At 43.4% G+C, this 71,652-nt stretch overlaps 1 protein-coding gene across 2 annotated transcripts; it reads left to right on the plus strand.

The window, feature by feature from the left end:
- The first annotated feature begins 21,637 nt into the window (after positions 1-21,637).
- LOC105494702 (claspin) lies at positions 21,638-58,216 on the plus strand. 2 transcript variants are annotated; one of them, XM_011763404.3, is made up of 25 exons: positions 21,638-21,781; positions 26,323-26,431; positions 26,935-27,383; positions 28,318-28,479; positions 29,158-29,235; positions 29,573-29,645; positions 30,437-30,545; positions 30,739-31,316; positions 39,121-39,312; positions 41,864-42,123; positions 43,548-43,726; positions 43,828-43,892; positions 45,079-45,278; positions 45,622-45,776; positions 46,377-46,603; positions 47,781-47,892; positions 49,734-49,809; positions 50,023-50,126; positions 53,959-54,123; positions 54,231-54,352; positions 54,915-55,042; positions 55,345-55,450; positions 56,021-56,103; positions 56,366-56,527; positions 56,832-58,216. In XM_011763404.3, exons 1-25 carry the CDS (start codon positions 21,758-21,760, stop codon positions 56,940-56,942), a joined length of 4,029 nt encoding a protein of 1,342 aa, XP_011761706.2. In that variant the 5' UTR covers positions 21,638-21,757; the 3' UTR covers positions 56,943-58,216. The 2 variants fall into 2 exon arrangements, with proteins under 2 accessions (XP_011761706.2, XP_011761707.2); XM_011763405.3 differs by having other exon boundaries at positions 21,638-21,769.
- Positions 58,217-71,652: the final 13,436 nt, after the last annotated feature.

A 71,652-nucleotide genomic window follows, 5' to 3' on the forward strand; every position in this document is an offset into this window, starting at 1 on the left:
AGACTGAAAGTGCTGAGAAATTATCCTGCCTGGGGGAAGCCCTCAACCAGTGATTCTCAGGAGCTGGGGTATAAATACTCCTGGCTCTCTTCTCCCTCAGGTGGGATAATTCTCAGCCACCTGTTCTACACTGTTTCCTAGAGTTTCCCTGAAGGATTGAGATCCAGTCAATCAGTGGTAGCTAGCTTAATAACATACCCTTTATTGGCTGCTGTCCCTTCCACATGTCATTTCCCACTCTCCTACTTCTAAAATAAATTGCTTGTACTTGAACACTTTTGGGGGAACAAACTAATACATAACATTTTTCACTTGAGCGACTGGAAAGATATTTATTAATATTTATTTATTGGTCAGGCACGGTGGCTCACGCCAGTAATCCCAGCACTTGGGGAGGCCGAGGTGGACAGATCACAAGGTCAGGAGTTCGAGACCAGCCTGGCCAACATGGTGAAACCCCATTTCTACTAAAAATACAAAAAAATTAGCCAGGCGTAGTGCTGTGTGCCTGTAAATCCCAGCTTCTCAGGAGGCTGAGGCAGGAGAATTGCTTGAACCCGGGAGGTGGAAGTTGCAGTGAGCCGAGATTGTGCCACTGCACTCTAGCCTAGGGGACAGAGAGAGACTCTGTCTCAAAAAAAAAAAAAATTATTATTAATAAGTTGACATTTATTAAGATGAGGGAGACTTTCGTAGACACAGATTCTTGGGGAGAAGATCGGTAATATACTTTGGGTTTTGTTTTGAGACAGAGTATTACTTTGGCGCCCAGGCTAGAGTGTAGTGGCATGATCTCAGCTCACTGCAACTTCTGCCTCCCAAGTTCAAGTGATTCTCCTGCCTCAGCCCCCCAGGCATCTGGGATTACAGGTATGCACCACCACACCGGGCTAATTTCTGTATTTTTAGTAGAGATGGGGTTTCACCATGTTGGCCAGACGGGTGTCAAACTCTTGACCTCAGGTGATCTGCCCACGTTGGCCTCCCAAAGTGCTGGGATTGATTACAGACATGAACCACCACTCCCAGCCGGTAATATATTTTGAACACATTAGTTTTGAGGTGTCTGTAAGGTCACCAAGTGGAGAGGCTGAGTAGGCATAGAGATATACAGTCTGGAGTCAGAGGATAAATTGGTCTAAAAATATACATTTGAGAGTCAACAGCATATAAAGAATATTTAGAGCCATGAGGCTGATGAGCTCACTAAAAGACTGAGTGTAGATGGAGAAAAGAAGAGGTCCTTGTGTCCTGGGCATTGCAACATGTAAAGATCAAGGAGGTGAGGAAGATCCAGCAAAGGAGATTAGAGAGGATCAGTCAGGGAGGTAGAAGGAAGAGAAAAGTGTGTAAAACCCCAGAAGCAAAGAGAGTTACATGTTCTAATAGTATATTTTTCTTTTTGTTTGTTTTCGTCTCCCTCATTTATTTTCAGGCTTTCCTTAAATGTCCTTTTTGTCCATTCGCATCAAAGAGTCAGGTATTAAAAGACTGATTTGAATTATGTATCTATGTATGAGGTTTGTCCGTTGGTAGCTTTTCATAATGGAAGCTCCAACTTTAGGTCATTTCTCTGGGGCTGTTAGTTTCTCCAGAGAATTTCCCATGTGCATGCCTAGGGAGGGAGCAGCCTAGCCACCAGGATAAGGAGACTGTGGGGGCTGGGGTAGGAATGGGCAGAGAAGGGTGTGTCTCATGGTTCAGTATGTAGACTTCCTGTGACTCACTCCCTCTTTCTCTTAAGGCTCCCCTTTGGTTCAGTTGCTCCACAGACTAAACCTCTAGACTCCTGCCAGACTCCTGATAGGTGCTAGGTCCTAGAGGGCTGTAGAGGCTAAGTAATCCTTATAGAGACTTTCAACCAGTCCTCTTGTCTTCCACCCATTCTTCTTCCTGGGTTCCTGGATCCCCTAGTATCTGAGCCTAGCTGGAGTTCTGTGGCAGGAAATGGCTAGCTTCTCATGAGCACCACCTCTGCAGACGCTTGGTATATAGCTTTCCTGCCACAGCTAATTTTTCCACTTAGCTTTCCATCTTCTCATCTTCCGATGTTTTTCTCCCACTCTCTTTATTCTCGTGGGTTTATTCTGGTTTTATTCATTTGCTCTCATTTTTTCTGGGGCTCCAGGAAAAAGAGGAGATAAACATATGTGTTCAAACCACCATTGTTCCTCCTTAACAGAGGTATTTTGAGATTATCAAATGTCCAGCAATTTTTAAAGTTCTGGGATCACAATTTCAGGAAAGATATAAGTTATTCCCTGTAAAAGCCACATTCCTTGGAGTTCTTGGTACCTCTGGAGTTCCAGAGTATGCCTTGTTTTTTTTTTTTCCCAGAGACTAGAAATGGTCCAGAAGCATTTCTGCCTAGTCCATCCATCTGTTTTCCAGCTATCTGACTGTGGAGGCATGTCCTACTTCCCAAGGAGCCAACTGAGGTTGTCTCCTCCCTGTTGCCAAGCCTTAAGTGTCTGAGATCCATATAGCAGAAATATATGTACAATTGTATTAAGTCGTTAAAGTGAGGGTAGTTAGGAAAAGGCATCTTTAAGTTATATGGATAAAATATTTGGAAACTTTGGGCTGAGAACATGTGTATAGAGTGGGTGAAGGCAATTTGGGCCACGAAGTTTTTTTTTTTTTGAGACAAGGTCCCTCTCTGTCACCCACACTGGAGTGCAGTGTCGCGATCTCAGCTTCTGCAACCTCCGCCCCCCAGGGTCAAGTGATCTTCCACCTCAGCCTCCCAGGTAGCTGGGACTAGAGGCATGCACTACAACACCTGGCTAATTTTTGTATTTTTTGTAGAGATGGGGTTTTGCCACGTTGCCCAGGCTGGTCTTGAACTCCTGACCTCAAGTGATCTGCCCACCTCGGCCTCCCAAAGTGCTGGGATTGTAGGCATGAGCCACTGTGCCCAGCGCTGGGCCCCAAATCTTAACTTACATTATTATATACACATCCTGGTATTTCTAAATCTGCCAAAGTTAGTGCTGATAATAATTTAAAACATTTTCATAATGCTTGTTATAAGCCAGTAATATTCTACATGCTTGTCTATTAATTTATAAAATAAATAATTATATGTTAACTATATAATCTTCAATAACCTTATGAAGGAGGTACTGCCATTATCTTCAATTTATGGCTAAAGAAACCAAAGCGCAAAGGAGTTAAATATAAGCCTAGGACAAGGGGCTGTCACTCCAGAGTCCATGTGCGCAACCCCTAATCTATGCTGCCTCTCTTCTTAGGTTACATTTTGTTTTGTCTAATTCATAAGATGAAAATTTTAGGATACCAAGTCTCAGAAACCAACCAAAGGCTTTTATATACTATTTATTTTCTATATATTTAACACCTAAACCATATCTTGATAGTACCCTCACTGATTTTAGCCCTCTGTTTAAAAATGAGATTCTTCCACCATCTGAATAGTTCTGAATCCCAGAGGTCGTGTTGCTTCTCTGTAGTTGGGGTTAGTGATAGAGGTGCCTGCACCCTTGCAGCAGAGTCTCTGAGTACTTGAGCGCTTGGTCTGAGTTGTGGTACCAACTAGAAGGAAGGGTCATTCTCATTTTCATGATTTTCCCAGTGGACAAAGTCTGGGGGTCCATAGTAAATTCTATTACAATTTCCTTTTTTTCTTATTGGGGATATGAAGGAAAAAGTCTTATCTACTTAGGTATGCATCTGTCAAAAAATAAAAGGTGCCCAGGCACAGTGGCTTATGCCTGTAATCCCAGCACTTTCGGAGGCTGAGGTGGGTGGATCACCTGAGGTCAAGAGTTTGAGACCAGCCTGACCAACATGGTGAAACCCTGTCTCTACTAAAAATACAAAAATGAGCCAGGCATGGTGGCAGGCGCCTGTAATCCCAGCTACTCAGGAGGCTAAGGCAGGAGAATTGCTTGAACCTGGGAGGTGGAGGTTGCAGTGAGCCGAGATTGTGCCACTGCACTCCAGCCTTGGCGACAGAGCAAGACTCTGTCCTAAATAAAATAAAATAAAATAAAAGGTGAGGCTGGGCACGGTGGCTCACGCCTGCAAATCTAGCATTTTGGGAGGCCAAGGTAGGCGGATCACTTGAGGTCAGAAGTTCGAGACCAGCTTGACCAATGTGGTGAAACCCTGTTTCTACTAAAAATACAAAAACTGGCCTGGCATGGTGGCGTGCACCTCTAGTACCAGCTACTCGGGAGGCTGAGGCAGGAGAATCACTTGAACCTGGAAGGTGGAAGCTACAGTGAGCAGAGATTGTGCCACTGCACTCTAATCTGGGCAACAGAGCAAGACTCTGTCTCAAAAAATCAAAATAAAATAAAATATAAAATAAAACAGTAGGGACACTGCAGGCATTAGCCAGGGGTACAGAAGCCGCCTTGCAAAAGCTAGACACAGGGCAGCAAGGTAGAGAGAGATGTCCTGAGGCACAGAAAATCAGGGGTGAGAATAAATCTCAGATGATCCCCAAATTTAGCAGCTGAGCTATAAAATAGAAAAAGACCTTCTGCAGTTCAGAAAGTTGGCGGCCGGTTGTCTTTTTCGTTTGTTTGGTTTGTTTTTTGTTGTTGCTGTTTTGTTTTGAAACAGTCTCACTCTGTCACTCTGTCACCCAGGCTGGAGTGCAGTGTCACAATCTTGGCTCACTGCAACCTCTGCCTCCCAGGTTCAAGTGATTCTCATGCCTCAGCCTCCTGCGTAGCTGGAATTACAGGTGCATGCCACCACACCTGGCTAATTTTTGTATTTTTAGTAGAGACAGGGGTTTCCCATGTTGGCCAGGCTGGTCTCGAACTCCTAACCTTGGGTGATCTACCCGTCTCGTCCTCCCAAGGTGCTGGGATTACAGGTATGAGCCAACTCCGTCCGGCCCTATTTTTTTTTTTTTTTTTTAGGCACAGGATCTCCTCTGTCACCCAGGCTGGAATGCAGTGGTGTGATTATAGCTCACTGTAACTTCAAACGCCTGGGCTCCAGAGATCCTCCTGCCTCAGCCTCCCAACAAGCTAGGACTGCAGGCTTGTGCCACCACACCTGGCTAATTTTATAAAATTTTTTGTAGAGATGGGGTCTCACTATGTTGCCCAGCTGGTCTTAAACTCCTGGCCTCAAGCCATCCTCCCACACAGGCAACCCACTTTAAAGCATAAAGAGTTTACTAGAATATTGCTGGTGCTCAGAGTCTAAGCCGTGCTGAAAGGAGTCCTCATATACCCTCAAAACATGTGAAGCCAATGGTGAACTGAATCTAACTAAAGCTACGACAAAGCTCAGATCCAGCTCCACTACAGATCGCATTGACTAACTTCCCCCACAATAGTGAGCTGACAAAAAGGGGCTTCCCCTTTTTTAAAATTTTTGTTAGTTTCTACAGTTCTTTTACATAAAATATCCCAGCATATAATAAAAAACACAAAGAACACACAAAGACGCACAAAGGACAAAAAAAGTATGGCCATGTCAAGAGAGAAAGTAGTACTAGAAGCAGATGAAGTGATAGCTGAGATTTCAAATGATCAGACAACGACTTTGAAATAGCTCTGATAAATATGTAGAGGTTCTAGTGGAAAAGGTGGATCAAATGCATGAACAGATGGAATTTCAGCAAATAGGTAGAAACTATAAAAAAGAACCAAATGGAAGAGCTAGAAATGAAAAATAAGAAATGAAATGTTTTTCAATGGGCTTAGCAGACTGAACACAGCAGAGGGAAGAATCAATATGCTTGAAGACAGGTCAGTATAAATTATCCAAACTAAGGTACAAAGAGAAATAAAAAGAGTGAAAATATGGAACACAGTGTCCAAGAATGGAGACAATATTAAGCATTCTAACATATGTGTAATTGGAGTCCCAGATGGAGAGAGAAAAATCAGCAAAAGAAGTATTTAAAGAGATAATGGCTGAGATTTTTCTAAAATAGATGAAAGACAGAATGCACAGATCTAAGAAGCTTAGCAAATCCTAAGCAGGATAACTGCATATAAAACCACACCTAGACATATAGTCAAACTACTGAAACCAAAGATTAAAAATAACATTTTTAAAGTAGCCAGTGAAAATGGACATAGTGCCTATAGGAAAACAACGATACAAAGAATGAATGACATCAGAAATGGAGACCAGAAAACTGGGGTCTGGGAGGAAGGGAGGCAGAGGAAAAAACAAGGGAGACCAGAGGACAATGGATGACACTTTTATTTTTTTTATTTTATTTGAGACAGAGTCTCGCTCTGTCGCTCAGGCTGGAGTGCAGTGGTGCGATCTCGGCTCACTGCAACCTCCACCTCCTGGGTTCAAGTGATTCTTCCACCTCAGCCTCCCAATAGCTGGCATTACAGGTGCCCGCCATCACGCCTGGCTAATTTTTTGTATTTTTAGTAGAGATGGGGTTTTGCCATGTTGGCCAGGCTGGTCTTGAACTCCTAGCCTCAGGTGATCTGCCCGCCTTGGCCTCCCAAAGTGCTGGGATTACAGGTGTAAGCCACCGTGCCCGGCCTGGATGATACCTTTAAAGTGCTAGAAGAAAAAAAATATACATATATCCTTCAAAAATAAAATAAAAATATTTGCAGGTAGACAAAAGCTAAGAGAATTTGTTCCAGGCAGACTTGTATTATAAGCAGTACTAAAGTAAGTTCTAGAAACTGATAGGAAATGATACCAGATGAAAGTTCAGATTTGCAGGAAGAAATGAAAACTTGAAATGGTGAATATCTGAATAAATATAAAAGACCTTTTCAAAAATGATCTTTAATAAAGTATATCTTATATATTTATATATGTATATAACATATTGTGAGATTTACAGAATAAATATATAACAAGGATTCAAAGGACAGGAGGTAGGTAAATAAAATACCACTGTAAGGTTTCTTATATTATTCATAAAGGAGCACAGTATTATTTGAAAGTAGACTGTGGCAATTTTTTTTTTTTTTCATAGAGAAAGGGTCTAGCTATGTTGCTTAGGCTGGTCTCAAACTCCTGGGCTCAAGTGATCCTCCTGCCTCAGCCTCCCAAAGTTCTGGGATTACAGGTGTGAGCCACTGCGTCCAGCCGACTATGATAAATTAAAATGGCTATTATAAGAGGTGTAAGGCCGGATGTGGTAGTTCACACCTGCAATCTCAGCACTTTGGGAGGCTAAACCAAGATGATCACTTGAGCCCAGAAAGTTGAGGCTGCAGTGAGCCAGGATTATGCTTAGCCTGGGCAAGAGAATGAGACTCTGTTTCAAACAAAACAAAACAAAACAAAACAAAACAAAAAAAGTGTAGCTAAGAATCAATAGAGAAAATATGTGGAATATTAAGTTCACCCAAAAAAGGCAGGAAAGGAGAAACAGATGAAACAAAGAGAAGACAAATACCAAGAAGATAGACTTAATTATCCTGATTTGATTATTACGCATTGTAGTCTTGTCTCAAAATATCACATGTACTCCATAAATATGTACAACTATTATGTATTCATAAAAATCAAAAAGAAAAAGTCTGGGTGCGGTGGCTCATGCCTGTAATCCCAGCACTTTGGGAGGCCGAGGCGGGCAGATCACCTGAGTTTGGGAGTTCAAGACCAGCCTGACCAACATGGAGAAACCCCGTGTCTACTAAAAATGCAAACTTAGCCGGGTGTGGTGGCTCACGCCTGTAATCCCAGAACTTTAGGAGGCCAAGGCAGGCGGATTACCTGAGGTTGGGAGTTCAAGACCAGCCTCACCAATATGGAGAAACCTCGTCTCTACTAAAGTACAAAATTAGCTGGGCATGGTGGTGCATGCCTGTAATCCCAGCTACTTGGAGGCTGAGGCAGGAGAATTGCTTGAACCCAGGAGGCAGAGGTTGAGGTAAGCTAAGATCGTGCCATTGCACTCCAGCCTCAGCAACAAGAGCAAAACGACATCTCAAAAAAAAATAATAATAATAATACAAAATTAGCTGGGCGTGGTAGTTCATGCCTGTAATCCCAGCTACTCAGGAGGCTGAGGCAGGAGAATCACTTGAACCCGGGAGGCAGAGGTTGCGGTGAGCTGAGATCGCACCATTGCACTCCAGCTTGGAAAAGAAGAGCGAAACTCCATCTCAAAAAAAAAAAAAAAAAAAAATCAAAAAGAAAAGGTTTTTAAAAATATTATGATAGACAAACCCAAGCACATTGTATTAAATGGAAATGGAAATGGACCAAGCACCCCAATTAAACAAGATTTTCATATTGGGGGAAAAAAACAAACAACAACAAAACAAAACAAGCAAGAAGGATTTCCAAATAAAGAAACTTTAAGGAGGGCATTTGCGGCCAATTGCAGTGGCTCATGCTGTAATCCCAGCATTTTGGGAGGCCGAGGGAGAAGGATCCCTTGAGCTTTGGAGCTTGAGACCAGTCTGGGCAACATGGTAAGCACCCGTCTCTACAAAAAACACAAAAATTAGTCAGATGTAGTGGTGCATGCCTGTAGTCCCCGCTACTTGGGAGGCTGAGGCGGGAGGCAGGCTTGAGCCCAGGAGGCGGAGGTTGTAGTGAGCCGACATCGTGCCACTGCACTACAGCCTGGGCAACCCTGTCTCAAAAAGAAAAAAATGAAAAAAAGAAGGACATTTGCATTTGTTTATCTGTCTCTCTCAATACAGACATGTAGATATAAGAAATGGCAGAGGGGTTGTGATAACCATACCGTATTTAATGGTCACAATATGTAAGTCTCATCTGGTTCCATTAGAAGGAAAAATTATAGCATCATTGTGTCAGGCATTACATTTGGTGATTTTCTGAGTATTACTAGTAGCATCTGGGCTTATTGATCAAATACATATTCTTATATTGGGAACTCTTATATCCAACACCCTTCTAAAACTTGGCATTCCTAACAAGAGTTGATATCTATCTTTTAAGAAGATAATAGGGTCATGCATCTGTAATTACAGCAAAGCAGCATCCTGGAGCAGTGAAAAGAGCATTGGACTTGGAGTTAGAGAGATGAGATTCAAATCCCAGCTAAGCTATTAGTTAGCTCTGTGATTCTGAATAATAAACCCTCTCTCCTACTCTGGGTCTCAGCTTCCATTTATAAAAACAGGGATAATAACAGTTACCCATTCTATAGGTTTCTTGTGTCAGCTAAATAATACTTTTGGAAGGCTTCATTCAAACAATGTCTAACCCCTGATAGGAGCTTCTTTTAATTATGCATTACTGCATAACAAACCATACTAAACAACAAACAATCATTTATTAGCCCGTAATTCTGTAATTTTATTTATTTATTTTTTTTGAGATGGAGTCTTGCTCTGTCACCCAGGCTGGAGTGCAGTGGCGCTGTCTTGGCTCACCGCAACCTTCAACTCCCAGGTTCAAGCAATTTTCCTGCCTCAGCTTCCCAAGTAGCCGGGACTATAGGCATGCGCCACCACGGCCAGCTCATTTTTGTATTTTTAGTAGAGACAGGGTTTCACCATGTTGGCCAGGCTGGTCTTGAACTCCTGACCTCAAGTGTTCTGCCTGCCTCGGCCTCCCAAGTGCTGGGATTACAGGTGTGGGCCACAGAACCCGGCCCATGATTCTGTAATTTGGCTGGGCTTAGCTGGTCAATTGTTCTCCTGGTCTCATGTTTGGTCACTCACATGGTTGTATTTATCTGGTGGCTAAATGGGGCTGGGTCATCCAGGATGGTCATGTCTGGCAATTAGCTGTTGGCTGAGGTGTCTTGATTCTTTTCCATGTGGCCCATTCAGTGGGATAACTTGGTTTCTTAAATAGTGGCCACAGGCCAGGCGTGGTGGCTCACTCCTGTAATCCCATCACTTTGGGAGGCTGAGGTGGGCAGATTGCCTGAGGTTGGGAGTTTGAGACCAGCCTGACCAACATGGAGAAACCCCATCTCTACTAAAAATACAAAATTAGCCAGACGTGGTGGCACATGCCTGTAATCCCAGCTACCTGGGAGGCTGAAGCAGGAGAATCGCTTGGACTCAGGAGGCAGAGGTTGCGGTGAGCCGAGATCGTGCCATTACACTCCAGCCTGGGCAACAAGAGCAAAACTCCATCTCAAAAAAAAAAAAAAAAATTAATGGCCACAGTGCTCTAAGATAATGAAACTGAAAGCTGCAAAATCCCTTAAGGTTTAGCCTCAGAAACTATACAATGCTACCTTCTTTTTGTTGTTGTTGTTGTTGTTGTTGAGACAGTCTCACTCTGTAGCCCAGGCTGCAGTGCAGTGGTGTGATCACAGCTCACTGCTCCTTGACCTCCTGGGCTCAAGTGATCCTCCCACCTCAGCCTCCTGAGTAGCTGGGATTACAGGCGTGAGCCACTGTGCCCAGTACAAAGCTACTTGCAATACATTCTGTTGATTTTGGGGGGTCGGGGAGTGGGAGAGAGGGTCTTGCTGTGTTGCCCAGGCTGGAGTGCAGTGGTGCAATCATGGCTTACTGTAGCTGGACCTCACCGGGCTCAGGTGATCCTCCTACCTCACCCTTCTGAGTAGCTGGGGCCACAGGCATGCACCACCAGCCCCAGCTAAATTTTGTATTTTTTGTAGAGATAGGGTTTTGCTACGTTGCCCAGACTGGTCTTGAACTCCTGGGCTCGAGCTATCCACCTACCTCAGCCTCCTAAAGTATTGGATTTACAGGCATGAGCAACTGTACTCAGTCTATTCTGTTATTAATGCAAGTAACTAGGACAGCCCAGATTTAAGAGATGTTGAATTAGATGGGAGGTACAGCAAAATCACATTGAAAAAGGGAGAGGACACAGCCATGATTATTCTCTCAGTCTACTACAATGTTCAGTAAAAGTTTGTGTGGTGAATGAATGAATGTATGTCTTATAGTTCTATTCTTCATATTCAAAGTCTGCTATGATCCTGCTTCCGGAGCAAGTACCTCATATCTTTTCTATAACACTCATCACAATCTACTCCACAATTTATTTATTTGTAATGATATTTTATCCTCAGAGAAAAGTAACTTGTCTTGTTTTCTCTGATATCTCATGAGTCTAGCAGATATTCAGGCTCCAAATAGACACTCTGTAGATGCTTATTGAGTTGGATTTAAACAAACAATCTTTAGATCTTTTTCCCTACTTTCCTTACCATCATCATCTACTAGTCCCCACTAAAGTCATTAGTTGGACACCTCCCTTAGTATCTTAGTATCATTCCTGTCTCCATGCCTTTATGCATTCTATTTTCTCTGCCTAAAATACTTATCCTTTTCCTCTTTGCCTATTGTAATGTTTCTCACTGACATTTAGCAACCTTGGTCTTACACAAAAATGCCAATAGAGTCTGGGCCATTCTGACAATCATGATAAATCCCCTGGTTGAATACCACTGGTAAAACCATCCTTTGGGCCTATAGTAAGCACAAAATTATATTGTCTGTCCAATAACACCTCCTGTCTTAGAAGTTCCTAAGTGTTCCTCTATCCCAACTATATTGTGTTTGAAGGAGTTACTGTATTCTCATAAGGCTCTACCTTTCTAGGTATAGTTGAATTATCTGGCATTCCTGAAGGGGGTCAAATATTAGCCAATCTATAAGCAGGAGCTGAAATGCAATAGCAGTAGGAATGGGTCGGGCGTGGTAGCTCACGTCTGTAATCCCAGCACTTTGGGAGGCTGAGGTGGGCAGGTCACCTGAGGTCAGGCGTTCAAGATCAGCCTGGCCAATATGGCAAAACCCCATCTCTACTAAAAATACAAAAATTAGCCGGGTGTGGTGGCAGGGCCTGTAGTCCCAGCTACTCGGGAGGCAGAGGCGGGAGAATCCGGCAGGCGAAGGTTGCAGTGAGCCGAGATCGCGCCACTGCACTCCAGCCTGGGCGACAGCATGAAACTCTGTCTCGGAAAAAAAAAAAAAAAAAAAAAAAAAAGTAGGAATGGACCAGACTCTGTTTGTCCTTATGTGGTAGAATTCTTTTTCCCCAAGCATACATAAATGAATAGTCTCTTAAGACTGGTTGAGGCATATGTAATTGAAGTATAATTGACAAGTGCTAGGGATGCTAATGTCTAAATAAACACTACTGTCACCACCAAGCCATTAACTTTCTTTAATGGAGGTGGGAGTCGTGAAAACACTTGGGTTTTTATAAAACCTGAAGTAAAAAGCTTGAGAAAAAAAATTGAACACAGCAGGGTAGAAGAATTTCTCGTATTGACTTTTCCTGGGTAGGTAGCGAAAAGGGGAATTGAAGAGAAAATATGTGAATGGAGGCCGGGCGCCGTGGCTCACGCCTGTAATCCCAGCACTTTGGAAGTCCAAGGCGGGCAGATCACAAGGTCAGGAGATCGAGATCATCCTAGCTAACATGGTGAAACCCTGTCTCTATAAAAATACAAAAAATTAGCTGGGCGTGGTGGCGGGCACCTGTAGTCCCAGCTATTCAGGATGCTGAGGCAGGAGAATCGCTTGAACCCAGGAGCCAGAAGTTGCAGTGAGCTGAAATCACACCACTGTACTCCAGCCTGGGCAACAGAGCGAGACACTGTCTCAACAATAACAAAAAAAAGAAAGAAAAGAAAATATGTGAATGGAATACAAAAGAGTTCGGGTTTGGGGTGCTGTAGGGATAGCAGTTTGGAAACAGAATGGAGAGAAAGGCTGAGCCTGGGGACCACCTCTTTAGTCACCAGAAGTGACTCCAATTTGGACAATGAGTAGACAGGGGAGAGTGAGGAAGGAGAAATCTTTCATTCTACACATTAATTTGCACCAAGTTAAAGTGAGTCTGTATTTGGAATTAGTGACCTGCATTCTTAATTTTGGTGAATGGCATCACAATCCATCACTCACCAGTCCAGAAATGTGGGTGTCACTGGAGTCACATCGGCTCCACTGTCCCGCTCCCCTCGAGGTTAATCATCCATCAAGCTCTGTCAACTTTGCCTCTTTTTCCAATCCATCCTCTCCTCTCCATTGTTACTACCATTGACCTAGTTCAGGTTTCCATAATCTCCCACTTAGACAACTGGTCTTCCTGCCTCCAGTCTAATCCCTTTCCAATCCATGCTTCATATGCTGCTAGAATAATCTTTCTCAGGCATATATCTGGTCATATCACTCTCCTTAACAAAACCCCTCCCCACACCCCATCTGCTCCGTTCATACTGTCTAAAAGCTAAAATTTTAGGCATAGCATTCCAGACCTTTTGTTCCTGGTTTAACCTTCATTACCTAACCTCTTCATAACATGTTTAGCCTTTATTCTGGCCACACCTCCACACCATGCTCTTGTCACACTGACCTACTTTTAGTTTCTCAAACACAACATGTTTTTTCAAGCCCCTTCACATACTTGGAATGCCTTCTCCTCCCTGTACCAGCCTGGAGAACTTCAATTCATCTTAGAAACTCAGTTTAGGAGTCATCTCCCCACTGACTTACCCCAGGCATGGTCAGTTGTCCCTCCCTCAAGGACAAGTAGCTCCCTCCTACAGCTACCTGTACACACTTCCATGTCGCACGTGCTTGTTTGCTTGCCTGTCTCTGACTGCAGTGGGAAGCTCTCTGAGAACAAGACTGTATCTTATTTGTCTTTATATTCTTTGTATCTAGTACAGGCTTAAAATAGGTGCTCAAGTGGATCAATATTTTATAGATACTTTAGATTTGCCCAGTGTCGTGGTAAGGGAGCTTCTGCACACAGACTAGCTGATGGTGCGTGCATGTGCTGTTATACCTTGGGAAAAGGTCTTAGCATTTTTTTTTGTTTTTTAGTCCCCAGTATTTTAACCACTTATTCGACAATTATTTATTATTTAATTATTCCTTTTTTAAGACGGAATCTCACTCTATTGCCCAGGCTGGAGTGCTGTGGTGTGATCTTGGCAACCTCTGCCTCCTGGGTTCAAGCAATTCTCTGCCTCAGCCTCCCAAGTAGCTGGGATTACAGGTGCCCACCACCATGCCTGGCTAATTTTTTATATTTTTAGTAGAGACGGAGTTTCACCACCTTGGCCAGGCTGATCTTGAACTCCTGACCTTGGGATCCACCTGCCTTGGCCTCCCAAAGTGCTGGGATTACAGGCGTGAGCCACTGCACTTGGCCTCAACAATTATTTATTAAGCACCCACTATATTTCAGGCCATATACCTTTAAAAAAAAAATTGAGTCAGGGTCTCGCTCTGCTGTTGCCCAGGCTGGACTGCAGTGGTGCGATCATGGCTCATTACAGCCTCAGCCTCAAGCGATCTTCCCACTTCAGCTTCCTGAGTGGCTGGGACCACAGGCGCTCGTCACCACTCTCAGCTAATTTTTTTTTTTTTTTTTTTGAGACGGAGTCTCACTCTGTTGCCCAGGCTGGAGTGCAGTGGCGTGATCTCGGCTCACTGCAACCTCCACCTCCGGGGTTCAAGCGATTCTCCTGCCTTAGCCTCCTGAGTAGCTGGGATTACAGGCGTGTGCCACCACGCCCAGCTAATTTTTTGTATTTTCAGCAGAGATGGTGTTTCACCGTGTTGGCCAGGATAATCTGGATTTCCTGACCTCGTGATCCGCCCACCTCGGCCTTAAGCTAATTTTAGAAAAGAATTTTTAGTAACGATGAGGTCTCACTATGTTGCTCAGGCTGGTCTTGAACTTCTGAGATCAAGTCATCCTCCTGTCTCAGCCTCCCAAAGTGCTGGAATTACAGGCATGAGCCATTGTGCCCAGCCTTGTGCCATTTTACTTTATTCTATTATTATATTTCTTTTCTTTTTCTTTTCTTTCTTTTTTTTTTTTTTTTTTGAGACGGAGTCTCGCTCTGTCACCCAGGCTGGAGTGCAGTGGCCGGATCTCAGCTCACTGCAAGCTCCGCCTCCCGGGTTTACGCCATTCTCCTGCCTCAGCCTCCCCAGTAGCTGGGACTACAGGTGCCCGCCACCACACCCGGCTAGTTTTTTTGATATTTTTTTAGTAGACAGGGGGCTTCACCGTGTTAGCCAGGATGGTCTCCATCTCCTGACCTCGTGATCCGCCCGTCTCAGCCTCCCAAAGTGCTGGGATTACAGGCTTGAGCCACCGCGCCCGGCCTTTTTTTTTTTTTTTTTGAGACCAAGTCTCACTCTGCTACGCAGGCTGGAGTGCAGTGGCGATATCTCGGCTTACTGCAGCCTCTGCCTCCCAGGTTCAAGCGATTCTCCTGCCTCAGACTCCCCAAGTAACTGGGATTACAGGTGCCTGCTACCACACCCGGCTAATTTTTGTACTTTTAGCAGAGACGGGGTTTCACCATGTTGGCCAGGCTGGTTTCAAACTCCTGGCCTCAAGTGATCCACCTGCTCGGCCTCCCAAAGTGCTGGGATAAGAGGCATGAACCACCGTGCCCAGTGTATTTTTATTTTTTGAGACAGAGTTTCACTCTGTTGCCCAGGCTGGAGTGCAGTGGCGCAATCTTGGCTCACTGCAACCTCTGACTCCTGGGTTCAAGTGATTCTTGCCTGTCAGACTCCAGGGTAGCTGGGATTACAGGCATGTGCCGCCACACTGGACTAATGTTCGCATTTTTGGTAGAGACAGAGTTTCACCATCCTCTTCTCTCCATTGTTACTACCATTGATCTAGTTCAGGTTCCCATAATCTCCCACTTAAACAAGTGGTCTAACTCCTCTTATTCTGGTTGAACTCCTGGCCTCAAGTGATCCACCTGCCTCAGCCTTCCCAAAGTGCTGGGATTACAAGCTGAGCCACTGCACTGAGGCCCTGTACCATTTTAAAAGTCAGAGGCTACTATGATAAACAAGAAAAACAGCTCTGACCTTCAAGCAGGGTACTCTCTAAGAGAAGCTTCATAACTGTATGGAATGACTTTTTTTTTTTTTTTTTTTTTGAGACAGAGTCTCACTCCGTCGCCCAGGCTGGAGTGCAGTGGTGCGATCTCGGCTCACTGCAACCTCTGCCTCACGGGTTCAAGCGATTTTCCTGCCTCAGCCGCCACGCTGACACGCCCGGCTAATTTTCTTTTTGTATTTTTAGTAGAGACGGGGTTTCACTGTGTTGCCCAGGCTGGTCGCGAACTCCTGACCACAGACAATCTACCAGCCTCGGCCTCCCAAAGTGCTGGGATTACAGGCGTGAGCCACCGCACCTGGCCAAAATTATTTTTAAAATAAGATATTGGGAGATGCGGCTATTTTACCCTACCATAGGAACATTTAAATAACTTGAATAAATCTTAAAATGACCCCCACGTCTCAAATGGTTTCAGGATAGAGTGGCATAACCAAGGTCTACCACACAGTGGCAGTGTTTCTCCAGGGACAAAGGTAATTTGGAGGCCCAGGACTTTGGAAAAGCAGGTAGTTCTCAAACTTTACTCCAGAGGAATAGCAGTACTAAAAATGTAACATGGTATCCTTCCTCAATTTGCAGAAAAAGAAATAAAAGACATAATTCAGTCAATTATCTTCCTCCAAACTTTCTTAAGCCTTTGGTTTCTGCTTTTGTCTGCCAAGGAGCACGTATAAATAGAGCACTTTTAGAACTGGCTGAGCATGTTAAGTTCCATGGCTGATTTTTCCCCAGACTTGTAATGTGAGAATTGCTTTTTAACTTTTTTTTTGTGATATAATAATATATCCTACTAGTTAAAATGTTTCCTCATTCGAACGACCAGATTAATAGCATCAGTATTGCAAAATGCTTCCTATGAAGTGCTATACTTCCTGGTGCCCTGCCTATTAAACCTACTTGAGAATCATGCTCTCATCCAGTGTTTTCTAGTTACAAAAAAGAAGAACAAGTTTCTTTTCTTTTTTTGAAACAGAGTCTCACTCTCTCACCCAGGCTGGAGTGCAGTGGCATGATCTGAGCTCACTGCAACCTCCGCCTCCTAAGTCCAACCAATTCTCCTGCCTCAGCCTCCCAAGTAGCTGGGACGACAGGTGCCCGCCACCACGCCCAGCTAATTTTTGTATTTTTAGTAGAGTCTGGGTTTCACCACGTTGGCCAGGCTGGTCTTGAATTCCTGGCCTCAAGTGATCTGACTGCCTCGGTCTCCCTAAATGCTGGGATTACAGGCATGAGCCACTGCACCCAATCTCCAAAAAAGAACACGTTTCTGAGAAACTACATTGCTTACTTAAGTTCATGAAGCCCTCTATGGGACAGGTTCAGACTAATCCCCATAAAGCGAGCACTCCAGATGTTTCCTTGGTTGCCACTTATCAACTTGATAAACAAGGATTGTTGGATGACTACAATAATGAAAGGACAGAGAGGTCAAGGTGATTCACAGGTTTCTGAACTGGTGAGTGGATTATGGTTCCATTCACCAAAATTGAGAATACAGGTTGCTAATTCTAAATACCGACTCACTTTATCTTGGCACAAGTTAATGTATAAAATGTGTAAAATAAAAGGTTTCCTGGGGATGGGAGGAATGAGAAATTGTTGTTTAATGGGCATAGAGTTTCAGTTTTGCAAGATGAAAAGAGTTCTAGGCCAGGCACGTTAGGTCACAGCTGTAATCCCAGCGCTTTGGGAGGCCGAGGTGGGTGGATCACTTGAGGTAGGAATGCGAGACCAGCCTGGCCAACATGGTGAAACCCCATCTCTCCTAAAAATACAAAAAAGTAGCCGATCATGGTGGTGGGAGCCTGTAATCCCAGCTACTTGGGAGGCTGAGGCAGGATAATTGCTTGAACCCAGGAGGCAGAGGTTGCAGTGGGCCAAGATAGCACCACTGCACTCCAGCCTAGGCAACAAGAGCAAAACTCCATTTAAAAAAAAAAAAAAGAAAGAAAGAAAGAAAAAAAGAAAAGAATTCTGAAGAATGGTTACATAATAATTTGAATGTACTTCTGAACTCCATACTTTAAAATGATTAAGATTGTAAATTTTCTGTTATATATGTTTTATCACAATAAAAAATGAATAAAAGGTTTTCCTTTCCTAGCTTACCCCTGTCCACCCATTGTTCAAATTGGAGCTTTCTCTCTTAGCTTCTGTGATGAGTGAAGAGGTGCTCCCCAAAGATATTTTAAAATACTAATATAAGGAATGTTATTTCATTTATTCACTTTCAGAGGGAGCTCAAGAAGTTGTCAAATTGTTGGCCAGGAGTGGTGGCTCACGCCTGTAATCCCAGCACTTTGGGAGGCCGTAGCAGGCGGATCACGAGGTCAGGAGATCGAGACCATCCTGGCGAACACGGTGAAACCCCATCTCTACTAAAAATACAAAAAATTGGCGGGTATGGTGGTGGGCGCTTGTGGTCCCAGCTACTCGGGAGGCTGAGGCAGAAGAATGGCATGAACCCGGGAGGCAGAGCTTGCAGTGAGCTGAGATTGTGCCACTGCCCTCCAGCCTGGGCGACAGGGTGAGACTCCGTCTCAAAAAAAAAGGTTGTCAAGTGAATGAATTAATTAGTTCAACAAATATTCATCAGTTTTCCTACCTTGAACCTGGGATGTTCTAAGCCCTTTGTTCTCAAAGTGTGGTCTCCAGATCAGCAACACCAGCATCACCAGGGAATTTGTTAGAAATATACATTCCTGTGGGGCATGGTGGTTCATGCCCATAATCCCAGCACTTTGCGAGGCTGAGACATGCAGATTGCTTGAGTCCAAGAGTCTGAGACCAGCTTGGGCAGCATGGTAACACCCCTTCTCTACAAAATAAAAAATTAGCTGGGCATGGTGGTGCACACCTATAGTCCCAGCCACTTGGGAGGCTGAGGTGGAAGCGCTGCTTGAGTCTGGGAGGTTGAGGCTGCAATGAACTGTGATCATTCCACTGCACTCAGCGAGAAAAAAAGGAAAGAAAGAAGTATACATTCCTGGACCCCACTTCAGATATACTGAATCAGAAACTTTGGCACTAGGACCCAACAATCACTGTTTTTACCAGCCTTTCAGATTATTCTGATGCATGCTCAAGTTTAAGAAAGATAATTCTAGGTTGCAAAGATACAGAGGCAAAGAAAACAAAGTGCCTGTCCTCTTGGAATAACAACAGACAAATAGATATAAATAAAATTTCAGGCAAAGGGAAGTGTTAGCACGGAAAGCAGCACAGGAGGAGGGAGAACACAGAGGATGCTCAGGCAGGGTCTCTCTGAGGGGTATGAACTCTGAAGTCACCTCGAGTCTGAAAATTGGCTCCACCAGTTTCTAGCCTTTTAAAAGTTTGCTTTTCTCATCTTCTAAGAAAGAGATAATAATATTACCTACAAGTTTACTCTGAAGATTAAATAAGATAACACTTATAAAATCCTTGCAACTGTTTCTGTCACTGAGTAAGGCTTCAACAAACATTAGCCCTCCACATATGATGGGGAGTGCCATAGATGTATATTTGGGAGTCATTGATGTAGAAATTAATAGTAAAGTGGATGAAAAGGTGGATAAACCAGGACACAAAAAGAGAAGAGGGGCCGGGCGCGGTGGCTCAAGCCTGTAATCCCAGCACTTTGGGAGGCCGAGGCGGGCGGATCACAAGGTCAGGAGATCGAGACCACAGTGAAACCCCGTCTCTACTAAAAATACAAAAAATTAGCCGGGCGCGGTGGCGGGCGCCTGTAGTCCCAGCTACTCAGGAGGCTGAGGCAGGAGAATTGCGGGAACCCGGGAGGCGGAGCTTGCAGTGAACCGAGATCGCGCCACTGCACTCCAGCCTGGGCAACAGCGTGAGACTCCGTCTCAAAAAAAAAAAAAAAAAAAAAAAAAAAGAGAAGAGGATGGATGATGGGCTGTTTTTGGTGGTGGGGGCAGAAGTGGGTTGAGAGATGATGGGGAGGTAAAGAAATGAAGATGTGGAAAGGGAGCTTTCTTCTGAACCCAGCTAAAGCTGGAAATTTGGAAGAGGAGGCCAGTGGATTGGGTGATGAACCAACTATTTGGTATGCCTGTGACTGAGGAGGTTCTCAGGATGCAGGACTTTCAGTGCTAAAACTAGGAAAGTCCTGGGCAAGCTGGGCTGGCAGTGGATATGACCATGGAGGGTGAAGTGAGCAATAAATACTCTGACCTTTCTTTCCTGGTGGTCTCTCATCTCCTTACAGTCACCTTATAAAGTGCCTTTACAGGGGCCTGACCCAACCAGAAGCCAGAGGGCAAGGGAGCTGGGATAATACAGTCTAGACAGGTCAGCCTTGCCTTAACACAAAACAGGGTAAAGGAAGGACAGAGAATTAACCTGGAGGGGCAAAAAATAATGGCCAGCACAGTGGCAAAGCTGGGATTAGAATTGTTTGGGATAGGCCAGGTGCGGTGGCTCATGCCTGTAATCCCAGTACTTTGGGAGGCTGAGACGGGCGGATCACGAGGTCAGGAGTTCCAGATCAGCCTGGCCAACACGGTGAAACCTCATCTCTACTAAAGATTAAAAAAAAATAGCTGGGTGTGGTGGCATATACCTGTAATTCCAGCTACTTAGGAGGCTGAGGCAGGAGAATGGCTTGAACCCGGGAGGCGGAGGTTGCGATGAGCCAATATCAGGTCATTGCACTTTAGTTGTTTTTTTTTTTTTTTTTTGAGATGGAGTCTCGCTCTGTCGCCCAGGCTGGAGTGCAGTGGCCGGATCTCAGCTCACTGCAAGCTCCGCCTCCCGGATTTACGCCATTCTCCTGCCTCAGCCTCCCCAGTAGCTGGGACTACAGGCGCCCGCCACCTCGCCCGGCTAGCTTTTTGTATTTTTAGTAGAGACGGGGTTTCACCATGTTAGCCAGGATGGTCTCGATCTCCTGACCTTGTGATCCGCCCGTCTCGGCCTCCCAAAGTGCTGGGATTACAGGCTTGAGCCACCGCGCCCGGCCTCCCTACACTTTAGTTTTTAAAGACTAAAGGTCTTTAATAAATAAAAGTGGGCCAGGCGCGGTGACTCACGCCTGTAATCCCAGCACTTTGGGAGGCCGAGGCGGGGCGGATCATTTGAGGTCAGGAGTTCGAGACCAGCCTGGCCAACATGGTAAAACCCCGTCTCTACTAAAAATACAAAAATTAGTCAGGCATTGGTGGCGGGTGCCTGTAATCCTAGCTACTCGGGAGGCTTAGGCACGAGAATCTCTTGAACCCGGGAGGCGGAGGCTGCAGTGAGCCGAGATCGCGCCATTGCATTCCATCCTGGCTAACAGAGGGAGGCTCCGTCTCAAAAAAAAAAAAAAAAAAAACCAGTGTGTGTGTATACATATATATGTGTGTGTGTGCATATATGTGTGTACATATATGTGTGTGTGTCTATGTGTGTATATGTGTGAGAGTGTATATATGTGTGTGTGTATATATATATATTCAGTGGTAAGTGTCGTGTACAAAAGGCAGACAGGATCTAGCTGCTCCAGAAATGAAGTCAGTGGAGAAAATCCCACGGGGACCTTGGAATCCCTTTAAAAAGGTTCAGGTACAGGACACTCCCAGGTGCCCAGGAACCGTTTCCCAGCTCACTTCCCCCCGAAGACTCACCCCTCCAACCGCACTTCCTGCTTTGGCAAGTGTCAATGGTCAAAGACCACTGCTCGCCTGGTACCTACTGCCCGCCCCAGTGTACCTCCAGCTCCCCAAGGCGCCGCTACCAGCAGCTGCGACCCAGCCTGGGTTATTTGAGGTCGGCCGGAGGCGCTGCGTGATTGGTGGGTCGGAATGGGGCGGGGACTCGCTGGAAAATCCCCTCTGGATTGGTGCAAACCATGGGGGTGGGACCTCCACTCTGGCTGGGCGGGAAAGCTCGAACAGCGCTGCCGGGCTGGAGACGGCGGGAGCCGCTGCTCTCCGGCTGAGGGAACCAGAGACAGCTCCGTCCCTAACGGAGCACCGGGGAGGCCGGAGTCATGACGGGCGAGGTGGGTTCTGAGGTGAGTTTACGCACACGCCCCCCACCGGGGCTGCGAAGGCCCGGCACCGAGGGGTTAGGTGGGCCGGGGTAGACCCCGCTGACCCGGGGCGCCCGGACGGGAGGACTGCGGCTCCCGGCGTTCACCGCGTCGGCTCCCGCAGCCTCGAGACTCGGTCGGGATGGGTTCCGACCGGGCATCCCGTCCCGCCGCCAGGCTTCCCGCGCTTCGGGCTCCGTGGCCGGGGAGCTCCAGGTCTCTGCGGCGCGCGCTGCCGGCAGCCCAGCCCCTCCTCAGCCGGTTCCTGCCGCCAGCCCTCCCCTTTGGCGCGTTTCCTGTCGCGGAAGCTCCTCCCCTCAGGGTGCCCTGAAAGCCAGGAGGCTCTGGCCGAACCGGGCTGCAGGGGTGCGGGGCGGGATTCTCCGCAAAGAGAGGACGAGGGTGTTAGTGGGTTCCACATTGGGCCTGGGAGGGGCCCTGGAGGTCATCGCGCGGAGGCCCTTTGCGTTTTCCTACGGGGCCCCGAGTGGGAAGTCACCGTTGGGGCTCCTGGCTGGTGGCTCACACCTCCCTGGCGACATTGGGCGTAGAAAATAGATGTTTCCAGACCTGTGTCCTTTCTGGGGCCGGATTCGGGCAAGGCACTCTTGCCTTAGGAGCAAAATTTAAAGGGGCGCCAAAACACTCAATCATCAAACTCATATTTTAATGCAATTTTTTTTAAAAAACCGAAATTAATGCAAAAAAGTTTTTATGATTTGATATTGAACAAAATATCAGACGTTTAAACAGAGACAAGATCTGACCAGTCATTTGCACGACCTTGCCTTACTCACCTCACCCTAATCCCGTCCCTGGTTCCAATAAACTTTATCTACAAAAACGGGTGTATTATTTACCTCATGAGCCGTAGATTATTGATTTAATTTTTAAAAAAATATTGCATTAATATGTTATTTATTTTGATTACTGAATTTTTTGAGACCTCACCCCACCCCAACGTCAAATGTCACCCTGCCCTTTGATGTTGCTGCAAATTGCCTAGAAGAGAATCGTCATTCAAAGCAGCCCTATTCCTTGAGCTGTCTGGTTACTTAAATTCGGTTTCCACATTCACAAACAGAAGTAACAGTTTCAATGCTTTGGATTGTTGAAAGGATCGTCAGTGCATACACATTAATTCTCAGCAATCCCAGCACTTTGGGAGGCCAAGGCCAGCAGATTGCTTGAGCTCAAGATTTGGAAACCAGCCTGCGTAGAAAACGTGGCAAAATCCCGCCTCTACAAAAAAAAAAAAAAATACAAAAATTAGCCGGGCGTCGCCCGTAGTCCCAGCTACTCGGGAGGCTGAGGTGAGAGGATCCTTTGGGCCTGGAGGTCAAGGCTGCAGTGAGCCATGATCCTGCCACTGCACTCTAGCCTGGGTGACAGAGTGAGATGCTGTATCAAAAAAAAAAAAAAAAAATTGTGCCAAGCATCCAAATTAATTTTTTTTATATATATATAGATTTTTTTTTTTTTTCCGAGATGGAGTCTCGCTCTGTTGCCCAGGCTGGAGTGCAGTGGCGCAATCTCGGCTCACTGCAACCTCTGTCTCCCGGGTTCAAGTGATTCTCCTGCCTCGGCCTCCTGAGCAGCCGGGACTACAGGCACACACCACCATGCCCAGCTAATTTTTGTATTTTTAGTAGAGATGGGGTTTCACCATATTGGCCAGGCTGGTCTTGAACTCCTGACCTCGTGATCCACCTGCCTCAGCCTCCCAAAGTGCTGGGATTACAGGCGTGAGCCACCATGCCTGGCCAATTTAATGATTTTTTGAGGAACCACTCGGGTGAGGCCTTGTACCCTATTACATTACTGATGTTCATATTTCTCCCTTTATTAATAAGTTGATTCAGAGCCCTGAGAAATCCAAGGAGGCAGACTTGGCATCTAGGATTAGCTTGGTTACTAACTGATCAAGTCACCTAACACACCTCTCCTTAGGTTTTTATTTGCGACTTTTTAAACTGTCTTATTTAGAAATTTTCAAACCTAGACAACCGTAGAAAGGATGGTATAATGAACCCATCACCTTACTTCAACTACAGTTTGAATATGTCTTGTCTGAAATGCTTGGGACCAGAAGGGTTTTGAATTTCAGATTCATTTTGGGTTTTGGAATATTTGCATACACTTAATGAGATGTCTTGGGGGAGGGACCCAAGTCTAAACATGAAATTCAGTTATATTTCATATATACCTTACACACATAGTCTGAAGGTAATTTTATACAGCATTTTAAAATAATTCCGTGCATGAAGCAAAGGTTTTATTGCAGCTCATCATATGAGGCCAGGTGTGGGATTTTCATCTAGTGACATCATGTCAGTGCTAAAATATTTTGGATTTGGGAGTATTTCAGGTTCAGATTAGAGATGTTCAACCTGTATTATCAAATCATGGCCAATCTTGTTTCATTCATACTACTACCCATTTTTCCTCTCACGGGATTATTTGGAGGAAAATCCCAGATATCATATTATTTGAACCATAAATATTTTAGTGTGCCTATCTAACAGACAAGGGCTTTCCAAAAAAAGATAACTACAATATTATTACCACACCTAAGAAGTATCTAGTCAGTGTTCAGATTTCTTTGACTCATGGATATTTCATTTATTTTTATATGTCACTTTAGCATAATTATTTACATTTTTTTGAATCATCATCAGAAGTTGCATATTGCAATTGTTTATATTATATATGTGTATATATCATATATAAAGCATACTTATATATGTGTGTATATACATATATGTATGTATTTTAAGATATACATACATATATAAAGCATACATTTATGTATATAGAAATATACAGGGCCAGGTGTGGTGGCTTACGCCTGTAATTCCAGCATTTTGGGAGGCTGAGGCAGGCGGATCACCTGAGGTCAGGAGTTCGACACCAGCCTGGCTAACATGGTGAAACCCCATTTCTTTCTTTCTTTTTTTTTTTTTTTTTGAGACAGAGTCTCGCTCTGTTGCCCAGGCTGGAGTGCAGTGGCCGGATCTCAGCTCACTGCAAGCTCCGCCTCCCAAGTTCACGCCATTCTCCTGCCTCAGCCTCCCGAGTAGCTGAGACTACAGGCGCCTGCCACCTCACCCGGCTAGTTTTTTGTATTTTTTAGTAGAGACGGGGTTTCACCGTGTTAGCCAGGATGGTCTCGATCTCCTGACCTCGTGATCCACCCATCTCGGCCTCCCAAAGTGCTGGGATTACAGGCTTGAGCCACCGTGCCCAGCCCCATTTCTACTAAAAATACAAAAAATTAGCCGGGCATGGTGGCACGCACCTGTAATCCCAGCTACTCGGGAGGCTGAGGCAGGAGAATCGCTTGAACCCAGGAGGCGGAGGTTGTAGGGAGCCAAGATCGTGCCATTGCACTCCAGCTTGGGCAACAAGAGCAAAACTCCGTCTCAAAAAAAAGAAAAAGAAAAAGAAATATAGCATATAGAAATATACATACATGTATAAATATATGGAAATATACATACGTACACATGTATATTCATTTACTTATGTATTAACTAACTTTATAGGTTTCTCTCCCTCTCTTTTTTTTTCTTTGCAATATATTGCAAAGGCCAGGTGCAGCTGCTCATACCTGTAATCCCAGCACTTTGAGAGGCCAAGGCGGACAGATCACCTGAGGTCAGGAGTTTGCAACCAGCCTGGCCAGCATGGGGAAAACTTGTCTCTATTAAAATACAAAAAATTAGCTGGGCATGGTGGTGTGCGCTTGTAATACCAGCTACTTAGGAGGAGAATCGCTTGAACCCAGGAGGCAGAGGTTGCAGTGAGCAGAGATTGTGCCACTGCACTCCAGCCTGGGTGACAGAGAAAGATCCTATCTCAAAAAAAGAAAGAAAGAAAGAAACCACCCAGTTTGACTTGTGGAGTTTCCCACATCTAGGTTGCATCTCTGTGGTATTATTCAACATGTTCCCCTATTCACTCTATTTCCTGTAACTTGGTAGTTAGATCTAGAGACTTGATAGGATTCAAATTTGATTGTTCTGTCAGGAATACTTTATAGCTAGTATTGGGTACTTCTATTAGGCAGCACATAATGTCTGGTTGTTTCTCTTTTGGTGATGTTAGCAGCCATTAATGATAATTGCCGAGGTCTGTTATTTAATTGAGGGTTGATAAAACTGTGATAATCTAATTCTATCATTTGTTAATTCATTAAGATATTTCTCTAAATAGAAACTTCCCCTCATCAATCATATGGATATATGGGGAACAGTTCACACAGAAAAGGCATAATAAGTGCTTGATTCTTTTCATTCTTTTACCATTACTAAAGGAGTTGGTTCTGTTAGCATCCTTCAAAGGTGAAAAATGAACTTTTGTTTGTTTGTTGTCCAGTAATTCTAAATGTCATCCCTTCAAGGAACCATCGTATTTGGTTCTTTCCTTAGTTCAGGTTGATGATCCCATGATTTGTGTGTCATTATGTACTTGGAGCTTTCGGTCACCTGCTGGTTAATACAAAGTATATTGTCATTTTCTAGGTTCACCTGGAAATCAATGATCCAAAAGTCATTTTACAAGAGGAAGCAGATAGTCCTTCAGATAGTGGACAGGGCAGCTGTGAAACAATTGGACCCTTGAGTGAAGGAGGTTTGTAATAGTAATTTTATTTTTAGGAATAGTATGCAGGAGCCTCAGTTGTAAGTAGATTGGATTAATTTCATTATTCTCTTGATTTATTACATTAATGCCCCATCCTTATTGTTTGTTTTATGATAAAAGCAAAATAACAGTGCTTGTACCTTTTTGAAACTATGTTATATTGTTGATTGTCTAATAGCTACCACATTGCCTGGTTAATTGCATCCATCCTATAATAAAAGGAATTTTAACACCTGCCAGAGGATTAGAACAACTTCACACATTGTAAATATACATAAAATTACATTTCCCAGTAAGAGACATTTTTCCCAGGGAAAATGTTTTTCAAAATGTATTTTTAGATTTGCTTTGCTACAATCGGTTCTTAATAGTAGTTATATAATTTCACAATGTAATGTATCACTTGTATAACTGAATATATTTTTGAGGAGTAGTGGGACTAGGAGGAAGATCAAATGATGGTATAATTAAAAGAAAATTGTTTCTTCCAGATTCAGATGAAGAGATATTTGTAAGTAAGAAGTTGAAAAACAGGAAGGTTCTACAAGACAGTGATTCCGAAACAGAGGACACAAATGCCTCTCCAGAGAAAACTACCTATGACAGTGCCGAGGAGGAAAATAAAGAGAATTTTTATGCTGGGAAAAATACAAAAGTCAAAAGGATTTACAAAACTCTGGCAGACAGTGATGAAAGTTACATGGAGAAGTCTTTGTATCAGGAAAATCTCGAAGCACAAGTGAAACCTTGCTTAGAGCTGAGTCTTCAGTCTGGAAACTCTACGGACTTTACCATTGACAGAAAGAGTTCCAAAAAGCACACAAATGATAAAGAAGGAACTGCAGGAAAAGCAAAAGTAAAATCGAAAAGAAGACTTGAGAAAGAGGAGAGAAAAATGGAAAAAATTAGACAGCTGAAAAAGAAGGAAACAAAAAACCAGGTACATTTTAAAGAATAATTTGCTATTGCTTGGGTAGGTTAACATTTTAGAAAAGGTTGCTGTTAGTACTCGAGGTTGTTTCTGCTTTCCAAATATTGCTTTGAATTGACTATTTTGTGTTGAGAATAATAGGGTATGTTATTTAAAACTAACTGGTCTTGGCCAGGTGCAGAGGTGCATACCTCTAATCCCAGCACTTTGGGAGGCTGAGGCCAGAGGGTCACTTAAGCCCAGGAGTTCAAGACCAGCCTAGGCAATAGAGTGAGATCCCGTCTCTACAAAAAACTTAAAAATTAGTTGGGTGTGGTGGCCGTAGTCCCAGCTGTAGTCTCAGCTACTTGAGAGGGTGAGGTGGGAGAATCACTTGAGCCCAGGAGGTCGAGGCTGCAATAAGCTGTAATTGTACCACTGCATTCCAGCGGGGATGACAGAGTGAGACCCTGTCTCAAAAAACAAAACAAAACAAAAAAATAAAACTTATTGGTCTTATTCTATTTTGGGTATGCAGAGGACATTTCCAAATAAATGGGTTTCTTATTTTCTTTATGAGCACATGGAGTAATTCTTTGCTGTATCTGAGCTGATGAATATTAACTGAAAGAAGGCTTTTTAATGCATCTGTCAGTCAGAAGTCTTGTTTGCTAACTAGAAAAACCATCCTCAGATTTATAAACTAGTTGCTTAACAAGTATTTGACTTTTCAAAAAAAAATTTACTGCTTATTAAGTTAGTTTTAGACAGTTGCATAAAATCACAACTTGGACTTCAAAGGATAAGTGTGAGTTAGGAACCAGTGAGAATGTTCTAGATTTTATATGCTTGTCTGTTGATGAAACATGGGCTTTTTCTGGCCTGATCCAAATTGCCATATGATGTTGTGAAATACTGGATTTTTAAATGATTGGATTATGCTTTTTGTTTATGTATTATCTAGGAAGATGATGTAGAACAGCCATTTAATGACAGTGGCTGTCTTATTATGGATAAAGACCTTTTTGAAACTGGGTTGGAGGATGAAAATAACTCTCCATTGGAAGATGAAGAGTCAATAGAATCAATAAGAGCAGCTGTAAAAAACAAAGTAAAAAAGCACAAGGCAAGTAAAACATGATTGCAGTAACCAACTGCCTCTGACCTTTGCTATATTTTTAATTTACTGTTGGAACCTTAATTTTTTCTTTTTTTAACTGAAGAAAAACGTGTCAATTGACTTAAGTTTTCAGCTGTTAATTTTGGAGACTTGCAGTACAAGTGATAGACGTGCTAACTTATTTGGAAACTAGTTCTTTGTTATTACCCTTTTAGGAATGCTGAAAAAAAAGACTAAGATACTTGACGGTGTAGTAAGATGCAGGTAAATAATAGGGAAGAGATGTAAATTTTGCAGTCCTATAGCCTTTGAGAAATGAACCCTATAGCGTTTCAGGAAGGGTATCAAAGAGAGGCATCAGTCAAAACATTGTTGTCCCGAGTATTTGGAAGCATAATTTTTCTTCCTAAGATTTTTTTTTTAGCTTCCTGCGAGTTATTATCCCTCTTTAGGGAAAGATGTAAGCAGAGGTAAAAGAAATAAGGGTCCAAACTCCATTTGAGGTATCTAATTTGTTTTCTAAGCATAATAGGATGCTGTGTGTTTAATAATTTCTATTCGATGATTATTGATTTATTAATGTAGCATGATGTGGTGTTGGACGACAAAAGTAGACTTCAACTAAATCATCCTCTTATTTGAATTTTGTTTTTGTCCTAATAATCAACATGCCATTTCTTTTAGAAAACAGAACCATCTTTGGAGAGTGAGGTCTATTCATTTGAGGAAGAAAGTGAGTTATCAAAAGGAACCACGAGGAAGGTGAGGTAGAGCCCTGTATATTAGTCACATTGATCTCTTTACACAGGAGTTTATGGATTGCTTAGGAATAAATATTTTATTTTGTCTATCATATTTTTCTGTTACCCATCATATTGCTTTGTACATAGTAGGAACAAAATATGGATTGGATTGAACGAATTCTCTGAGACTCAAATGTATTCTCTAAGACTTTAAATGAATTCCTTGAGTTTACACTGCATTTGGCTTACTATTTCCTTTCCTCTTTTCTTGGAGAGAACAAACTCTTGAGGGATGAATATCTATCTTTCTGGATATTCATGTAATTAATGTAGTCTCACTTTTTGTTTTCTTTAAGGAAAGAAAGGCAGCCAAATTAAGTAAAGAAGCATTAAAACAACTGCATAGTGAGACTCAGCGCCTTATTCGAGGTAATGCAACCCAGTAAACTTTGAGGCAAAATCACAATGTTTCTTGGTAAGCTCAACTTGGATGTTGAGGACTTTTATTTGTTTAACACTTCTAATGTGAACTCAGGTTATAATATCAAGTTTAGAATTTATCTTGGTGAAAGGCCATTGTTCTAAAGTCCTTGGAACCATTAGTATAAACTGAAGAAATTTTCAGAATTGTGATGCGGGTAAGGAAGAAATTTAATGGTTGTCTGTGGACTGATTCTGTTAGGATTCTTTGGAGAGGTAGTAGTCCCTCTTTATTTGCAGTTTTGGTTACCCGTGGTCAGCCATGGTCCATGGAATTAAAAAAAAAATCCCTTTGTCCAGTGTATCACACTGTATACGTTACCTGCCTGTTAGTCAGTTAGTAGCCCTCTCAGTTATCAGATGAAAAAAACACTGCATGGTTTAGTACTATCTGCAGTTTCAGGCATCCACTGCAGGTGTTGGAATGTATCCCTGTGGATAAGCAGGGACTACTGTATATAAATTTTTAGGCCCCACAGAGATTCTGATTCAGTAGGTTTGAAATGGGATCCAAGAATCTGTATTTCTAAAAAACTTCCTGGATCATTTTGATTTCACATCTAGGTTTAAAAGCCATTGGTCTTCAGGGAACTCTTCTGTACTTAGCTCCTCTGCCTTTGTTAAAGGGGAGTTTTCTATTTCTAGTGATGGCGTTGGTTATTATGTTTGGTTAACTGAATATGAAGTGACATTTCAGAATATGCAGTATATATATTTGCTTGTTTTATTCTGTTTTATAGAGTCTGCACTTAACCTTCCATATCATATGCCTGAGAATAAAACCATTCACGATTTCTTCAAACGTAAACCCCGGCCCACTTGCCAGGGAAATGCCATGGCACTATTGAAGTAAGAACACTCTTATTATTATATTAAATTATTATTATTATTTTCATGAACATTTAGTTTTGTAGCAAACATCTGGCATAAAAAGTTCAGATTTCTCACTCCCTTAAAACTGATTTAACTGATGTATACTAAGGGATGAGAATGTTTCACATTTAGGATAATTTTCAATTCCAGCTCATTTTCTCTTCTCTAGGTCATCTAAATATCAGTCAAGCCATCACAAAGAAATCACAGACACTGCAAATACCACTGAAATGAACAGTTATCACCACAGTAAAGGTTCTGAGCAGACAACGGGTGCAGAAAATGAAGTGGAAATTAATGCACTCCCTGTGGTTTCAAAGGAAACCCAGATCATTACTGGATCAGATGAGTCTTCCGGGAAGGATTTGGTAAAAAATGAAGAGCTAGAAATTCAGGAGAAACAGAAGCAGAGTGACATTAGACCTTCACCTGGGGACAGCTCGGTGGTGCAACAGGAATCCAACTTCCTTGGGAACAATCACAGTGAGGAATGTCAGGTTGGAGGGCTTGTAACATTTGAACCTCATGCCCTGGAGGGTGAAGACCCCCAAAATCCAGAAGAAAGAGATGAGAAAGTGGAAGAGCCTGGGCAGCAAAATAAATCATCAGCAGTTGTGCCACCTGAAAAAGTGAGAAGGTTTACTCTGGATAGACTTAAGCAACTGGGAGTAGATGTTTCCATTAAACCACGGCTAGGTGCTGATGAAGATTCCTTTGTGATACTTGATGAACCTGAAACCAACAGAGGTAATCCTTTAAATTGTGGGGAGTCTCCCTGGTGTGATTATCCTGGTAGCTTTTGATTATTGACCACTGTCGAGGAGAGAGAACATAGGAGAAACCAATAACCACATGTGATCTTATCCTGCAGTTGTTCCAGATATGGGCAGAATCCCTTTTAGAGAAATTTGGCAGGGTATCAGAATGATCTAAGCCATGTTTAAAATGGAAGTCTGTTGGCCAGGTGTAGTGGCTAACGCCTGTAATCCCAGCACTTTGGGAGGCTAAGGTGGGCAGATCACGAGGTCAGGAGTTTGAGACCAGCCTGGCCAATATAGTGAAACCTGTCTGTACTAAAAATACAAAAATTAGCCCGGCATGGTGGCATGCATCTGTAGTCCTAGCTACTTGGGAGGCTGGGGCAGGAGAATTACTTGAACCCAGGAGGCAGAGGTTGCAGTGAGCCGAGACTGCACTATTGCACTCCAGCCTGGGTGACAGAGCGAGACTCTCTCAAAAAAAAAAAAAAACAAAAAAAAAAACTTGTTGATAGTTAATATAAAAATGAGGTACATTGCTATTGTGTTATGGTATTTAGGAATTTATTATTTCTGCCTTTCCAATCTGAAATTAAGTTTTTTCTATAATCCTGAGTCAAATCTTTTTTTTTTTTTTTTTTTTTCCTGAGACGGAGTCTCCCTCTGTCGCCCAAGCTGGAGTGCAGTGGTGCAATCTTGGCTCACTGCAAGCTTCGCCTCCTAGGTTCACACTATCTCCTGCCTCAGCCTCCCTACTAGCTAGGACTACAGGCGCCCGCCACTACGCCCGGCTAATTTTCTGTATTTTTTAGTAGAGATGGGGTTTCCACTGTGTTAGCCAGGATAGTCTCGATCTCCTGACCTCATGATCCGCCCGCCTCGGCCTCCCAGAGTGCTGGGATTACAGGCGTGAGCCACCGCGCCTGGCCTGAGTCAAATCTTAAGACATTGATGAAAACATGGTTTAATATTTTACTGCTAAAGAGAAACATTTTGGTTCACTTAAATTATCTGTGAAACTGAATATCTTTTGTTTTCACTCATTCAACGAATATTAAAGTATCTACTATGAGTAAGTTGCTATGGGGCATACCAAGATAAATCTGATATTTAAGGTATACTTAAGATGCTTTTACTCTAATGGGGGAGATAAGAAGTATGCAAATAACAAGTACAAAGGAGAAAATGGTAAATGATGTCTTTGATAATGAATATGTCATTGATAATTGGAAAATAAATAACATGAAAAAGGAAAAGTATTATTTTCTTAAAGAACATTTAGAATAAAATACTGTAGGAATTCAGAGAGGGATAAATTTCTTCCAATGAATGGTTAGAGGACAGCTTGAAGAATAGGTGGATGTAATTACTTGTTCACTGCCTTCCCTTTATACTGTGAGTTGGGATCTCCTGCCTTGTTCCCTACTCTATCCCTAGTGCTTCCTCAGTGGATGACACGTTGTAGGCACTTGTATTTATCAAATGAATGAATGATCTCTCAACACTGAACTCAAGTATTACCACGTTGAATAAATTTCCTGACTCTTAGATACAGTTGGATGCTCCCCACTCTTCCTTGAGGCAGTATGGCATGGTGGTTAAGAGCTTAGACTTTGTGGCCAGACGCGGTGGCTCACGCCTGTAATCCCAGCACTTTGGGAGGCCTAGGCGGGTGGATCGCGAGGTCAGGAGATCGAGACCATCCTGGCTAACACAGTGAAACCCCGTCTCTACTAAAAATACAAAAAATTAGCTGGGTGCGGTGGCGGGCGCCTGTAGTCCGAGCTACTCAGGAGGCTGAGGCAGGAGAATGGCATGAACCCGGGAGGCCGAGTTCGCAGTGAGCCGAGATTGCACCACTGCACTCTAGCCTGGGTGATACAGTGAGACTCCATCTCAAAAAAAAAAAAAAAAAAGAGCTTAGACTTTGTAGCAAGACCAGGATTTGAATCTGGACTATCATAGTAATTGTTTAACATTGTATATGCCATTTGACCTCTTCAAGCATCTTTTTTTTAAAAAAGAGAAGAAAACCAGGCACAGTGGTGTGCACCTGTAGTTCCAGCTACTGGGGAGGCTGAGGCACAAGAGGGTCACTTGAGCCCAGGAGTTTAAGGCCATCCTGGGCAGCATATGAAATCCCGTCTCAAAAAAAAAAAAAGAAAGAAAGAAAAAAGCACTTTATGGCTTATGGGCTACGGTGAAGATGTGTTGAAATAATGCATGCAAATGGATAGTTTAAAGAAGCACTCAAAAAGTTGTTGCTGCTTCTACTATTATTAGTGAAATAGTTCACATCAAGACTTTTTTTTTTTGAGACAGACTTTCACTTGTTCTTGTCACCCAGACTGGAGTGCAATGCTGCGATCTCAGCTCACTGCAACCTCCACCTCCTGGGTTCAAGCAATTCTCCTGCCTCAGCCTCTCAAGTAGCTGGGATTACAGGTGCCCGCCACCACACCCAGCTAATTTTTGTATTTTTAGTAGAGATGGGGTTTCACCATGTTGGCCAGGCTAGTCTTGAACTCCTGACCTTAGGTGATCTGCCTGCCTTGACGTCCCTAAGTGCTGGGATTACAGGTGTGAGCCACTACACTCGATCAAGACTCTTTCATTAAACCGGGCACAGTCAGTGGCTTATGCCTGTAATTCTAGCACTTTAGGAGGCGGAGGTGGGAGGATTGCGTGAGCCTGGGGGGTCAAAGCTGCAGTGAGTTGTGAGCTGAAATTGCACTACTGCACTCTAGTCTGGGAGACAGAACGAGACCCTGTCTCATAAAAACACACACACACACAAAATTATCTTTCATTAAACAGCTTATTGTTGGCAGGTGCTATGTCAGCCACTATATCTGGTGTGTAAAATATGCTCAGTGAGTCTGTTAATTGAATGAGTTGACTTTGGAGATGGAGAGGATAGAAAGAGCACCTTGTCTCATTAAAAAAACACACCCACACACACAAAAAAAGATTCTCTTTCATTAAACAGCTTATTGTTGGTAGGTGCTATGTTAGCCACTGTATCTGGTGTGTGAAATATGCTCAGTGAGTTTGATAACTGAATGGGTTGACTTTGGAGATGAGGAGAAGGATAGAAAGAGCTCTGCATGGTAGTGCGTATTGGGAAGATGTGAAAGTCAGTTTGACCAGCGCTGGAGGTTGAGGTGGCAGAGTTGTGTAACAGAACTAGCACAGCTCCATTAGCAAAGAAGCATGAGAATAAGCTGTTGTCTGGAACACTGAGGGAAAGTTTCTGTTCTATGGGACTAAAAGTTACCTAAACAGTCCTAGACTGATAGGAAAGGGAGAAACGTTTTTTGAGTACCAACTATATTAGACACTGGTACATTCTTTGTTAGTTGTCTTTCTTAATTTTCATAGCACGAGGTATTATTTTGCAAAATGAAGAGACTGAGGCTCAGAGAGGTTAGGTAATTTTTCCAGCATTATACTTGGCTTATAAAGGGACCTACATAGTGGCTGGCATATGGTGAGCACTTACTTTTTAACTTGGAACATGTTTTCCTTTAGAAATAATTGACATGAAATTTGGGTTTCCAGACCAGCCATAATATACATGAAGTTAGAATCAACATTCATTCATTCATGCAATAAATTGTATTTAGCACTGTGTTTGGTGCTGTGTATACACGTAAAACACTCCCTGCTCTTAAAGAAATTAAAGTATAATAGGAGTGATAGGCAGGCAAACAGACCATTACAATACTGGATGGTAAGTGCTGTGATCAAGGTATGTAATTGAGGGTGCATTGGGAACCTAGAGGAAGGGTACATTACTTGGAGCCTAGAAGTCAAGGAAGTTTCTGAAAGGAGCTCAGTAGAGATACCAAGGCAGAGAGGTGAGGGAGGACTTTTTTGGTGGAGAGGTTGGACCTGCAGATGTCAGAGACAATAGAAAGCACAGGGTGTTCTACCTGGCTGAAGTGAAGATAGCAAGGACATTGGTGATCATTGCCCAGATCATTCAGGGTTTTTATGCCATGCTAGGAGCTTGGACTTTAGCTCTTTGTAAGTAGAGGACCATTGAAACATTTTCAGCAAAGGAAATGTTCAATCAGATACTCACTTTAGGAAGTTAAATCTGGTACCTGGTGTGGTGGATGCATTGGAAGGGGTTAAGAGTAAAAACAGTGGGAACAGCTCAGTTTCCTTACCTCATATGGGATAAGGTTTCCATGAAAAAATGCATGTAAATTTAAATTTTGTGATGTCAGAAATACATTACTTCTGTTGCTTGCAATAGCATATGGAATAATCCCTGCCTCTAATTCTACTTTCTGGACAAGAGTAATGTGAATGAGAACAGTTCTCATGCTGACTGCTATTTTAAGTCCCAGGTAATCTTCTCACCCAACCATTTCTCTTGCTCTAGTGGCATCAATAATAACCTGCCTATTTCTGTTCCCTTTTCCCTGCCACTACCTGTTGCTTTTAGCTTTACTGAACCACTGCAAAATAGGAGGCAGACTTATAGCTTGTCTCTCTCCTCTTTTGTTTGCAATGTAAACATAGCATCCTTTAGAGTTGGGTTTTTGCTGCTAATAATGTTGGGGGCTCAAGATAAAAAGATTTCCTTCATTTTTCTCTTTTTCTAGTAAGACCATCTAGGGGAAAAAAAACACACATCTAGATGCTAGTCACAAAAATACTGAAGTATGATTTGAGTGCATTTTAGAAAATTAACCAAAGTTTCATGCCTATAGTCCCAGCACTTTGGGAGACTAAGGTGGGAAGATCGCTTTGAGGCCAGGCGTTTGAGAACAGCTTGGGCAACATAGCGAGTTCCTGTCTTTACAAAAATAAAAAACCCAGATGTGGTGACATGCACCTGTAGTCCTAGCTACTTGGGAGGGTGAGGTAGAAGGAATGCTTAAACCCAGGAGGTCAATGTTGCAGTGAGCTGTGATCGCACACCACTGCACTCCAGCCTGAGCAACAGAGCAAGACCCTGTCTCTAAAAAGAAGAATGAAAAGTGGCCGGGCACAGTGGCTCACACCTGTAACCCTAGCACTTTGGGAGGCTGAGGAGGGTGGATCACTTCAGTCCAGGAGTTCAAGACCAGCCTGGACAACATGGCAAAACCCATCTCTACAAAAAATACAAAAATTGGCCAGGTGCAGTGGCTCACTCCTATAATCCCAGCACTTTGGGAGGCCGAGGTGGGCGGATCATCTGAAGTCAGGAGTTCAAGACCAGCCGGGCCAACATGGCGAAACCCCATCTGTACTAAAAATAAAAGTAAAAAATTAGCTGGGTGTTGTGGTGCACGCCTGTAATCCCAGCTTCTAGAGAGGCTGAGGCAGGAGAATTGGTTGAACCCAGGAGATGGAGGTTACAGTGAGCTGAGATCGTGCCACTGCACTTTGGCCTGGGCAACAGAGTGAGACTCCGTCTCAAAAAAAAAAAAAAAAAAAAGTTAGCTAGGGGTGGTGGTACATGCCTATAGTCCTGGCTACTCTCAGGAGGTTGAGGTGAGAGGATCACCTCTAAGCTTGGAGAAATTGAGGCTACAGTGAGAGCCAAGGTTGCACCACTGCACTCCAGCCTGGGCGACAGAACAAGACTCCATTTAAAAATAAATGATTTTATCATGGACGAGAAGGCCACCTGAAAATATCCAGTGTGCATCAACTCCAAAGGAACTTTCTACTTGTAACTGCCAGCTATCATCACAGATTCCATTACTATATGAAGTGTTAAGCAGAGAGGTAACAGCTGACTGAGGGAGAAAGAAGGAAATTCTAAGATATTGCAGTGGGGAAGAGGGGTAAATTTATATCACTGTTGGATTGCTAAACTTCCTGTTCCCAGTATATATATATGCCCGTTTGTATACAAGTTGAGCATGTGGTACTGGGGCTACAGTATTTCCTTTCTCATTGTACCAATTGTACTAGTGTAACAGTTTTCACCAAAAAACTTATTACTGTCGTGCTGCTTAATTGTATCACTGACTGGATTATCATTTTATTTTCCCTTCTTTAAAAAAATTGACCTTACCGAGACGGGTGGATCACGAGGTCAGGAGATCGAGACCATCCTGGCTAACATGGTGAAACCCCGTCTCTACTAAAAAATACAAAAAACTAGCCAGGCGAGGTGGCGGGCACCTGTAGTCCCAGCTACTCGGGAGGCTGAGGCAGGAGAATGGCGTGAACCTGGGAGGCGGAGCTTGCAGTGAGCTGAGATCTGGCCACTGCACTCCAGCCTGGGTGACAGAGCGAGAGACTCCGTCTCAAAAAAAAAAAAAAAAAAAAAAAATTGACCTTGCCTATATTTGGTAAGATTGCCAATAATGAAACGTTCAAAATAGGGAATTTGATCCCAGCACTTTGGGAGGCCAAGGTGGGCTGATCATTTGAGGTCAGGAGTTTGAGACCAGCCTGGCTAACACAGTGAAACTCCGTCTCTACTAAAAATACAAAAAATTAGCCGGGCATGGTGGCGGGCACCTGTAGTCCCAGCTACTCGGGAAGTTGAGGCAGGAGAATGGCGTGAACCCGGGAGGCGGAGCTTGCAGTGAGCTGAGATTGCGCCACTGCACTCCAGCCTGGGCAACAGAGCTAGACTCCATCTCAAAAAAAAAAAAAAAAGGTCAAATTAGCCAGTCTGCTGGCACAGGCCTATAGTCACAGCTTCTCCAGAGGCTGAGGCAGGAGGATCTATTGAGCCCAGGGGTCAAGGCTGCAGTGAGCTGTGATGGTGCCACTGCACCCCGGCTTGAGTAACATAGCAAGGTCCTGGCTCAAAAAAAATTTAAAAAAATAAAAAAGCAAGAGCCGTTTTTAGCTTGTGGATAATACAAAAACAGGCTACCAGCTAGAATTTGGCCTGTGAGCTACAGCTTGCTGACCCTTGTTTTAGAAGCTGAGCTCAGACAACAAAAACGAAACTTTTCGGCTATTATGAAGTAACAGAGACTGGATTTACCTTCCTGCCTTAAACAACTAAAAGGTCAGACAAAATATATGAAGTAAGTTTTTCGGGCATTTAACAGGCAAAATAGAACAGTAAGCTCTGAGAGAAGAGAAACAAATGAGGTGAGTCCTATCATTGCCCCAGCTTACCTTCTGAAGAGTTTCCAGGCCACAACGCATACAGAGTGAACCTAAGTGGAGCCTGGCAATCTCCCAAAGTTGAGGAGATCACACCACTGCATTCCAGACTGGGAGACGGCGAGACTCCGTCTCCAAAAAAAAAAAAATTAGCTGGGCATGGTGGTGCTCATCTGTAATCTCAGCTACTCAAGAGACTGAGGTAGGAGAATCACTTGAACCCAGGAGATGGAGGTTGCAGTGAGCTGAGATCGCATCATTGCACTCCAGCCTGGGCAATAGAGTGAGACTCCGTCTCAAAACAAAAACAAAAAACAGCAATAACAAATAGGGAATTTTAAAAAGATGGAAACCCATGAAAAATTTAGCCCTTGAATAGATGAGACTATAATCTTTTTTCCTACCAGTTTAATACTTTTAGAGAATTTTTAAAGAATGTTCAAAAGAATTGCACATATTTAGAAATTTCAGGTATACATTTCTGTCTGATTTTTTAAAGTCTGATTTTTGAAACGTTGAGGAAGAATAGTTGTGGCAGTCCATTAGTTTGGGTTAAGTTGTATGAATTTGACTCAGGAGTTAATAGCAAGGGGTTTTTCGTTTCTCTGTGTGGTTTTCCTCATCATTGTTGAGCTAAAAAAAACTTAGCTTATAAGTCTTAAAGGAAAGAGTTTTGAACATGGCAAACTGACACACTGGTTGGTGTTTGGGTTTAGAACTGGAAGCCTTGAAGCAGCGTTTCTGGAAGCATGCTAATCCAGCAGCCAAACCCAGGGCTGGTCACACAGTGAATGTGAACGTCATAGTGAAAGACGTGGGCACTGATGGAAAGGAAGAGCTAAAAGCAGATGTGGTACCTGTGACTTTAGCACCTAAGAAGTTGGATGGAGCAAGCCACACAAAACCAGGTATTTGAGCCCACAGGTTTTGTTTTTTGCTTTTTGCTTTGTATTCTAACAGATCTTCAAGGCTATTGAAAACCTTATAATGAAAAGTTGTAGAATCTTTTTCCTTGGAGACTTTGGACAGCAGTATCTCTGGCATGATTCACGTGTAGCACACCTAGAGGTGTGGGGTTGACAAGCTGGCTTTATTTTTTAAAAATTATCATTTGTCTTATTATAAAAAACAAATACCCATTATAGAAAAATATATAGAATAAATGAAAAATTTAATCATCTATCAGAGACAGGTTCTATAACCATATTGTGTATCCTTTTAAACTCTCTTCTTTGCACATATGTATATGTATTTAAACAAAAACAGGGCCAGGTGCAGTGGCACAGGCCTGTAATCCTAGCACTTTGGAAGGCCAAGGCAGAAGGATCTCTTGAGCTCTGGAGTTGGAGACCAGCCTGGGCAACATAGTGAGCCCTAATCTCTACCAAAAAAAAACTTATCCAGGTATGGTGGCATGCACTGTGGCCCCATATACTTGGGAGGCTGAGACAGGAAGATCATTTGAGCCAGGAGGTTGAGGTTGCAATGAGTAATGATTGTGGCACTGCACTCCAGCCTAGGCGAGAGAGTGAGACCCTGTCTCAAAACAAAACAACCCACCTAATAATGTGATCATAACATGCATTCTGCTTTGTGTTTTAGAAATGTATTAAGGACAGCTCTCACCGCCCCCCCCCCCCCACTTGAAATCACAAGTAATATATCACTTGGAAAACAGTTTTAAACATTGAAAAAAGCTATCAAATGAAAAATTAGTCTTCCCAAAGATAACTATTAACAATTTCTTCTATGTCCTTATAGGAGTATTTTTATCCATATACCATTTTTTGTGAATGTGTGTGACACTGAACATTTACTCCCTGTCAGGCATTGCTCTAGGTTCTTTATATGTTTTATCTCATTTAATCCTTACAACCCTATGAGGTAAATAACATTAGTATCCTTATTTTGTATGTGAAGAAACTGATATGCAGAGCACTTAAGCCACTTGCTCAAGTTCACATAGCTAATAAATGGTAAGACCAGTGGTCTAATCCAGACCACCTAACTCCAGAGCTCAGGATCTACTTTATATTGCTTTTGAGGCTTTTTTTTTTTTATTTTAATAAAGAGTCTTGCACTGTTGCCCTGGCTGGAGTGCAGTGGCACAATCTTAGCTCGCTGTAACCTCCACCTCCTGGGTTGAAGCAATTCTCCTGCCTCAGCCTCCCGAATAGCTGGGATTACAGGTTCCCACCACCACGCCTAGCTAATTTTTGTATTGTTAGTAGAGATGGGGTTTCACTATGTTGGCCAGGCTGGTCTCGAACTTCTGCCCTCGTGATCCACCTGCCTTGGCCCCAAAAAGTGCTGGGATTACAGGCATGAGCCACTGCGCCCGGCCTTGAGGCTTTTTTTAAAATGACTGCATAATATTCCATTGAATGAATACAACATGACTCATTAAACCATACTCTTATTGACTGATGTCTTGTTTGTTCCAGTTGTTGCTGTTGCATACAGTGTTATATTATATTATAGTGCCAGATATATGGTGGTATATTAGATGCAAAATTCCTTGCAGTGGAATTGTCATGATATATATCACATTTTGATATATATCATCCAGTTGTCTTTCAGAATGGTTGTACCACTCTGAATCACAGTGTATGAGTTCCTGTTTCCTCTCAATAATAGGTATTATCAAACCTCCTAATTTTTGCCAAACTAACATGTTGAAAATGTATCTCATTATTTTGATTTGTAGCTCTTTAATTAGAAGTGAGGTTAAGCATTACTTTTAATTTGTTTATTAACAATGTATTTTTATTTTTCTGTGAACTGGCAGTTCATATCATTAGCTCATTTTACTTTTGAGTTGTTTCTCTTTTTTTCTTTCTTTTTTTTTTGAGACGGAGTCTCACTCTGTTGCCCAGGCTGGAGTGCAGTGGTGTGATCTCGGCTCACTGCAAGCTCCACCTCCTGGGTTCACTCCATTCTCCTGCCTCAGCCTCCCGAGTAGCTGGGATTACAGGTGCCTGCCACCATGCGTGGCTAATTTTTTGTATTTTTAGTGGAGACGGGGTTTCACTGTGTTAGCCAGAATGGTCTTGATCTCCTGACCTTGTGATCCGCCCGCCTCAGCTTCCCAAAGTGCTGGGATTACAGGAGTGAGCCACCATGCATGGCCTATTTTTCTTTAATATAGGTAAATTTATCAATGTTTTTCTTCATGGCTTTTGAGCCACAGACTTTTGAAGCTCTACTCCCTACCCCCCTTTTCTCTCTTTTGAACAATTATTTTATAATCCCTGAGGAGTATACTATCCAGGGTGCAGAAATTCTCTTCGATACTTCAATTAATAATAATACTCTTGTGTTCAAATAACAAAAAGGCCCAGAAATACTAGAGTCTCAGATTTTCCTTTTGGGATGTGACTAGAATACTTCTGGAGTTACCTAAAATGCATACATAATTATTGTATTATGTCTAAAGCATTTCTACATATTTCTGTTCAGGTGAAAAGCTTCAGGTGCTAAAAGCTAAACTGCAAGAGGCAATGAAACTCCGAAGGTTTGAGGAGCGCCAGAAGCGCCAAGCACTGTTTAAATTAGATAATGAAGATGGATTTGAGGAAGAGGAGGAGGAAGAGGAAGAAATGACAGATGAGTCTGAGGAAGATGGAGAAGAGGAGGTAGTGAAAGAAGAGGAAGAAGAGGAAGAACTGGAGGAAGAGGAGGAGAAAGAAGAGGAAGAGGAAGAAGATGGAAATCAGGAGGTTTCTGGCAATTATGTTGTTTTGTTACCTTGTCATGGTGAATATGAGAGAAAAAGTCAGACTTATATCAGAGTATAATAAGCATGTTCAATTGTATAAGAGGTTTTAAGGGCATGGTAAGGGTAACTACCCCACATATCCCTAAATCTTAGTATCTTCAGTTCTGTCAGTACCATTGAATATCCGTAGATCATCATTATGTATCTGAATACAGATATTCAGTGGTACTGACAGAATACCATTGCCTGGGCTTCCACCTGTTTGTTTATATATTTTAATATAATAATGCTAATATTAAAAATGGCTTTGTATTTGTAGGAAATTTTATGTTTGTTGTTTATTTAGGTTTCTCTATCAGATTAAAAAGCAGTCCTAACCTTGGCTAGATCGAGGTCTGGAGTAAATTCTCAGGGAGGCAGAGGCCTTTCTGAGTTATTTTCATTTTTTGTTGAAGAAGGCATTTGTAGAGGGGCCTCTTGCCCTTGTTCCATAGTATTGTTTTCTGCCTAGGGAAAACAGGTGATGATACGATTGTTAAGTATTAAAAAGCTTTCCTTTTTGGGCCAGGCAGGGTGGCTTATGCCTGTAATCCTAGCACTTTGGGAGGCTGAGGTGGGCGGATCACCTGAGGTCAGGAGTTTGAGAACAGCCTAGCCAACATTGTAAAAATCCATCCCTACTAAAAATACAAAGATTAGCTGTGTGTGGTGGCACACCTGTAATCCCAGCTACTCAGGCAGGAGAATTGCTTGAACTCGGGCAGGAGAGGTTGCAGTGAGCCAAGATTGCGCCACTATACTCTAGCCTGAGTGACAGAGTGAGACTCCATCTCAAAAAAAAAAAAGAAAAAAGCTTTCCTTTTTGTATGCTGGGATCACTTATTTTATTTTATTTATTTAAAGTTTTTTGAGATGAGGGTCTCACTATGTTGACCAGACTGGTCTCGAACTCCTGGCTTCAAGTGATCCTCCCATCATTGTGGCCTCCCAAGGTGCTGGGATTACAGGCATGAGCCACCACGCCCAGAAACTTGAGTTAATATTTAGTTTTGGGTAAAGGAGAAAGAAAACAATGGCTGAGCTATACAGTCTGTCTCAGTCTGTGCTTGGTTTGAGATCAGTAGTCATCCTGCAATCTTAGACTGATTAATTAACCTCTTATTGCCTCAGTAAAATGATAATCCAGTAGTCCTTTATAATCTTAGCAATTTTGGGAGGGTAAAGGATAAAAAAAATACAAAAAAGTTCTAGAAGTGTCAGGGAAAATTATGTTGATAATGGTCATATGGAACTTCCTTCAAGTTTGCCTTTTTGAATTTAAGATGTTATCAGTAACCAATCAGCCATATTTCAAGCTAACATTGTATTTGCTTTTAAAGTTTTTGACTTGTGTTATTTTGTTTTGTGGTGGCATGATTGGTAAAGACTGCAGAATTCCTTCTTAGTAGTGAAGAAATAGAAACCAAAGATGAAAAAGAAATGGATAAAGAAAATAATGATGGCAGTAGTGAAATTGGCAAGGCAGTTGGCTTCCTCTCTGTTCCCAAGTCTCTCTCATCAGATTCTACTTTACTTCTATTTAAGGACAGCTCTTCCAAGATGGGGTAAGTGATTCTCTCTAAGAAAATTTAAAATTGCCTTGGATTTGCCCCTCCTGTAAAAACTAGGAACAGATACTGAACCAATTTACTTTCTTATTTTACAGTTACTTTCCTATTGAAGAAAAATCAGAAACAGATGAAAACTCAGGCAAACAGCCTAGCAAACTGGGTAAGTAGTGATTCTTGTGCAGAACTTGACATTTCTTTTGTCCCTCAGCTTTGATATTTAAGGACTGCAGTACTGTAAGTTCCCATTTTTAAAAATCTGGTCACTTCCCAGTTTCATATGTGGCAATGAAAGGGGTTTATGAATTAGAATATTTTTCTTGGTCTATTTTTTGAAAACTTACTTGCAGTTTATTTATAGTAGACCGTGGCACATAATGGCCTTAGTGAATGTGTGTTGATTGAGTGAGCAATGAAATATTTCTATATGTAGATCAAAGGAAGATGTATAATTGATTGGATAGGCTGGGCGCGGTGGCTCATGCCTGTAATCTCAGCACTTTGGGAGGCTCAGGTGGGCGGATCACGAGGTCAGGAGATTAAGACCATCCTGGCTAACATGGTGAAACCCCATCTCTACTAAAAATACAAAAAATTAGCCAGGCATGGTGGTAGGCGCCTGTAGTCCCCAGCTACTTGGGAGACTGAGGCAGAAGAATGGCGTGAACCCAGGAGGCAGAGCTTGCAGTGATACGAGATCGCGCCACTGCACTCCAGCCTGGGCAACAGCGAGACTCCGTCTCAAAAAAAAAAAAATAATAATAATAATAATAATTAATTGGATAATGAAGAGTGTGATCATAGGCATTAGGAAGGATAAGAGAAAGAAGAGAACTTTCTGCTGGGCGCAGTGGCTCACGCCTGTAATCCCAGCACTTTGGGAGGCTGAGGCAGGCGGATCATGAGGTCAGGAGATCGAGACCAGCCTGGCTAACATGGTGAAACCCTGTCTCTACTAAAAATACAAAAAATTAGCCGGGTGTGGTGGCATGCGCCTGTAGTCCCAGCTACTTGGGAGGCTGAGGCAGGAGAATCGCTTGAACCCAGGAGGCAGAGGTTGCAGTGAGCCGAATTCGCGCCACTGCACTCCATCTGGGGCGACAGAGCGAGACTCCATCTCAAAAAAAAAAAAAGAACTTTCAAGTGTCACTTAGCTCAGAGTAATAAGCCCTGATTATATAATGCTATCTTAGTACTGTAATTTACCTTTAACTTAATGTTTTGGAACATATAACTTGAGGGGTTTGCCTATGAATTTTATCTGACAGTTTCATCCTCAACTCTTTTTCCTAAACAAATCCACCTTATTTCTGTAATCATGGACTTAAAAGGTGTTTCTCTTTCTTCAGATGAGGATGATTCATGTTCATTGCTAACGAAGGAGAGCAGCCACAATAGCAGCTTTGAGCTGATTGGCTCCACGATTCCATCCTATCAGCCTTGCAACAGACAAACAGGCCGTGGGACCAGTTTTTTCCCTACAGCAGGAGGATTCAGATCTCCTTCCCCTGGGCTATTTCGAGGCAGTTTGGTCAGCTCAGCTTCTAAGGTAAGATGGTAATGGTTTTTCTAATCTCCTCCTCTCTTTGCTTCCCACATTGCTAAATAAAGTTTGTCCCAGCCAACCAACTCCCACCACTTTGGTACTGAGCTTATGTGTGTTCAGTTTAAAAAATCCACCCCCTTTGTGTATTAAAAACAAGCTTCATCCAGTATTCTTACTTTCTTGGAGGTATTTTTCTTTATGCTTCTCATGGCTGTGTATTGTCCTCCTCAATTGCAGTTTCCTGAGAGTAGCTTAAATATTGCAAATAGCAACTTCTGTTGTTGTCATGACAATGAATGACACTTGTAAAATGTTTTGTTATTGTTTGTTTTTGTTTGGGTGCCAGAGTTCAGGGAAACTGTCTGAGCCTTCACTTCCCATAGAGGATTCCCAGGATCTGTATAACGCCTCCCCAGAGCCTAAGACACTTTTCCTAGGAGCAGGAGACTTCCAGTTCTGTTTAGAAGATGACACTCAGAGCCAACTGTTGGATGCAGATGGGTAGGTAGTTTTGTGTTTCTGTGGGCGGGAATGGTTCTGGGTACTGCTTAATTTTGTTTAAAAATAAGTAAGCTTCTGTCACTCCATCTGTGCTTTCTCTTCTGAGAAAGAGAAGGTGTACAGACCATTAGTATTACATTCTATAAGTTTGAACAAAGTCTGTCCAGAAAATAAACATAAATAGCTCTTGCTAACATTCTGGTCCTTCAATTTCTGTCTTACTTGAAATGCATAGATCTTGTATTGTAAGGTCATCAAATTTCCCTGTATCCATCCTGCTATGTTATTATTGTTGGGTAAGGCTGAGAATTCACAGACTGGTGGCACATTACAGGACATAATGCCAAGCCCTGCTCTAACATCATCTGAAGCTAAAAGTTATCCTTTACACTTTACCTTCTGAGTAACATTTTATTCTTTCACAAAACTTTTCCCTCCCTCTTTAGATTAACACAAGCCTAAAGTTTGAATCTTTTGCTTTCTGATTTGAGATTCAGCTTTTAACTGGTGTTGGAAATGAATTCAGAGGTTTTTCACCCCCTACTTTGCCATTTCTCTGAGGAATTTTTTACACTATTCGTTGTGCTCATTGGCTCTTAGGTTCTTAAATGTTAGAAACCACAGGGATCAGTACCAAGCTTTGAAGACTCGATTGCCATTGGCCAGTATGGATGAGAATGCCATGGATGCCAACATGGATGAGCTGTTGGATTTGTGTACTGGAAAGTTTACATCTCAGACTGAAAAACATCTACCCAGGAAGAGTGACAAGAAAGAGAACATGGAGGAACTTCTGAACCTTTGTTCAGGAAAATTCACTTCTCAGGGTAAATATCCAACAGAGAGCATCAGGCTTACCACACTCAAGTATCAGTGTCCTTGAAAAGAATTCCCTGGGCGGGTGGGGTGGCTCACGCCTGTAATCCTAGAACTTTGGGAGGCTGAGTTGGATGGATCGCTTGAGCTCAGAAGTTTGAGACCAGCCTGGGCAACATGGCAAATCCCCATCTGTACGGAAAAAAAAAAAAAATTAGCTATGCATGGTGGCACGTGCCTGTGGTCCTAGCTACTTAGGAGGATCTCTTGAGCGTGGGAGGTGAAGGTTGCAGTGAGCCGAGATCACACCACTGCACTCCAGCCTGGGTGGCAGAGACCCTGCCTAAAAATAGAAAAAAAGAAAGAAAGAAAAGAAGCCCCTTAACCTCAGGTGAAAAGTTCACAGAAAACAGGACTGTGATGGAATCTATATAAATTGAATTCACTGCTTAGTGCCCTGACATTTAGAAATTTTACTTTCTTAGAGTGGTAAAGTATCAACTTAAGACTACTTTAGGCCATACACGGTGGCTCATGCCTGTAATCCCAGCACTTTGGGAGGCCAAGGCCAGTGGATTGCCTGAACTCAGGAGTTTGCGACCAGCCTGGGTAGCAAGGTGAAACCCTGTCTCTACTAAAATACAAAAAATTATCTGGGCGCGGTGGCCCGTGCCTGTAATCCCAGCTACTTGGGAGGCTGAGACAGAAGAATTGCTTGAACCCCAGAGGCGGAGGTTGCAGTGAGCTGAGATCATGCCACTGCACTCCAGCCTGGGCAACAGAGAGAGACTCTCTCAAAAAAAAAAGACTGCTTTAGCTTTGCCCATATGATATATCATTTATGATTAATGTATGTACAAAGTTTAGAACAGTGTCTGATGTATAATAAATTTCACATAAATGTTAACTTACTTCCTGTCCCCTGCCCCCAACGCACACAACTGCTAGACTGAACATAAGCTCTATGAGATCTGGGATAGTGGTTTGTTCATTACTGTATCCCTGGTGGCCTGGCACATATGGCACATAGTAAGCACTAAATAAGGATTTGTTGAATGAATAGATGGTAGGTTCTTCTTGGCAAGCTTACCTTAGAACTGTATCGAGCTGGCATGACTTTAGATGGCTGGGAAAAGAGTATAAAGCTATCATTCCTTGGTGACACATTTTTTCCTTGTTGTGATGTAGATGCCTCCACTCCGGCCTCATCAGAGTTAAATAAGCAGGAGAAGGAGAGCAGCATGGGTGATCCAATGGAAGAAGCACTTGCTCTTTGCTCAGGCTCTTTTCCAACAGACAAGTAAGTCTCAGATTGCTGGGAACTTGGGAAGGCCTGGCCTTTTGATAAAATCAAAATAACTGATCATCTTAAGGGCTTTGCACCTTTTCTGAGAATCTTGCAGTGGATTCGAGTCTCATATATGCCTAGTAAGCAAATTATAATGCTTTGGTGGAGAACGGGGTAAAAAAGGCGAGAATATGAAAGATATTTAATATCATTAATAGGGAAATGCCAATTAAAACCACAGTGAGACACCCATTAAGATGACTTTAATCAAAAAACCTAAAGAGTGTTCGTGAGAATGTGGAGAAATTGGAAACCTTGTGTACTATTGGTGAGAATGTAAAATAGTGCAGCTGCTAGGGAAAGTATGATGGCTTCTCAAAAATTAAAAATAGAGGCCAGGTGCGGTGGATCACCTGAGGTCAGGAGTTTGAGACCAGCCTGACCAACATGGTGAAACCCTGTCTCTACTAAATACAAAAAATTAGCTGGGCATGGTGGCACATGCCTGTAATCCCAGCTACTTGGGAGGCTGAAGCAAGAGAATTGCTAGAACCCGGGAGGCAGAGGTTGTAGTGAGCCAAGGTCATGCCATTGCACTCCAACCTAGATAATAAGAGCAAAACTGTGTCTCAAAATAAATAAATAAATAAATAAATAAAATAAAAATAGAATGACCATATGATCCAGCAATTTCACTTCTTAGTCTATACCCCAAAAAAGTGAAAGCAGGACTTGAACAGATATTTGCACCCCCATGTTCAAAGCAGCATTATTCCCAGTAAGTAGTCAAAACATGAAAGCAACCTATGTTTATTGACAGATGAATGGGTAAACAAAATGCGGTATATATATATGCAATGGAATATTCAACCTTAAAATGGAAATGCTGGCTGGGCATGGTGGCTCACACCTGTAATCCCAACACTTTGGGAGGCTGAGGTGGGTGTATCACTTGAGCTTAGGAGTTTGAGAGCAGCCTGGATAATATGGCAAAACCCCATCCCTATAACATGATTGTGCCACTGCACTCTGGGCATCAGAGCAAGACCCTGTCTCAAAAAAAAAGGAAGTTCTGACACTTGCTACAACATGGATGAACCTTAGGATGTTATGCTAAAAGAAATAAGCCAGTCACCAAAAGACAAATACTGTATGAGTCCACTTACTCATGAGGTACTTAGAGCAGTCAAATACATAGAGACAGAAGGTAGAATGGTGGTTGCCACAGAGTGAGGGTATGGGGAAATGGAGAGTTTAATGGGTATACAGTTTTAGTTTTGCAAGCCGAAAAGAGTTCTGGAGATTGCTTAACAATATGAATGTACTTAATACTACTGAACCATAGAAAGATCGTTAAAAAGGCAAATTTTATATTATGTGTATTTTACTACAATTGAAAATTAAAAAAATTTTCTTCCTGTTTCTTGAAGAGATTTTTGGTGATAATAGAAGTTTTAAATTTGGCCAGATGAGGTGTCTCATACCTAGAATCCCAGTACTTTGGGAGCCCAAGGCGAGCAGATTGCTTGAGCTCAGAATTCAAGACGAACCTGAGCAACATGGTGAAATCTATCTCTACAGAAAATACAAAAATTAGCTGAGCATGGTGGCTTTGTACCTCTAGTCCCAGCTACTCAGGAGGCTGATGTGGGAGGATCACTTGAGCCCCAGAGGTGGAGGTTACAGTGAACTGAGATGGTGCCACTGTACTCCAGGTGGTGTAAGAGACCAAGACTGTCTCAGAGAAAAAAAAAAAAAAAATTACACAAAATTTTTTTAAATTCCTAACTTGGCTGACTACTTGTAGTTTGCTTTCAACAACTTATTTATTGATTCATTGATTTACATTTTAGGGAAGAGGAAGACGAGGAGGAGGAATTTGGAGACTTCCAGCTCATCTCAAATGATAATGAGTTTGATACTGATGAGGTGAGTATGAAGGGAACAAAGTAATCATAACTGAACTCCATGTATTGCTGCCCTCAAGTGTTTTTTTCCCCTCAGTTCTTGAGAATTCTAAATTTGGCATCTTATCAGAAACAATTTCGTAGAATGAGGTGTTTGGGCAGATGTTTATAAATCCTTTTTTCATGGAGGACACATTTTATTCTGCTTAATTTGGATATGATGCTGATTTTGTAGGATGAACACAGTGACTCTGGTAATGAAGACCTGGCACTGGAAGACCATGAAGATGATGATGAAGAAGAACTCCTGAATCGATCTGAGAAGTTGAAAAGGCAAATGTAGGTGTTATTAATATGTCCATTCCTTCAGGTGTATTTAAAAGTTGGTCACTAGGCCAGGCATGGTGGCTTGCGCCTGTAATCCCAGCACTTTGGGAGGCTGAGGCAGGCGGATCACCTGAGGTCAGCAGTTCAAGACCAGCCCGGCCAACATGGTGAAACCCTGTCTCTACTAAAAAATATAAAAATTAGCAAGATGTGATGGCAGGCGCCTGTAGTCCCAGCTACTCAGGAACCTGAGGCAGAGAGAATTGCTTGAACCCAGGAGGCGGAGGTTGCAGTGAGCTGAGATTGCACCACTGCATTTCAGCCTGGGTGACAGAGCAAGACTCTGTCTCAAAAAAAAAAAAAAAAAAATAGTTGATCCCTTAATATGTCCTGTGTGCTAATAACTGTGCTTTACAGTCATTAACATATTATCTTATGCTGGGTGCAGTGGCTCAGGCCTGTAATCCCAGAACTTTGGGAGGCCAAGGCAGGCGTATCACTTGAGGTCAGGAGTTTGAGACCAGCATGACCAACATGGTGAAACCCTCTCTACTAAAAATACAAAATAAAATACAAAAATTAGCCAGGTATGGTTCCAGGCGCCTGTAGTGCCAGCTACTTGGGAGGCTGAGGCAGGAGAATTGCTTGAATCTGGGAGGCGGAGGTTACAGTGAGCTAAGATTGCCCCATTGCACTCCAGCCTGGGTAATACAGCAAGACTCCATCTCAAAAAAAAAAAAATTATGAGTGAGTACTATTCTCCTCATTTTACAGTTGAAGGAACTGAGCCTCAGAAAGACTAAATTTACCCAAGATCACATAGCTAGAAGGTAGCAGAGCCTGGATTCAACTTAGATTAGGTAAAATCTCCCCTAACAGTCAAGTTAATAGTTTGCCACATTTTTTTTTTTTTGAGACGGAGTCTTGCTCTGTTGCCCAGGCTGGAGCGCAGTGGCGCGATCTCCACTCACTGCAAGCTTCGCCTCCCAGGTTCACACCATTCTCCTGCCTCAGCCTCCTACATAGTTGGGACTACAGGTGCCCGCCACCGCGCCCGGCTAATTTTTGTATTTTTAGTAGAGACGGGGTTTCACCGTGTTAGCCAGGATGGTCTCGATCTCCTGACCTCGTGATCCGCCCGTCTCGGCCTCCCAAAGTGCTGGGATTACAGGCGTGAGCCACCGCGCCCGGCCAGTTTGACACTTTTTAACTTAAATCCTCCTGCCTAAGCTTCCCAAGTAGCTGGGACTACAGGCATGTGCCACCACACCTGGCTAATTCTTTTTACTTTTTGTAGAGATGGGGCCTTGCTTTGTTCCCAGGCTGGTCTTAAACTCCTGGCCTCAAGTGATCCTCCTGCCTCAGCTTCCCAAAGTCTGGGATTACAGGCATGAGCCACCAGGCCCAGCCTTTTTTTTTTGAGACGGAGTCTTGCTCTCCAGGCTGGAGAGCAGTGGCATGATCTCGGCTCACTGCAACCTCAGCTTCCTGGGTTCAAGTGATTCTCCTGCCTCAGCCTCCCGAGTAGCTGAGCCTATAGGCGCGTGCCACCACACCCAGCTAATTTTTGTATATTTAGTAGAGACGGGGTTTCACTATGTTGGTCAGGATGGTCTCGATCTCTTTACCTCACAATCTGCCCGCCTTGGCCTCCCAAAGTGCTGGGATTACAGGCGTGAGCCACCCCACCCAGCCGGCCCAGCTTATTTTTTTGATATGTTGTTCTGGTCATGAAAGTAAAATATTTATTTTAGGATATTTAAAAGAATACAAACCAGGTGCGGTAGCCCACGCCTATAATCTCAGCACTTTGGGAAGCTGAGGCAGGTGGATCACCTGAGGTCAAGAGTTCGAGACCAGCCTGGCCCACATGGCGAGAACCCATTTCTACTAAAAATACAAAATTAGCCAAGCGTGGTGGCCAGTGCCTGTAATCCCAGGAGGCAAGGCTGGAGAATCGCTTGAACTGGGAGTTGGAGGGTGCAGTGAACTGATATTGTGCCATTGCATTCCAGCCTGGGCGACGAGAGAAACTCCATTCCCTCCCAACCCCCCCAAAAAAAAGAATACAGAGAGATATAAATAAAAAGTTATCCATGTCCACCATCCAGGATATAAATGAAAGTTAGTTAGTTCCTCTTAATCTTTTTTATGCATATATTTTTATATAGTTGAGATTTGTACAGTCTTTTTATGTGTATAATTTTGCATTTTTTTCTAATTAGCATATCCAGAAACATTTTCCTATGATGTTAAAAAGTTTTATATAGACAATTCTTATAGGTATTTAATATTATATGTGAATGATTTGGAATTCACATATAGGACATCATATTGATCCCTATTAGATTTATATGGTTGCTTTTATCCCATAATTTCATTCTGTTAAGATTCACTTTGGGTTCTAATTTGTCACCTGTCAAATTAACTCTCATACAGCTTTAGGTCATCCATAGATTTTTCTAAGGTAGTTGTTCTTATCTGCAGAGCTCTTTGTTCAAATAAAATCTTTTAAAGAATAACAGATGAAAGTTGAACTGTTCAAAGACAGTAAGTGGGAAGTTTGGGAAACTTAGTGACTAGTGGCCCCTGAAGGAATTTTCCAGGAACCCTAGGATTTAGAACAACTTAGCTTTAAGAAAATACAGTGTAGGCTGGGCGTGGTGGCTCACGCCTATAATCCCAGCACTTTGGAAGGCTGAGGCGGACAGATCACCTGAGGTCAGGAGTTCAGGACCACCCTGGCCGACATGGTGAAACCCTGTCTCTACTAAAAAAACAAAAATTAGCCAGGCATGGTGGCACGCACCTGTAATCCCAGCTACTTGGGAGGTTGAGGCATGAGAATCGCTTGAACCCAGGAGGTGGAGGTTGCAGTGAGTCGAGATGGCGTCTCTGCACTCCAGCCTGGGCGACAGAGCAAGACCTCATCTCAAAAAAAAAAAAAAAAAAAAATACAGTATAGGTCTGATAAAAATCAGTTTTTAGAAAGCCACCAAACTTCTGCCATTTTGGACCACATGGGACCAAGATGACTTTGAATCCAGGGTGACAACAGATTTGTTCTCAGGGGGAGCTGAAGTCAAAAGAAGTAACTAGTAGTCGTTTTGATTACCAGGAGCTCTGAGCCTCAGTCTTCCTTCTGATGTGGGGGTCAAGATTTGTTAGGCTGTAAGAAGGTCCCAGTTTATTACCTTTCTACACCACACCATCTCTAGTTTGTCTCGTAAAGCTAGTGTGCTCAAATGCAAAACAAAATAGTTTGAACCTTCCAGCAGGTATTCTAATACATGTAGAAGAGATTAAGAGTTTTCTGGCTTTCAAATCACCCAATCTAAGTTGAATCCAGGCTCTGCTACCTTCTAGCTATGTGACCTTGGGTAAATTTAATCTTTCAGAGGCTCAATTCCCTCAACTGTAAAATGAAGAGAATAATAGTATCCATTCCTAAGATAATATGTTAATGCCTGTAAAGCACAGTTATTAGCACACAAGACATATTAAGTGATCAACTTTTAAATACAGATGCTCCACATCTTACAATGGGCTATATCCTGATTAATCCATCCTAAGTTGAAAGTGCACTTTCAGCTTATCTAGCTGTAACTCCATCGTAAATTGAGAAGCATACTAAGTGCATATCACATTCATGTCATCGTAAAGTTGAAAAATCATCAAGTCAAACCATCATAAGTAGGACACTATTACCAAAAAAATTTAAATATTATCAAATGTATTATGTTTATTATTATTAGAAGTGGCTCTGTGTTCTGCTTTTCTCTGCTTCCATATTCTGTGAGTATATTCATTGTTGCATTTTCTAATCCTCAAAATTGCTTTCTAGGAGGTTGAGGAAATACCTGGAGGATGAGGCAGAGGTGTCAGGAAGTGATGTGGGAAGTGAAGATGAGTATGATGGGGAAGAAATTGATGAATATGAAGAGGATGTAATTGATGAAGTACTTCCTTCTGATGAGGAACTACAGAGTCAAATCAAGAAAATACACATGTCAGTATCCCAACAAGCCCTTCTGAGTAATAGGGTACATCTTAAGACAAGCCCTATAACCAGCCAGAATGGTCCTTGTTTTGAGCACCCTATTTCTTCTGTTGCAGGAAAACTATGTTGGATGATGATAAGCGACAGCTACGTTTATACCAAGAGAGGTACCTTGCTGATGGGGATCTGCACAGCGATGGTCCTGGGCGAATGAGAAAGTTTCGATGGAAAAACATAGGTATCCTGGTTGTTGTCTTTAAAAGCAATCAGTTATGGGCCGGGTGTGGTGGCTCATGCCTGTAATCCCAACACTTTGGGAGGCAGAGGTGGGCAGATCACAAGGTCAGGAGTTCAAGACCAGCCTGAAAAACATGGCGAAACCCCATCTCTACTAAAAGTAACAAAAATTAGCCAGACGTGATGGCATGCACCTGTAATCCCAGCTACTCAGGAGGCTGAGGCAGGAGAATTGCGTGAACCTGGGAGACAGAGGTTGCAGTGAGTGGAGATCACACCATTGCACTCCAGCCTGGGTGACAGAGCGAGACTCCATCTCAAAAAAAAAAAAAAAAAAAAAAGGCAAACAGTTATAATTCACATTTGTCCAGTTTCAGATGGCAAATGGCAAGCAAAACTATAACAGGCTATGTGAAGACCTAGTTGTAACTGTTGTTTTCTGTTAGAGGATGGGAAAAGTTTACATCATTATGTAGTAAATGATAAGGGTTTATTTTTTGTCTGTCCAAGCACCCTCTCCTGTGAGGACTGCCGAATGCTGATTACCTTCACTCTTTGTTTAGATGATGCCTCCCAGATGGACTTGTTCCACAGAGACTCTGATGATGATCAGACTGAAGAACAGCTTGATGAGTCAGAAGCCAGGTGGAGGAAGGAGCGAATTGAACGAGAGCAGTGGCTTCGGGACATGGTAGGAGTTCATCTACTCTGACCCTAGTTTATGAGACTGTCACTTAGCTTGTCATGATAGTTTCAAAATCTTAGGCAACATATTGCTATCTTTTTTAATCCTCGAGCTCTCTTTTGTGTTTTGAGAAGGCTATACCATGGACAGTTCTCTTCGTGTTTGTCTAAGATTAATTTTTTTTGTCTAAAGCAGCAAAGGCTGCAAAAAGGAAAACAAATATCCCAGGAACTCTAGATTCACAATCCAGGCCATACTATTTAGGAAGGCTATAGACTTTTTTTAATGCTGTATAATTTTTTTTTCAGGCACAGCAGGGGAAAATTACAGCTGAAGAAGAAGAAGAAATTGGGGAGGACAGTCAGTTTATGATACTGGCCAAGAAAGTTACAGCCAAAGCACTGCAGAAGAATGGTGAGCTCTTGTTTCTCCTTAGGGTCTAGCCCCCCGGATTGTTAGTGGTAGAGCTTTGGAGGTGACTCTAACCTTCAGGAGCTATTGCAGCTTAATCATAAGCTTGTGTCTAATACTGTCTTAAAGAGGTTTCTCAGAGGTGGTGGGAGACCGTGTACTTAGACCTTAGACTATTGGGCAGTAGAGACTGTATTTGTGAGTATATGTGGCTGGTTTTACTTTATGTTCTAAGGCTCAGAGTAGTTAATTCTGGCTTTCTCTATTTAGTTGCCCAGGATTGTATACCCAAGTGTTAGAGGTGGGATTTGAATCCAGGAATATTTAACTCCAAAAAGCTCTTCACTATTCCATACACTTACCACTTTTGTTTTTCTTAAATGATTACTGTTCAACTTAGTTGTGTCTCTTCTTGGAGCCAATTATTAGAGTTTCAAAGTCACCATTATATAGAACAGAGTTCCCATGGCTTTAGCATATTGATTTAGTTATAAGATTTCTTAACTTGTTTAGAGTTAAAAGTAATTCTAATCAGCTTTTCCCAGAATAGGCCTCTCTGTCTTTTCTTTCCAGCCAGTCGCCCTATGGTTATTCAGGAATCAAAGTCTTTGCTCAGAAATCCTTTTGAAGCCATCAGACCGGGAAGTGCTCAACAGGTTGGTTGGGAACCTTATTAATCTGACATCATGGTCTACAGGTTATAAACGCCCAGGTCCAGCTTAGGGAATAGCCTCTGTCATTAGAAGAAGGAGGTGGCTGCAGGGAAAGAGTTAATGTCAAAGAGTCTGCTATTTCTTTTCTATTTGAATAGGGTAGGAATATGTACCCTCAATATCTAGGGGGAAGCAGGGAGGGAAAGACTTTTCATTCTTTAGTTGGCACTTGGGATTTGATACCAGATGACTCTTCTTTCCTCAGGTGAAGACAGGCTCACTGCTAAACCAGCCCAAAGCTGTGCTTCAGAAACTGGCTGCTCTCTCTGACCGTAACCCCAGTGCTCCTCGAAATTCAAGAAACTTTGTCTTTCATACACTTTCTCCTGTCAAGGCTGAGGCGGCAAAGGAATCGTCTAAGTCTCAGGTATGGAATTTGAGAACTAATATGGTGGCTTCCCAAACCAGAATTTATTTATTTATTTACATTTAAAAACAAAAATTCTGGCTTAACCTCTTTATGCTGCAATGTTGAAATTTTGCACTCCCCGATAAGGTACAAGAGAATTGCTACCCCTAGTAGGTAATCAACTTTTAAACTTGCCTAGAAAGTTTATCTTTCTTTTTTTCTGTTGTTAATCATCCACAATTTATGAGTTGCTTGAGAGCTAATTGAAGGTAAGTACTTGTATGAAGGTCTTAAGCTGGCTCTGACTCCCTCTGCTCTCTAGGTAAAGAGAAGGGGTCCATCTTTCATGGCTTCTCCTTCACCTAAGCGCCTCAAAACAGAAGATAGCACTTCAGGATTGAAGCGAAGCATCTTCAAATACTTGGAGAGCTAACACCATCAAAGTTGCCAAAATCTACATTGAGACTGCTTTGAGAAGTTCCTAGCACTGAAAGTTGGAATTGACACTCAAGCCAACGATCCTTCCTTCCTTCATAATCAATGCAATAAGATTGCAGACAGAAATTCCTGTTCTTTCTACTGCACAGCTCTGGACATCTCTTTTCCTAGTATTATTCCCTGGATTGGCCACTGATCTCAGTTCTGCAGTATTTACAACATCAACAACTCATGGAATACTTGGGTGAGGTTTGTTTTTTTTTTTTAAGATGGAGTCTCACTCTGTTGCCCAGGCTGGAGTGCAGTGGCATGATCTCGGCTCACCGCAACCTCCGCCTCCCAGGTTCAAGCGATTCTCCTGCCTCAGCCTCCCAAGTAACTGGCATTACAGGCATGTGCCGATATGCCCAGCTAGTTTTTGTATTTTTAGTAGAGACAGGGTTTCACTATGTTGGCCAGGCTGGTCTTGAACTCCTGACCTCAAATGATCCACCCGCTTTGGCCCCGCAAAATGCTGAGATTACAGGCATGAGTCACCGCACCTGGCCTTGGGTTAGGTTTCACTTCTTCCATTAAACATTTGACATTTTATCCTAGCAGCTTTCTGGGTTAATATCTCTTTGTGATAGAAGTGGTTGGAAGAGGAAGAGTAGGGAAAAGTGTGACATTACAGATTAAACAGTGAAAATCAGTTCCACAATGACTCCTTTACACCCATGATATATGTACCATGATGACCAGGGTTCAGTGAAAGAAAGATTTCTTTTCTTTTCTTTTTTTTTTTTTTTTTTTTTTTTGAGACAGTCTCACTTTGTTGCCTAGTCTGGAATGCAGTGGCGCATTTTGGCTCATGGCAGCCTCTGCCTCCCGGGTTCAAGTGATTCTCCTGTCTCAGCCTCCCAAGTAGCTGAGACTACAGGCGCATGCTACCACACCCGGCTAATTTTTGTATTTTTAGTGGAGACAGGGTTTCACCATGTTGGCCAGGCTGGTCTCGAACTCCTGACCTCAAGTGATCCAGCTGCCTCAGCCTCCCAAAGTGCTGAGATTACAGGCATGAACCACACTGTGCCCGGCCAAAAGCAAGATTTATTAGACAGAGGACCTAGGAACCAATAGATGGGCTGCTGTGTTATTCTTACCCCTTTCATTTTCCTGTATGCTTCTTCCCAAGCCAGCATCAAATTTTGAATTAATTTTTGCTGCTTAATAAGGACTTAAACTGGTACCCAAGTCAGAAAGACTGGCTCTAATTTTCTGGAGCTTGGGGATGAAGATAAAGCGTTACATCCAGTGTTTGTCCACCACAGTCTATGAGGCAGAGAGACCTTCCCTGGGACTGAATTCTCAATTTGAAGCACTGTTGTTCAAAGACCTCCCTTCTGGGTCTGACAAGAAGAAACATAACCATTATTTATTGCATTCTCCTGGCTTACATACATTGCCCTCACTAGTCAATCGACATTTCAGTATTTCATTACTAATTTTGAGAGAAGACCACCATGGAATTTAAAAAAATATTATTGAAGAGAATTGCCATCATTCTCCATTTGCCCTGAACTACCACAAGCTTCTTAGAATTTTAGACAAATGTTTTTCCCCTCAGAACTGAGCATCAATGCTGCTTTAGAAAAACATTCCATGTGAATACTGTGGTTTCAGTGTCAGGACTTGGACTTGGGAAGGTGGAAGAGAGTGTGCCAGTTTTTTATTGGGAGATGGGAACACCAATTTAATTGATGCAATTAGGTTGTAGGTTTTCTACAGTTTTTCTTTTCTTTCCTCTTTCCTCTTTTCTTTTCTTTTTCTTTTTCTTTTCTTTTCAACATAGGCTGGCTCTGTCTCCTAGGCTACCCAGGTTCCAGCAATTCTCCTGCCTTGGCCTCCCGAGTAGCTGGGATTACAGGTGTCCACCACCACACGCAGCTAATTTTGTGTATTTTCAGTAGAGATGGGGTTTCGCCATGTTGGTCAGGCTGGTCTTGAGCTCCTGACCTGAGGTGATCCACCCGTCTCAGCCTCCCAAAGGGCTGGGATTACAGGTGTGAGCCACCGCACCCAGCCAGTTTTCTAATACTCAAGATGTTGACTTTGACAATACTTATGTTTGTATATTTGTAATCTTATAATGGGGGAAATGTGTATAAAGATGTTTTAATATGTATGTAGTTTTTCAATAAATCTTAATGCCTTGAAGATTTGCTGTCCAGCTTCAATGTTCATTCTTAGGTCAGTGCCTATCTAACCTTGAAGAGCATTTCATTTTCAGGTTATCTCCATCCCAGGGAAACCCTCTGGGTCTAAAGTGAGAGGCTGCTGCAATTGTCCCCTCACTGGCTTCTCAGTCCTAGTGAATTGATCAAGTTAACTTACCAAGCGGTTTGGGTTCAGCTCAGGTGAAGAGGATAATTGAGTTTATATAAATGGTACCTTCTATTATAACTCTTTAAAAAAAAAAAAAATTTTAGAGACAGTCTCATTCTGTTGCCCAGGTTAGAGTGCAATGGCACAATCATAACTCACTGTACCCTTGAACTCCTGGGCTTCAGCATCCTCCTTCCTCAACCTTTGGAAGAGCCGGGCCACATTACAGGCACATGCCACCATGCCCAGTTAATTATTTTATTTTAGTAGAGACAGGGTCTTGCTGTGTTGCCCCAGCTGATCTTGAGCTCCTGGCCTCAAGTAATCCTCCCACCTTGGCCTCCCAAAATGCTGGGGTCACAGGCTCAGCCACCATGCCCAGCCTGTTATAGCTTTGATTGTCCTTTCTCTTTAACTGAGTTTGTGTGTACTTCATTTTATCCATGGGTTCAAGATAAGTGTTTTTGCCTCTTTCTTTGAACTCTCTAAACAGTGCCCAAGGCAAGGTGGCCTTTGCTGGGCCAAAGAGAACTGAGCAGGAAGGCTAGATATTTCTCCCCTCTTGTTTCCCTACATGTCTTTTAGGGAGAGATGGAAAAGACAATTGGAATTGACAACTGAGGATAAGAAAATTCAGCCAGGTGGCGATGGCTCACGCCGGTAATCCCAGCACTTTAGGAGACTGAGGTGGGTGCATTGCTTAAACTCAGGAGTTCGAGACCAGCCTGGGCAACATGGTGAAACCCTGACTCTATAAAAAAAAGGAAAGGAAGGAAGGAAGGGAGGGAGGGAGGGAAAGAAAGAAAGGAAGAAAGAAAGGAAAGAAAGGGAAGAAAGAAAATTTGTGCCTGAGAAATCCAGGGAGAAAATGGTTTCTGGGCCCGGCGTGGTGGCTCACATCTGTAATCCCAGAACTTTGGGAGGCCGAGGTGGCTGGATCACTTGAGGTCAGGAGTTGGAGACCAGACTGACCAACAAGGTGAAACCCCGTCTCTACTAAAAATACAAAAATTAGCCAGGCGTGGTGGTGGCAGGCGCCTGTAGTCCCAGCTACTTGGGAGGCTGAGACAGGAGAATTGCTTGAACCTTTGAAGTGGAGTTTGCAGTGAGCTGAGATCGCGCCACTCTACTCCAGCATGAGCAACAGAGTGAGACTCCCTCTCAAAAAAAAAAAGAAAGAAAGAAAGAAAATGGTTTCTGATTGAGGCTCCTGGGAGAAAGCCCTCTTTGGAGAAAGAAAACTTGAGCCTTAAACTCTGGGTTACTTTCCTTATGCCAGGATAGCTGCTATAAAGTAAGCTAAGCCTTGATCTTGGTAACAGCATTGAAATGGACAGTTTTGATCTGACCCTTATGCCCTTTGCCCAAAGCACTGAGCCAGCAGTATCAGCTATGTTTTAATGAAATTGAAGCCCCAGGACCTGACACTATGGCTCGCAGGAGGACTCAGCTCCACTAGCTTGGAAATTACATATTTGGAGGGATCAGAGCCCATGAGTGTGGGAGATAGGGTATGCTCAGTGTCAGTCAATCTTTTTGTTTCTTCCTTGTTCCATACGCTTGAGTAGGGATACATGGTATTAACCTCTTTAAACGGGTCTCTAATTTCATCTCATTAATTCACAATTGCACAGCCATACTAGGGTCTCTTCCATAAACCGTAAGATTTTATTCACCAAAGCTCTAGAGACAAGGTGCTCAGATCTCTGGCATCCCTCATTTTCTCAACTGCTTCTCTACAAACTTCTGCTCACTTTGAGAGTTTCTAATGCTCAGGCTGAAAGACTTTTTAGGGGGTGTTTTTGGTTTTTATCTCCTAGGGTTGTCTCATCACTCTTGGGGCATCCTGTCCTGAGATTTGTACACCTAAGGATAGAGAAGAGTATTTCTGGGAGGAGTGTTCCCATGATACTATTTGATTATGTCATCCTTGAGATGGTATTGTATCTTCTACCCTTATATCCTACTCATGGCCTGGCACACAGTTTGGAATGTAGTGGTGCCTACCACAGTTTGAATAAATAACACTACACCTTTCACAGCCTCTGTTTATAAAATGAGGATAGTAAGTCATGGCTGTCTCAGAGTAGCTGGGGGGCTTCATTTGAAAAATGTATGTCAGTGCATTATGTCAAGTGCCACTCTGTAAGCATAAGAAATTGCCAGTAGCTCCCAGAAAAAAAGAAATTCACCTCCTTTGAGAATGAAAGAAAGAAATTACCAGTATCACAATTATATCATATTTTGTAGGCCACTTCTTAAAGGCCCATTGTTTCTCAAATATCTCGAACTTGGCTGGGCGTGGTGGCTCACACCTGTCATCCCAGCACTTTGGGAGGCTGAGGCAGGCGAATCACTTGAGGTTAGGAGTTCGAGACCAGCCTGACCAACATGGAGAAACCCCGTCTCTACTAAAAATACAAAATAAGCCGGGCATGGTGGCGCATGCCTGTAATTCCAGCTGCTTGGGAGGCTGAGGTAGGAGAATTGCTTGAACCTGGGAGGTAGAGGTTGCAGTGAGCCGAGATTACACCACTGCACTCCAGCCTGGGCAACAAGAGCGAAACTCCATCTCAAAAAAAAAAAAAAAAAAATCTCAAACTTAACATGAAAATGTGATTTTCTCTAAAAACCTGCTTTTCCTCCTGTATTTGCCATTTCAGTAAAAGCTACCTCCATATATCTAGTCACTCAGACTGGAAACCTGAAGAGCATTCTCGACCCCTTCCTTAATCCTGTAATCAGACAGTCTCCAAGTTCTGTTATTTCTACCTACTTCCAAACTGCATCTTGAATCAGCTCATTTCTTCCAGCTCTATGGCCAGCACCCTGGTCCAAGATTCCATAATTTCTTTCCAGGGTCCTACTATAGCCTCCTGACCTCCCCACTTCTGTTTTTGCTTCCCTTCCATCCAGTCTGCACAGCAGCCAGAGGTGATCTTTATATAAATATAATTTGGAAGATGATACTTCCCTACTTAAAATCTTTTAATGTCTTCCACTGCACTCAAAGTTCAAACTCCTCATGGCCGATACATGATATAGCTCTGCCTCCCAACCTCCTGTCTACTCTTCTTTCTCATGACATGCAGCCTCAGGAGCATCTAAAGTGTCCTCTTTTCCTGGAATGCCCTCCTCTACATCCTCCCTCTTTGTCTGACTGATGCATAATTTTCAGGGTGTTAGCTTAAGCCTAATTTCCTCAGAGAAGCCTTCTCTGACCATTAACATCCCTTTCTTAATTAGGTTACCTTTGTATAAGTTTCCTTTTCTTTTCTTTTTTTTTTTTTTGAGACGGATTCTCACTCTGTTGCCCAGGCTGGAGTGCAGTGGCACGATCTTGGCTCACTGCAACCTGTGTCTCCCCGGTTCAAGCAATTCTGCCTCAGCTTCCCAAGTAGCTGGGGTTACAGGCATGTACCACCATGCCTGGCTAATTTTTGTATTTTTGATAGAGACGGAGAAGGTGTTAGCTTAAGTCTAACTTCTTCAGAGAAGCCTTCTCTGACCATTACCACTCCTTTCTCTAATTAGGCTATCTCTGTTTAAGTTTCCTTTTTAAAAAAAAAAAAAAAATAATACGGATTCTCACTCTGTTACCCAGGCTGGAGTGCAGTGATGTGATCTTGGCTCGCTGCAACCTCAGCCTCCCGGGCAGTCAATTCTCCTGCCTCAGCCTCCCAAGTAGCTGGGGTTACAGGTATGCGCCACCACACCTGGCTAATTTTTAGTGCCCAGCTAATTTTTGTATTTTTAGTAGATACGGGGTTTTGCCACGTTGACCAGGCTGATCTCCAACTCCTGACCTCAAGTGATCCACCTACCTCAGGCTCCCAAAGTGCTGGGATTACAGGTGTGAGCCACCTCACACAGCCTTAAGTTTCCTTTTGGGTCTATCATCATGATGTGTTACCTTAGTGTTTGTCGAGGCTTGCTTTCCCAGCTAGACTGTAAGCGCTGTGAAAACAGACCATATCTGTTTAGTTGAAAAATGTATGCTTTGGGTAGCACCATGCCTGGCACATAAAATAATTTAATGAATTTTCTGAGCAGTGAGTCATGGGAGACCTGGAAGAGCTAATGGTGAAAAGCATGGAGTTGAATTATATACAGAGGAGCTTTCTAGTGTAGGACAGAATAGAGGTGGAGAGCTTTAGTCCTTGCTCTTTCTGCAGCTTGTAAGCATCATGACTTTGGGTAAGTCATTCTCAACTTTTTTCCTCAGCATGTGAAATGACTTGGTTTAGCTCACAGGGTATGGTTAGGATCAAAGGTAAAAATTAATGTGAAGTGAATGTGCATATTTCAGAGGCTGCACTAATGCAGGCTAACCCACTGCTGAGGAATGGGTAGAGCTGAGTGAGAAGGAGAAGCCAAGCCCCAGCAAAGCTCCATAGTCCACCACTGGTGGCTAGCTATGTGCTGAGACTTGTTATAGCAGTAGAAATGGAGGCCTGCGTGTATGCTTGGACTCTCCAGTGAACTGGGAAGATAGACATGGCTTGTGTATAGCTGGTGTCACCTCAGATTTTACCTTTTGAGACCAAGGTGCCTGGTTTCTGTCCCCAGTAGTTGTATCGTCTTGGTCTGTATCATCCACATCCTTCCCATCCCCTCTTTTTGTCCTCTCTCCTCTCACCTTAAAGGTTTTTCATTTTCAGTTTATTGATTTAGTCCTTCCCTGTGGTGGGATTCATAATGGGAAAAGGGAGTTTGAAGTAGCTACAGCCTAAGGGTGATTGGAAGGGGTTATGGGGCTGGACACCTGAGTTCCTTCCCTTCATTTTAGAGAGAACCATAGTCCGTGGTATTCTTGATGGCTGGTGGGCTAGAGGTAGGGCTGAAGAGGCAGCTCCCAGCTCCAGGCTGGAGAATTATTGCCTAGTCCAAGGGGTAGAAAGTGCTGGGGCAGGGTTGGGAGTGAGCCATGGTTTGGGTTTTTCAGCCCTCATCTCTTTTTCTCAGAGGCTGAGGGAAGGAAAAAGGCTGACTGCCCACCCTTCTGTTTGTTTGTCTTGTCTAATTTAACTTACGTTATTTATCAAAAAGACAGGTTATTTGGAAAACCAGATGGACCTAGGCAAAAATCATCTGGGTTTTCCAAACGTGAAAAATTAGGTTCTGGGGGCCCAGGAGGGAAGGCGTGTGTGTGTGTGTGTGTGTGTGTGTGTGTGTGTGTGTGTGTGTGTGTGTCTATGTGTATGGTTGAGGGGAGGGTGAGGTTGAGTGAATGTCTCTGTAGTTAGACCCAGAAATTGTTCCATGACTTCCAAGCATACTCCCTCTTTCATTTTCCTTCAGGTTATTTATGATTAGAATCTAAATGAAAAAATTAAGATCTTAATGTTGGTTGCTGGATGTCTTAATTGACCAAGGATGAGAACCCATCAGGGCTATAGAAGAACAGCAGCTGACAGTTTTCTCTATCTTTCCAGCCCTCAGCCCCTTACACAGAGTGGGCAGGTTAGTGAGAGGTACAGGGTACTGACAGTTTTCTGAAGCAGACACCTGTGCCTCTTGTCCCTTCAGCGTTATTGTCCCAAAACAGTTGCAGCAAATATGGAGGTTAGACATTAGGGAAGAACTTACCGTCTCAACTTTCTGATGATCAGACGGCTAAAAGAACACTGAGGATCCAGGGCTATCTCTCCATTGACTTTCCAGGGAAGGAGCTAGCCCAGCTTCCTTTTGGGCAATGGTGGCTTGCTCTGTAGCTACAACTAGGAATTTGTAAAGCTTGTGGTTTTGGGCCAGACATGGTGGCACATGCCTGTAATCCCAGCACTTTGGGAGGTTGAGGCGGGGGGATTGCTTGAACTCAGGGGTTTGAGACCAGCCTGGGCAAAATGGTGAAACCCCATCTCTACAAAAAATACAAAAATTAGCTGTGCACGGTGGCGCGTGCCTGTAGTCCCCACTACTTGGTAGGCTAAGGTAGGAAGATCACTTGAGCCTGAGGGTTGTGGCTGCAGTGAGCCAAAACTGCAGCATTGCACTCTAGCCTGGGTGACATAGTGAGACTCTGTCTCAAAAGAAAGAAAAAGAAAAAAGCTTGTGGTTTTGTTACCTTGGGCAGCAACATTTTTAGGCAGGAATTAAAGCAGGAGGTTATTGAGGCACAGCTCTTGGCTGCCAGAGAGGAAATGTTCTGGCTGAAAGCAGAAGGCGAGCCATCCCGTTCATACACATAGGAACACACACAGAAGACAGCCAAGACCCTTTCTGACCTAAGAAATCTTTGGTGGCAGCAATAGCACTTGTCCCATTGTGAGTGGCATTTTTTCAAAGTGTCATTGGACTGTGAAAGCTACTTAATAACTTGATCTCATCTGAATAATCTGAGTTAATACTAGCTTCACAGTTGTGAGGATTAAATAAAAAAAATTTGTAAAGTGTCTGCCTCAAGGCCTGGCACACAGTAAATCTCCACAAATGCTCGTTGAATGAATGAATCCATGAATCTGAGCATTAAGGCCCCCCTCACCGTTTCCAAGGATCAGTGCATAACAGCCCCGGTAACTGAGACTTGTAGACTGTCCCAACTGAGCCTGCAGCCTGAGGCATGATCTAAACCTGCTGTTTCTTTGGCAAATATTTGATGACTTATGGTATGGAGGGTGGACCCTTCCATGAAGGCCTTGTTGGCCCAGCTGTTGGAAGCACTATGCAGACAGCCTTTCAGGGTGGGAATTGCCTCAGAAAGCACCTTGTCCAAGGTCAAGGATAGCCCACATCCAATGGCAACAGGTGTATAAAGGCCTGGCCTTCTTAGCTCATTTTGAATCAACTCTCAAGGGCCATTCTAGCTTCAGAGCTCCCTGTGCGGTTGGCTGAGGCTGTCACAGGCTTGTCCTGTAGATCAGCTTCTTCCTCTGCCTACTCCTGCTCATTCTCATTCTTCCACAGCTGTTGATCCCAAAGGAGGTTCTTAATAAACATCCAGCGCATTAAACATTCTCAGAGTTGGCTTCCTGGGAAATCCAAGCTGTGAATGCACTAGTCCTGGTGGCCAAGCCTTTAGAACAACAAAGAACGGAGACTCCTTTGTAATGGATTTCCAGCGTTGGAGGTGTGGATACTGTCTTTTTATGCCCACCAGAGGGCAGCAGCATCCTAGCCACCTGCCCTCCTGAGGCTCCAGGAGTGGGCTTCAAGCCTTTTCCCAGGCTACTTCATGCCCCGCACCAGTATTGGGCAGGATCACTTAAGGTGTCCACCTTCCCGACTAAAACAACAAACTTTCTTAAACTGTTCAGGCCTTAGTTTGTTAGTCTCAAGCTCCTGCACCACCAGCACTGAAGGCCAATCCGTCTTCGCACTGCACCCCTTCCCCTGCTCCCCAGCCGGCAAGCTCCGTGCCTGGGATCTCCCATCCCTCACACTTACCACCCCTCACAACAGATTTGTTTTCTGTGTGACAAGGTAATTATGAGCTTACGGCCAGTAGGCCCAGGAGCCAGTCTGAGGATGGTCACTTCATTCTGGCTCTCCCTGTTCTGCTAACGGTATTGATTTTCAGTTTTATTTATGATGATGATGTGTGTGTGTGATCTGGCCCTGGTGACACGACATATGGAGGCAAGAGGGCGAGAACAAATTTCCTCTTGCCACAATTTGACTTCTTGAAACCGCCCCCCCACTCCGGCCCAGCATTGTTTATCTACAGGTTTTAGCATCTTTGCTTACCTGTCTTCATTCTGCCCCCTCATCCCAAAAGATTTCCAAGAGATTCTTCTGGGAATTGGAGCCAGATGGATGTGGCTACAGGAAGGAGGAAAGGGTCTGGGAAGAGGAGTGAGAGCAGCAAGCGCACTACCTTTTGTTAGCAGCCACTAACTCATCCAGCAAACATTTACTGCATTCCCATCAGCTGTCAGTTACTCCTGGGCTAAGCTCCCCAGCTCCCTGCTGGAGGCCATCCTGAGATAGGCTTTGCTATGCACTGTTTTTTGTTTTTTTTTTTTCTGTCTGCATCTGTTTCTGTGGCTGTGAAATGGGTGTGAGGAAAACCTGGCCAGGAAGCTTTCAGAGAGAGTGAGGTTGAATTTGGGTGCAACCAACTCAAAGAACAAAGCTTGCCTGAACTTAAGGCTACTTAAGGCCGCCCGTAATGTAGTCTACTTCCTTACGAGGAAGAGGAAGGGTAAGCTTGAGGCAAAACATTACAAGTAGGAGGGGGCACTCTGAACTGCAGTGATTGCTGTGGGAATCAGCTGAGGCTGAGGGCGATTTGTGGGGCCATGTTTCCCCAGCCTGTCTTCTCTGTGCGTGCCAGGAGAATGAATAAATCATTGTTCATGGGCGGGATGCAGCTGCCGAGCTCCTCCCCTCGGCACATGCCTCGACTCCAGCTCCTCCATTGAGGGCTGCTGGAGCAGAGCGGTTTATACACCCAGCTCCCCAAATCCTATTGAGGCCTCCCCTTCTGCACGAGCCACCGGCTCCAAGCCCATTCAGCCTGGCCCTTTGTGCTGGGGGTTAAGTGGTTACATGTGGGGGGCACCCAGAAAGGAACTGTCAGGCCTTGAAAGGCTGTGCTGATACAGTGGCCTCCTACTGATGAATGGGGTGGGTGGAGGAGAGGTGGGCGGCCGGAGGGTGGGGTGGGGGAGAGGGCATGGGGATTACGGAGCCCACAGAGGCAGCTGCTAGGAAGGGGGTGGAACAGGCACCCCCTTCTCTCATTCCTCCTTCACTTCAGCTTCTCCATCTAGCTTACTCCCTCTGTTGTGGGCCCTGGATGATCAAGAGCCTTGGGACCTTGGATTTGGCTTTTCTGGTCTCCTGGTGACCGCTTGAGTGCACTGGAGAGAAAGAGTTTATATGACCTTTCATTCTTCCAGCAGCTCCGAAAAGACCTGTTTCTCCCTTTTCCTTTGGAAAGGGTGGGTGAGAAGGGGAACAGGGTCGGGGAACAGGGTCGGGGACAGGGGGAGGATTTATTTCCTGGGTTCATCTGGTGCAGTGGATTTGCAGCTGTGCCCTGCCGAATTTTAAAAGCTTCCCTGAAGTTCCCTCAGAGCCCTTAGGTGGAGCGTTTAGGGGAAGAGAGATCTCAAACTGGATATATTGGAAAGATTTTGTTGAGGAAAAAGAAATGACTTCAAGGATCTAGAAATGCTTTAAAACTTCTAATTGTCAGTTTACAGCTGGGAAAATAGCCAAGATGGAAGATAGGGGAATGGACATATTTTACCTAAGGTAAACACACAGTAATTTCTTGATAGACTAAAGAGGTGCTTTACCTTTAAGAAGCAGTAGAGACATGGATGAACAAAACAACTAGGCCACCAGCTTCCTAGGCCTTCCTTTCCCAAGATGAACCAATTCTGGGGAATAATTCTCGTTCTAATCTGCCTTAAAGGCTCTTTGGCATGTCAAAGGTCCTCTGGTGTTGTGCCTGGTCTTGGGAGCCCAAGTAACAACGTTCACTGCTATGTTATTGAACAATTTTTAAGGCATATTATTTTATTTAGCACAAAAAGCTTAAAATGATTTGATTTGCCTAAGTTCCCAAAGCCATGTGGGGAAGTTGACAGATGATGTGACCTCAGGAAGAGAGAAGAAAGCAAGTTAGCAACGTAGTTTGTCATCCAGGATTTTGCTTTGTTCTGATATGGAACTCTGAGGGCTTCCTCAGTTATTTCCCTGCTGCCCGCAGGATAGAGCCCAAGCTCCCTGGATGGTGGTCAAGAACTTTCACAACTGGGCCAACTTTATCTTCCAGCCTCACCTTACCTCCACTTCCCACCGAGCTCCAGCCACACTGGCCTACGGGGTGTTTCCTGAACTCACTCTGAAAATGCAGTCTCCTGTGCCTTCTCTTGCTTTCTCTTAGTGAGCTCTTATTCATCCCTCAAGGCCTGGCTCAAATATCACCCCTGTGCTAGCTGGGTGTAGTGGCTCATGCCTGTAATCCCAGAATGTTGGGAGGCCAAGGTGGGAGGATCACTTAAGGTCAGGAGTTCGAGATCAGCCTGGGTAACATAGCAAGACTCCCATCTCTTTAAAAAAAAAAAAAAAAAAGTCACCTCTGTGAAGCCTTTCCTTACCCTTTTTTGGGCTTACTACTTTTGCCTCCTGGCTCTGTTGCAGGGCCCATTACATTGTTACAGCCCATTCTTCTGTCTATTCCTTTTTTTTTTTTTTTTTTTTTTTGAGATAGGGTCTGGCTCTGTCTCCCAGGCTGGAGTGCAGTGGCACGATCTTGGCTCACTGCAACCTCCACCTCCCAGGTTCAAGCAATTCTCCTGCTTCAGCCTCCTGAATAGCTGGGATTACAGATGCGCACCACCATGCCTGGCTAATTTTTGTATTTTTCGTAGAAACGGGGTTTCATCATGTTGGCCAGGCTGGTCTCGAATTCCCAGCCTCAAGTGATCCACCCGCCTCGGCCTCCCAAAGTGCTGGGATTACAGGTGTGAGCCTCCACACCAGGCCCAATATAGGCTTTAAATCAATGTATATAATGTTTTGTACTTTGCAGCCAGAATGCATAGGAAGAAGAGGTAGAGGTGGTTGTGGCACCTTATATGATTGTACCAAAGGACTAAGAGTTTTGTTCCTGTCTCTGAGATTCTGGGTATTGCAGGTCAGAAGGTGATAGCATCAGCCGGGCATGGTGGTTCACGCCTGTAATCCCAGCACTTTGGGAGGTCGAGGCGGGCGGATCATTTGAGGTCAGGAGTTCGAGATCAGCCTGACCAACATGGTGAAACCCTGTCTGTGCTAAAAATACAAAAATTAGCTGGGTGTGATGGCATGTGCCTGTAATCCCAGCTACTCGGGAGGCTGAGGTAGGAGAATGGCTTGAACCTGGGAGGTGGAAGTTGCAGTGAGCTGAGATCACGCCACTGCACTCCAGCCTGGGTGACAGAGTGAAACTGTCTTGGGAAAAAAAAAAAAAAAAAGATGGTGATAGCGTCGTGGGAGGAACGTTTCTAACCAAGAAACACAAAGATGATTCTCTTGGATTTCAGGCTCCTGGTAGTACTAGAGGAATAGAAGGGGGTGGTCACAGTGTAGACTGGACTGATAATGGCTCTCAAGGAGAAAGGGAGTTACTGCTACCTAATAAGGGTTGAGAGGTGGGTGAGTGGAACCCAGAGACCCTGGGGTCACCACCTTGTGCTATTGTATTAATCAGCATTCTTTTGATTGTCGGTGAAAGAATTCCACTCAAGTTAGGCTTGGCAAAATAAGGCACACAAAACTATAAATTTAGATTCAGGAAACAGGGTCTGCAACATTATCAGAACTTCTGTCTCTCATCTCTGTTTCTTCCCTGCCTCATCTTCCTTTAATTTCATTTCAGAAGATCCCAGACTCCGACTGGCTCACCTGGAGTGGAGTTCCTATCCCTTGATTCTTCAGGCTTTCATTTGACCCACATGGTTAAGCTGGGAGAGACAGAGTCCAAACAGAGGCAGAGAAAGGCTATTCTGGGCAGAACAAACAATTGATGACTTTATGGCTCTGTGGTCTGGGGAGAACTGCATAACCCTAGATCACCAAAGCTGAGAGCCTTTAAGAGTGAGGATTTGGGCCGGGCATAGTGGCTCACGCCTGTAATCCCAGCACTTTGGGAGGCTGAGGTGGGTGGATCACAAGGTCAGGAGATCAAGACCAACCTGACCAACATGGTGAAACCCCATCTCTACTAAAAATACAAAAATTAGCTGACGTGATGCATACACCTGTAATCCCAGCTACTCGGGAGGCTGAGGCAAGAGAATCGCTTGAACCTGAGAGGCATACGTTGCGGTGAACCGAGATTGCACCACTGCACTCCAGCCTAGGCGACAGAGCGAGACTACATCTCAAAAAACAAAAAAAAACAACCAACAGTAAGGATTTGGATTTGGGTCACCCCAGGCTGAAGGCCAGGGGAACCTGAAGTGGATAAGGGAAGGGAGAGAACTTAGGCCACAGGATCTGATGTAGAAATGAGGCTGACATCTCCACCTGTATTTTCTTAGCTGGAGGAGTGTGCAAAGTTTGAATTACTTCTGCCTTCTTCTTATTTCCTTTTCCCTCTTAAAATAGTCATCATAATCATAAAAATTTATTTTCCATTTTCCCTGTTTTTGCATATAGGATTTCTTGGTGTGATTCAATTTGCCAATTAGTATCTAGGTTGCAGAATGGTGACTTGGAATCAAGTTGAAACTGGAAGACGGTACCTTATATATTAGGGTCAGCAATTACTAAACTCTGTTCTCTTTTATTCCAAACAGGGTCCCCAACTTCACATTTCCCCAGGGTGCAAAAGAGGGGGATCAAGCTTCAGTAGAGTGGAGCTCTGAGAAGAATTCACTAGAGTTTGGAAGCCAGGACCCTTT

Source organism: Macaca nemestrina, chromosome 1 (genome assembly GCF_043159975.1).
Source record: "Macaca nemestrina isolate mMacNem1 chromosome 1, mMacNem.hap1, whole genome shotgun sequence".
Lineage (NCBI taxonomy): Eukaryota > Metazoa > Chordata > Mammalia > Primates > Cercopithecidae > Macaca > Macaca nemestrina.

What these genes read in the sequence shown, in the direction of transcription:
- LOC105494702 (XM_011763404.3), top strand. Translation starts at nt 21,758, where the DNA reads ATGACGGGCGAGGTGGGTTCTGAG. An exon ending in TGGACCCTTGAGTGAAGGAG is followed by an intron (nt 26,432 to 26,934) that starts GTTTGTAATAGT and finishes TGTTTCTTCCAG; the next exon opens with ATTCAGATGAAGAGATATTT. An exon ending in AAGAAGATGGAAATCAGGAG is followed by an intron (nt 42,124 to 43,547) that starts GTTTCTGGCAAT and finishes TGATTGGTAAAG; the next exon opens with ACTGCAGAATTCCTTCTTAG.